The sequence below is a fragment of the Prosopis cineraria genome, unplaced genomic scaffold (genome assembly GCF_029017545.1).
Source record: "Prosopis cineraria cultivar Desert tree isolate PC_DT_omini unplaced genomic scaffold, ASM2901754v1 PC11, whole genome shotgun sequence".
Classification (NCBI taxonomy): domain Eukaryota; kingdom Viridiplantae; phylum Streptophyta; class Magnoliopsida; order Fabales; family Fabaceae; genus Prosopis; species Prosopis cineraria.
In genome coordinates, this window is record NW_026555342.1 from 17,094,977 (window position 1) to 17,161,213 (window position 66,237).

Here is a 66,237-nt window from a genome sequence, read left to right on the forward strand (position 1 = left end):
TCTATTATTATCTGTTTCGACAAAAAAGTTAAAAGTGTTTCTGAAAAACTAAAAATCAGAACATTATTTTTAATGTTTCGTTACTTTTTTGTTCAGAAAAACTAGAGAAAAGGTGGAAAATATCACATTTTCATTCATGACAATGATGTTAATAAAATAAATAATTCTTTCACCCTTTATTTTATTACTTTAGACTTCTTCTAGAATCATGATTTAAACATATTTTTTTCTTTTTTTTAGAACTTGTTCTAAAAAATAGCTCTACATAATTGGTTTAAAAATATTAAAAAAGAAAACATAATCTTTTTTTCCCAACAAAACAGAAAACATAATCAAACAGAAGTTTTTTTTTTTTTCTTTAGTTCTCCCATCTCTAAAGGCACAGTAGGGAAAATAAGCTAAGGGTGAAAATGTCTTTTTTTTCTCTAATTTTCTTTCCTAATTTTCTATCATCTCTATTTTCTTCTCATTGAAATACAAAGCCTTAGTATCCCTTTTCACTTTGATATGTTCAGTAACTGAGAGTATCGGATCCATAAAGACAGAAAACTGGAATTAAACCTACAAACTTAAATTAATTGAGGGGAAGGACAATTAGGACTCAAAATACCAATTGAATAACGGTTAAGTTATTTATTTTAAAAAAAATGAGTACAATTATCAATTTAAACTATTAAACATTTAGGGCCTGCTTGAAACTATATATTCTTCCAAAATTATTATTAATTCAAGTCAATCTATCATCCAGTTCACTTGATCAAATGTTTTTTCTTCAAATATTTATCCGTACCTTACTTGCTTCAAATATTTTTCTTTTTTATTTTTCGAATATTTAGTTATAGGAGTTTGTTTAATTAATCAGAAAGAATTTTATAATTAGTTATGGATATTAGGTGGACAAAATTAATAATTATTAGTATTAGTAATTTAGATAAAAACATGTAAGAGGTGTTTGTAATAAAGTAGTGGGAGTACTGTACTGCACATCCATTGGATCCGTTTTATAAAAGGAAATGAAGGGGACAACGAGAAGGTTGCATCATGCATGCATGTGCTTCTTTTTATGTTTAAATCGAATGTTTGATTCGCTTATAAATTCAAGAAAACATTGTAGTCATTGGAATTTGATTCTCTGTGTATTTGGAATTGACATAACTGAGATACAGGCATTGGAATTTGGATGTGGAAGAGTGTGATACCTTATGGGTGGAAAATGAAAGTGAAATGAAAAAAGGAATAATAGGATATTAGATTTACATTTGTGCGGTCGATATTAATTTGGGAAGATTTAAATTAGACATGAGAAATTCTTAGATAAACAAACTGTACCACATAATTTATGATTTGTCCAATTATAATATACCAGGTCATCTAAATGATATTATTATACTATACCATAAAATGCATTTTAATTTTTTTTTCTATTATCATTAATGTTAGAATTAATTTTTATTTAATATTATTTAAATATCATTGGACAGGCAACAAATAATACGGTGTATTCGATTTACCTAAAAATTGCTCATGCTCTATGTACGTACATAAGAGATGCTTTGCTGCTGGTGGTTAAAACAAAAAATTTAAAAGCAGATGAAAGGAAAAGAGGAGACAAAATGCTTCACTGCTTTATTTGATACTGAAAGGAGCGACACGATGGGAGGCTCAAACATAATTAAAGACGATCAATTAATTTTTTTTTCACGAATAGTTAAAAAAGATAAGTTATAACTTGCCAGATTTTAACCAGTGACAGAATCACATGTAATTGAGGGGGATATATACCCCCCTCATTTGGAAAAAATGACATGTTTGGGAGTATAGTTTTTATATTTTGTAATTTACACCATTTATTTATTATATTTTGCACCCCTTATTTTTATATTTTAAACTTTAAATCCATTTCAATCTTATTTTTTTAGCTCAAATCTATTCATATTTTTAACTTAAACTCATAAATATTAACCCACAATTTCACTATACTTAAATACTAATATTATTAATTATTTAAAAAATAGAAAAAAAATCTAATATGACTGAATAGACTCACTTCTCGCCTTGAATACTACTCAGGCACTAGTTAGAAAAAAGTCAATGATAAATAATAAAGATTTAAAACTCAAGAGTAAATTGGGTGAATGTTTTTTGCTAATTCGCTGCACTTACGAATCTACAATTGAAAGCTGGATAGGGAATAAAGAAAAAGAAAGAATAAAAGAGAAATAGTTGATTTAAAATAGACAGAAATGTCTTCCTTTTATCGAAGATCCTAACTCCATCATTGTCTTCCCTGACCTAGGATTCTGGCTCCACCACTACAGGTGAATCGGATACATGGCCAATATTGAAACAGTGTCTTTCGAAACATTTTTTTATATCTAACACGTGCTTTGTTTAATACTCTATTGTATAAAATTTGAAAAGTAAAACATACCATATTATTAACTATAGTTTGTGAATGCTCTAATTTGTTTCATAATTAAATTTTATTATATATAATTATATATTAATATTTTATTGGTGTATTGATTGATAATGACAAGGATAATGATATAATCTTTTCATTTACTAGTATAAGGTACTTTTAACTAAATTACACTCCAATGAGTTATCTAATTGTCTTTAAAATTATAAGAAATTTTTAGATAAATTTGGTACACCACGTCATTCATTAGCTATTCAATAAAAACATGCCTTTAAATAACATTAAATATAAAATGATTCTAACATTAATGCATGATAGTAGACAAAGAAAAGATAAGAAATTAAATAGACATTCTATTATAAAAATAAATTCATTAAAAATTATGATACATAAGATTTTATTTGATTAAATTGGTATAATTTTATTAAATGAACCATGGATGACGTAGTGCATTAGGTTCATATAAGAAATTCTTCATAGAGCATTTTTCACTTTGAGGTGTTCAATGGACTTGAACTCTCTAAAATTGATATTCATAATTTTTTGTGAATTTTTTTTTTTTACATTTCTACTCATTTTGTTATTTTTTATAAAATATCAATTATTCCCTCTCTTTTTTAAAAATACTTAATTAAATTCATAAAATTTCAACTTCAGAGGATTCTCTGGCCAAAAAATTTAAAAAAAGATAAAACCTTCGGAGGTCCACGTTTAATAATTGAAAGTATCGAATCCAAGAGTTACACAAGTGGAGTTAAAGTAACCGCGCTATAAGCACATAATATGAAATAATATACTACCAGACATGTTTTATAAAGTAAATTTATAATAACGTATAATGTTATCATATTATCCATTCAGAAGATCCAACTTGTTAAAAATGGGCGTAATTCTTATTTAGAAAAAGGGGCACAATGAGCTGGTTATTTTTTCTTAATCAGAAAAATTTTAAAAATGAAATTCCTCAACAAGTTTGCATATGTTCATAACATTGAATAACAACCCAAATCTTTGTTCAACTTAAGAAGCTCAGTTGCTTGTTCACTAAATTTATTATTTAATTCACTTAATTGATAATTTATGACATTAATAAATATATTAATATGATGATGATCAACTATCATAGAAAATAGATCTTATGTTTAATATCTATTTTCTTAGGGAAATTTTTTTCTCGTTTCAAATATCAGTGCATGCGAGATGAGTTTAAACTACCAAGACCTTTTGAATTTGGCTAACTATTACAAAGAGAGTATTTTTTTTCTTAAATAGCTCAACTACTAACTAGGCTAAAAAAGAAAAAAGAAGAAAAACGAGTAAAAGTAATAACTTATCCAAGCCAAATAGTAACTATTAATGTTTAAAGTTAATTATATATAATTAAATATAATGAGAGTATGAAAAAGTACCTAGAGTTAAAAATAAACAAGAGTGAATATTAACCCTAAAATATCAAGCTCAATCGGGGTTAAAGTCTAATTTCTAAGAGCTTTTGAATCTTTAAGTGTAATTACAAAAAATACCCAAAATTCATGAAGAATTAAAGGAAATTAATATATAAAAGGAAGAAATATTTAGAAAAGTAATACCAATTTTATTGTTTAAAGAATTTTTCAAATAATTAATTATGGGATTTAAATTATATTAAGGTAAGGAAAATATCAATATTTCTAGCTTTAGATAGGAAGTAACATGAGACAAACCCAAGCCCAATTTTTGGAGGCAGAAATGGCGTGGATGATGGGCAGCAAATGAAGGAGGATTTTTAATTTTGCTTGGCCCAAAAATAAAGAGAAAAATGCTTGGTTGGAAATGAGTGGAATTGAACAAGTTATTAAATCAAGTTAATTTCTCCACTTTAACCCCACGTAACCTCCTCTTCTCTACTCATTTCGGTGGTCAAATTGCAGAAGTAGAGAGAGAATGCATGAGCTTCTTCCATGAAAGTTTAGAGAGAGAAAAAGAAAAATAAGCAAAATCTGTCAAAATTACATTTCTATCTCAAAGTGCCTTCACAAAAGTTGTTCCTATCATCAAGAGGAACATTTCTATGATTTTTCGAGAGGATGAGTTTGAAATGGCATAGATGGAAGAAGTCGTGAAAAAAGCAAGAATAAGTTAATGCATTGAGAAGAGGTATGGAAGAGCTTCTTTTTGAGCTATTTTTCATAATTTTTGCTTGTGTTTTCATAATGATGAGATGTTGTCCTGTTTTTCTAGACATAACAAGGCTTGATATTTTGATGATTAAATGATAGGAAAGGGTTTAGAAATGGTCATAGAGATGTTACTTGTTGATTACTAATGAATGGTAGCTTGCTTTCAAGCTTGATGTAATTTTTGGATGACAATTTTTAAGGGAAAATGCTGCCCAATTTTTCAAAAAATTAAGCAGTGATTAGTTAAGCATTTAAATTTTTGAAATATGATTTAGAACCTAACCTTGAGACACATACATATGAAGCATGAAAATAGCTTGAAAGAAAAAATATAAAAATATAAAAATTAAACTAAACGTTTCAACAAAAAATAAACAATAAAAATGGAAATATACCTCAAACATCTCTTCAATAGTATAGTAGGGTAAATAAAAAATATAAAATGTTTATGGAGCAGGGAGCAATGCAGGGGATCAAAATAGAAAATATTTTTCAAGTTAGTATTCTCAGTTCTCAATAATCAGTATAGTATTACTAAGTCCAACTTAAAGATTGCCGTCACAAGCTGCCAGGACAGAGTTTAATTCACAAACAACACACATCATAAAGATTATGACTATTTTTCCTTAGATGTTCACTTCCACTAAAGTTCAAGTAATGGGGTCAGGTTGTGAGAATTGCACACCCACTTTTAGGTGCGAACCTAAATTATTATGAGATAGGGGATATATTAAAGCGGTTAAGCTCAGCATCTGAACTTGACAAAAAGCATATAACTGAATTTGAAGAATTCAAAACTTTTACTTTCACATACATTCATGTTTTACTAACCAGGCACAAAATCAAGCCACCTTTATCCTAGGTAGCAGTCAAAACCAAGCATCCTGAGATAAGAAAGGCATGAACTTGACATTCAGCATAAGACTTTTTCCATTGCAATGCTCAACATAAGGAAAAGCACAACTACCTCAAAAACTGTAACTGCACACAAACTTACATCATCTGCATGAAAACCTAACATGGGAAGCTGCATATGCCAACTAGACATTTCCATTCTTAGATTTACTGAGATAACAATAAAAGAAAAATGAGTAGCGTGCACATCAATACATCATCAACAGCAATGAACCAATGACAATAATTCCAACATAATAGGATGTCATTGTCATCGACTGTGCATATATAAGATTGTGAGCAAAATCATAAACCTCATCTCATAAGTTCTCACTCCTACGCATTGCACTTAAATAGTGGCGGAGTTAGGATCCTGGGTCAGGGGACAATGAAGGAGTTAGGATTCTCGGTAAAAGGAAGACATTTCTATTTTTTTCAAATCAACTATTTCTCTTTTGCTCTTTCTTTTTTTTTTTTTTGTTCCTTATCCAACCTTTACTTTTAAATTCGTAAGTGCAGTGAGCTAGCAAAAAACATTCACCCAATTTACTCTTGAGTTTTGAATCTTCATTATTTATCATTGACTTTTTTCTAACTAGTGCTTGAGTAGTATTTAGGGCGAGAAGTGAGTCTATTTAGTCATATTAAATTTTTTTTCTATTTTTTAAACAATTAATAAATAAGATTGGTATTTAGGTATAGGGAAATTATGGGCTAATATTCATGAGGCTAAGTTAAAAATTTAAATAGATTTGGGCTAAAAAAGTAAGATTGAAATGGATTTAAAATTTAAAATATAAAAATAAGGAGGGTGCAAAGTATAATACGTCAAAGGTGTAAATTATAAAATATAAAAATCTATACTCTCAAACATGTCATTTTTCCCAAGTAAGGGGGAGCATGTGTACCCCCTCAATTACATGTGGCTCCGCCACTGCACTTAAGACTTGGCGAATCTGGCAAGAAAAAAGCAACATATGTAGTTAGTTCAGGTTAGAGCAGCTTGCCACCAAATTCAAACTAACTCCAAATGATTTATCAGATTTCAAATGATCAAAATGTCTGTTTACTGCTAGTGAATTTTAAGAAACTAATTTGAAAAGAAGATTAGAAAATTGGAAATTCATTAGGAAGCAAACAGAAATTAGATGCCAACTTCAGGGAAAATTCCATGCTCAAGCAATGGTATAAATGAGTGCTAATCTACGCTATGCATTCACTAATTCATAATTCCTGCCTCCACCTGTCTTGTATCTTATAAAATGCTTCTGATTGTGAGATGAATAAGTTCTAAATCACCACTAAACGGCATCACCAATAAGTTCTGATATGGAGATGAGTTGCTGTGGATGCACTTCACCCTTCTTATATTTGTTTTCAGTTTTTCTCCTAATTTAGTCTCTCACTCTTTGCATCTCTCCTAGCCCAGCCCCTTTTCATCTCCCCTTTCTCATTTTCAATTTTCATCTATCTTCACTTCACAGTTCCACTATACAAACTTGAATATCTATGTCTACTGATAATACTTTCCCTCAACATCTAGAAAATCCAGGCCATTGGTTTAGATAAATATTTTTGAAAAGAATTTTGAATTAATATTATTAAGTCTTATTTGATATTTATGAAAATCTGTATGTCATTCATACTAGTTAAGAAAAAAAAAACAGAGAGGATGAAACCTGCTAAATATATTTGTATGTTTTTCAAATTAATTAAAAATTATAAATGATTTATATATTTTATCCTTTGGTTGAATATTTCTTTATTTAGATATTAGCTTATGGTCATGAAGGAATATACTTTATAATTTATGTATTATTTAAAAATATTAAATTAATTATAACTGGCCCAGCCCAATTATTATAGTCTAATTATTCATCCTTATCCAACGGATGTAGAGGGAAAATACTATTATTAGTAGACGTAGACATTCGGATTGCCTCGACTATGATACTCTAAAGCTACACTGAACTTCAACCTATGGCATAACTAATTAAGAAGGACAAGTAGGAAAAAGAAGGGATCAAAAATAGTAATGCAACACAGTCTTAAATTAGAGTCATGTAGATGCATGACATTCTGTTGGGAGATATTCTTAAGTAATCAATTTGCACACAATTTTTTTTAAGTAATCAATTGTTATTAACAATTCATGCATCCATATACATCTCAATGCAGGGTTTGAACCCCTCTTCCTCATAGGTAGGTGGCTTTGCAACTGAAACAACTTGTCATTAGCAATTTAAACACAACTTGGTATTACAAAATATCAAATATCAATCAAATATCGATGCAATAGAAAGACAAGAATATCCAATAGAAGAAATTAAGTCATCAACCATTGACTCTCAGTTAAAAAAATCTGGAATTCACTAAACAATGGTTTAAGAATATAATATATATTGACTGAGTGAAACAAAATATTTTCGTATAGTGTTTTACTTATTTATTTATTTTCAGAACAAGTGCTGCAAGAAATATACGAGCTAAGTCAAACAAAAACGAGGCTTCATCCTCTGCACCGTTTTTGGATCCTTTTTCAGTATAAACAGGTTTGACTGTTGTTTAATCATTTTTTATATAAAAAAATTATTTATGATAGATGTTACAATCACTTAAATTAAAATAAAAATATTTATATTATTTTTTAAGAATTTTGCCTCGCGCACTAAGCATCTGGGGTCCGCCTCAGGTTATTGAGTCCATCGAAATGAAAATAAAACAAAAAACAAATTAGGAAAAAAGACAGATGTCGGATCAATCATCCGCATCATTTGCTTTATTTTATTAAAAAAAAAAAAACAGCTACTTCAAGAACGATATAAAAGTCAAACAAAAACAGGGCACCATCCTCTGCACATTATTAATTTGGATCCACTTTCAGCATTGACTGGAGAGACTTGTTTAATTTATCACTTTGATATTCATGTTAATAAAATATTTTTTAAAATTATTCGTGATAGCTATTATTAAAATAATTTTAACTACCAATAAATATCTATATTAAAAATTTGGCCTCGCACACAACAATTTATATATTGAGTCATTCAAAAATTTAAAACAATGATTCCTACTATAAATCTCTCAGCATAATATTTTTCTTTTCTTTCCATATGTAACTCATTAGTTATTTAGTTTTTGGTGAATTTATTAATTATTTATTTTCAGGGATAACCTTCGGCACCATTTGGGTTGGCAACTTAACCATAGACTTGGGAGATATCGGATATCACAACGCCCAAATGAAATCGATGGACCTATCAAAACATCAGCTTTAAACCTTAACTTCACCGTTGCGATTATCGCAGCTATCTTATGGCGATTCAAGTGGCCTCACCATCGTCCTTCAGCTTCACCAGTGAAACCAGCAGGTATAGATATGAATATGATGTTTTTCTGAGTTTCAGAGGCGAAGATACTCGAAACTCCTTCACCGTGCCTCTCTACAATGCTTTGCGCCGTAAGGGAATCAACGCCTTCATTGACGACAAGAGACTTGGCAAAGGGGAAGAGATCTCTCCTACGCTTCTCAAAGCCATAGAGAGATCCAGGATTTCCATTATTGTCTTCTCTACCAACTACGCTACTTCCACATGGTGCCTCGAGGAACTCGCCCACATCGTTTGGTGTAGGAAGCAGAAGAACCAGCTGGTGATGCCGATCTTCTACAAGGTGGATCCGTTGGATGTTCAGTATCAGAGAAATAGCTTTGAGGAAGCCATGGCTGCTCATGAAGTTAGGTTCAGAGATGACTTACAGAAAGTGCGAAACTGGAGGTCTGCTCTGTCTGAAGCTGCGAGCTTATCATCAGCATGGCTTTTTGACGATGGGTAGGTTTTGTTTGATTGCCTTCTTCATTATGAGATTTTTTATCAATATATTGGTGGTTTTTGATGATATCTTTAACATGTTAATGGTTAAAATGTCCAAATATACGCGCACTTGAGTTGATATGATAAAGTCAAATGGATAAAATTGAGCTTAATGAAAGTGAAAAGATCATCAACGCGAGCATTAAAATTTTGAAGTTAAGATACATATTTTTCATTTCTTATCCCTGTTTAGTTTTTTCTCTCTATTTTTGGGAATCTAAAGGTCAATCTCCATGAACTTGGGGTATTAAGAATTTTTTTTAAGTATTTAATTTTTTTAGTTATTTAAAAAATCTTAATTTAATGTTTTCAACATAAAAATTTTTATATTACAATTTAACCATAATTTTTTTTATTTTTACCAATAAAATCATAAAATAATATTTTATTTAATACTTTCTCTGTTTCTATATGTAAGAGAGAAAAATTATATCACAGTTTAAAAAATTTGATTAATGATAATAATTATATCTGAAAATAAAAAAATTGAATTAAAATGTCTTGTGTTAATCGACATAAGCATGCATTAATTATTTCTTTTTAATATAAATTATGAAAATTAATTTGAAAAATGTGTATTAAATGCTTATTGAAATGAGTAATTTTGCTTATAAGAAAATACAAGTAAAAAATAGTAGTTTCTTTAACAATAAAAAAACAGGGGGAGTAATTGCTAATATGATAATCAGTGGATCGCTGAAATGTCCAAGATCCCCAAAACAATTTTCCTACTACATCAAATGTGAGCATTTGACGTTCTTGATAAATCGAGCAGAAGATGTGCTTTTAAGCATACAATCTATTCATCCTGGCTGTCGTCCTATTTTGGTTTAAAGTCTTTTGAATCCAGTTCTTATTCTAATTCCAGTAATCTACTTTTGGAACGCAATACTATAAGAGACATTGATATATGAAAATAAATTCATTTATCTTTTTAAATAAACCAGACACATCGATCTTTATATTATATTGATTGTTCATATTTTGTGCATAGTGTAATCTGGGTTAAATTTTATATCTGAAAATGCTGAAAATTTTTGTTTACTGTTCTTTTTTGCCAAAGAGACTTACGCAACTGCTTGATATTTTATTCTTTTGCTTCACTCAAAAAATATTTTATTTTTTTGCATTTACATTCTTTTTACCCTGATTATTTTTTGTTTTACTTAATTAAATGTGACCATTAGAGCAGCAAAAATATTTTTATGGATTTATAATTTGAAATAAAAAGCTTTTGCATAGTGAAAAAAACTAAGAGCATCTTAATATATTGGTGTTATCTTTGAAGAACTATAACATGATTTTATTGCAAAAATATGTTATGAACGATCAAAAACATACAAAAGAAGACATTTTATCATGATTCATGTAAAAAGCGAATGTGTTTCTGTAGGTATGAGTTGGGATTTATTGAAAGGATTGTCGAAGATGCATATACTTTGCTGCCTCCTAAGCGCTACCATAACACTGATCATATGGTTGGACTTGAGCCTCGTATTGAGGAGGTGATGTCACTTCTAAATAAATCTGATGATCGTGTTTGTATGTTCGGGATTCATGGAACTGGTGGAGTTGGCAAAACAACGATTGCCAAAGCTATCTATAATTCAATCTTTTACCAATTTGAAGGTTCATGTTTTTTGTTTGATGTGAAAGAAGCATCAAAGAAGTATCAGGGCATAGTTCGCCTTCAACAGACACTTTTATCGGAGATTCTTGAAGAGAAGAAGATGAAGTTTGGTAGTGTTGATGAAGGAATCTCAAACATAAAACACAGACTCTCTTGCAAAAAGGTCTTGTTGGTTCTTGATGATGTGGATGAGGTTGAACAATTAGAACAACTTTCTGGCGGGTGCGATTGGTTTGGATCTGGAAGCAAGATCATTATAACAACAAGAAATAAGCAATTGCTAATTTCATGTAATGTTAAAATAACATATGAAATGAAGAAGCTAAATCAGCTTTACTCTCTTGAACTTTTTTGCTGGTTTGCCTTTGGTACCAGCCAACCTAAGAAAGGCTATAAAAACATGTCGATTCATGTTATAAGGTATGTGCATGGTCTTCCTCTGGCTTTAAAATTAATAGGCTCCAATTTGGCAAATAAAAGCATTGAGGAATGGAGATCTATATTGAAGCAATACGATGAGATCCCAGAAGGAACAATTCATCATGTATTGAAGATAAGCTATGACTGCTTACAAGACGGTGCTAAGCATATCTTCTTAGATATTGCTTGTTTCTTTAAGGAGGAGAAATTTGAATACGTTGAAGCAATACTGGAAGCTTGTCATAGTGGGGCAAGGTTTTATATTGAAGTTCTTGTTGATAAATCTCTGATAACTGTTCTTGATAATGGTTACTTGTACATGCACGATCTAGTACAGCATATGGGTAGAGAGATAGTTAGGCAAAAAGCACCATATGATCCAGGTGAACGCGGCAGATTATGGTATCACAAAGATGTTCTCAAAGTATTGCGTGAAAATTTAGTAAGATTCTGGCCAATTTTATTCTATATGTATATAGTCTAAAACCTTAGATTAATTGTCTAATTTGATAATATCTAATTTTGTTACATCTTTGGGCTTGAATTATAGGGAGGCAGGAATATTGAAGGAATAATTCTTGATCCACCTCAGCAAGAAGAAGTGGAGTGGAATGGTTTAGCATTTGAAAAGATGATTAATCTTAGAATTCTTATTGTTCGCAATACCCAATTTTCAGCAAGTCCAAAATATCTTCCAAATAGTTTAGTCTTACTTGATTGGCAGGGATATCCTTCCAAGACTTTACCACTAGACTTTTCTCCCCGAAAACTAATTTGCTTCAAGATATCCGGAAGTCCTTTCAGATTGGAGGACCCATTCAAGGTACATTTTTTTCACTCTTTAATCAAGCTTCTTCAGCCGTAATTTTGGTCTGTGAATAAAGAATAAATTACTTCAATTGTCCTATTTCTTCTGACCGTTTAAAAACCTCTCATAATATTTCTTAGACCCGCACAAATCTCATGATAATTTTCAAAATAATCAAGCTGCAAATAATTCTGATTTAATTTGGTTTTTACTTCAGTCCATGTTTTATATATTTTAGTTGTCCCTCTAGCTATAATTGCATGGCAAAATTTTAAAAGTCTATTTGGTCTTAAATATAGGGCAAGATGTTATAGTTAATTTTTTCAATATTTCCCTCCTTGTAATTGCACTAAGTTGTTGGAAAACTTTTAATTCCTCGATACATTTTATTGTGGTTATTATTTTCAGTTGAAGATCGGATAAATTGAAAAATCAAACATTTTTTTACAAGTTTAAGGATATTAATTAGCATTCTTAAAGAACAGTAAAGTTTGTTAACTTCATGCAATGATTAGGACCAGAGGAAGTCTCAAACAAGTTCATGGTTGTCAACATTTCATTCCATTTTATTTTACATCATCCCATTCAATTATTCCATTCGGTTTCCATCATTTATTTGAATCAAACGGACGAATATCTACAGTTAGTTATTAATCTAGTTTTCGTTTTGCAGAAGTTTGAATATGTGACATATATGGATTTCTCGAAGTGTGAATTCATAACAGAAGTACCTGAGATGTCTCGATTTCAAAATTTGAAAGAATTGAGCTTTAGTGAATGTCACAATCTGATCAAAGTTCATGATTCAGTAGGATCTCTACGTAAGCTTGTCGAATTAGACGTTAGCAAATGCATCAAACTTGCAAGCTTTCCACATGAAATCAAGATGCCATCTCTTCAAGTTCTTAATCTCAATGATTGCAAGAGTCTTGACGACTTCCCACACATTGTGGGAAAAATGGATCAACTGATGTATATTTATGCAGAAGGCACTGCAATTAATGAGCTCCCATCTTCAATTGGAAATCTTCCAAGGCTTGACATTTTGAGTTTAAGATCCTGCAAAAGTCTTAGGGAGCTTCCAAACAGTTTATTGACATTGCATAATCTTGGAGTGCTTCTATTAGGAGGTCTAAAACCTCATGGGAGAAAATCTTTGAAGAAATTATTGCAAGAGAGCCAACCATCAATTGTTAGCTGCACGAAATTAGATCGCCTGGATCTCCATAATTGTGGTCTGTTGGATGAGGATCTTCACCTAACTCTGAAATGTTTTCAGAATGTGAGAGACTTGAATCTGTCAGGGAATGATTTAGTGTCATTTCCTGAGTGTATTAAGGAGTGTGTTCATTTGTGGAAACTAGAAGTGAGTAACTGCAAGAGACTCAGAGATATTACAGAGCTTCCATCAAGTTTAGGGGACATAACGGCAGAGAATTGCACATCATTAACCGTGGAGTCTTCAGGCCATTTGTGGTCTCAGGTTTTGCTCATTCTTTTTCTATTTCATCATTTTGAAGATTAATCAAGTTAAATAAAGTGCGAATGGTAAGATAGTAATTAATGGTGATTTTCATTTGCCTTATTCATTTCTCTAGTTCCTCAGAAATTAAATAATCATCAATTCATTTCTTGTCCGGTGACCCCCCCCTTTTTTTTAATTTTCAATCCCTCTTTTATCCAGTCTGGTTAACAATTTAATTTTGCAAAGCCCCTCTACTTTTCATAAAGGAGAATTTTCTTTTACTTGGTTTTCCGTTAAATGCTTATAATATTAACATTCTGTTCTATATCTATCCATAAATTAATATACTTCCTCTGGTCCCTCTTTAAGGCATCTCTAACTAACTTGTTAGAACCTAGGAGAGGTGATTAAGTTATTAACTTGAAAATAGAATAAACTTTCAATTTCACCCCTATTTAAATGAAAAATTTTCAAATTTGCATTACAATCTTTCTCATGATTAATGATTTTAAATAGAAGTAATATTGAAAAAAATGTAATTAATATCCCATTACATGCTTTATATTAGTGACCAAATAATTTATCTAGAAGGTGCGGTATAATAAGGATGGGAAGGAGTACAAGCCAATAGATTTTTTAGTTGATTTTTCATCCAATGACATGTCACTAATTGAATCGTAGTCACTGTCTGCGTGTCCAAGATAACATGCACAGACCATAAAATTAATGTTTGAAATCTGAAAACGCCTTTTGTCGCTACTGCCTTGTTAAATTAGGCCACGAAGTGCCATCGCATGGCAATCTGGATGCCAGCAACAACATATCCTGATTGGTTCAACCATTGCTGTCAAGGAGGGACGTTGTCTTTTCGTGTTCATGGCAGAAATTTCCCTCGTGTTGTCATCGCATTTGAGACAGGGAAGACTAATATAAATAAGAGATACAGTTTTCAGGTGTTCATGAACATCAATGGCAGTAGCAAAATGCCATGGATGCAAAGTGATTTTCCAATCGAAGCTGAAGGAGGTCGTGTTTTGGTTTCTCTTGGTAAACAAGGTCATGTGTTTTTCTCTGATCTACTCGGCGAATTTTCAGAACAAGAGTTAGAGGGGCTTAATAAGTCTCTGGAATTGGATTGGAACGATGTGGAAATTCAAGTTACATGTCGTACAGATGATATAGACATAGTTAATTGTGGAGTTTATGTCGACAAGCAGCAAACAGACATGGAGAATGTCCAGTTCACGTCTTCTAGAACTTCACTGAAACGAAGAGCGATAGCTTCTGTTCCTAACGAACCACCCAAGAAGCTCCTGAGAAAGTCCAAGGCTAGTGATAAAAGAAACATCAATAACACAAAGAAAAGGACAAGGTGAGCGGGCATGTATATATTGTCGTTTCATGTGATCAGTTTATTAGTTATATATTATTAATTTTGTTTCCCTTTCATATGAGAACTAAACCACAACATTTTCATTCGTGGTACAGGAGGAGAAAGATGTTTTTACCAATGGGTAAGATTCTCTGGAGATTTTTGTATCCTTAGGTATCAAATATTCATTCCCATGAGTCAATTAATTTCAAGGGTTAAATGACAAATTCACCTCTAAATTATAGGTTCAGAAACATTGAGAATTCTAAACTCATTTTTGGTGCAATGTTTTCTTTCAACTTTTAAAAATGGTGCAATATAATCTTCCTACCATTAACAGGAGTTAACTTTAATAATTATTTGCTAGAAAATGACATAAAAAATCATAGAAAATGACAAAAAAATTATATACAAAGATCTAAAAATTACAAAAAAAGACTAAGAAAATTTTATTGATTATTTTTTTTCTTTCATTTTCTAATCAACTAACATACAAAGTTAAATTTTGTTAATGGTAGAGGCTTCAATTGTTAACTTTAAAGTCTCAGATGTTCTTGGATTTATAGTTTAGAGGTGAATTTGCTTTTTATCCTAATTTCAATGTGAATTACAAATAGATGAAGGCGTGATGGCAGTGAAGCAGTTTCTTCTCCTCTCTCTATTGTCTTTCTCTTCTGCTGTCCTTTTCCCTTGAATTATGTGACTGAAACTTTAGTATTTGATTTAATAGCAATATTGAGTGGTTGTAATTTTCTGATTTTATCAGCCTTGACAGAAATATTCAGTTGTGATCGTGACAATATGTATTGGCGAAACAGAACATAAAATATATTAAATCATTTGAGCCCCAATACCGTTCACCAATCGAAGAGGCCAAATAAATTCAGTGCAATAAATAACTATACTCAATATTTGAGATTATCTTCTGTTAAGCCTGAGATCTTGTAAGTTACACACTAGGTAACAATCCAAACTCAGGACTCAGGCAATGAAATGATGAAGGGGCCAACCGTGGAAGCTAAATTATATCATGCTGCTTTTCATAGATAGCATCAGACAAAATCAAATAATACCAAAAATTTTGCAAGAGGACTCACATATATATAAACCAAGAATTTCATTCCCAAGCTCAAGAATCCTAGTGCATCATTGTATATCAAATATGGATTCTTCATCCCAAGAGATATGTACTGCAAAATCATCCAACAAACTCGTATCAAGCTTCATCATTTTAGGCATAATTTTTTTGGGTGAGATACAAATAATATGTTTCATCCATAAATCTCATTTGTCCTATATATTTAGTACATGGATAGAACTAGATGAACTAAGTTTTTACCTGTACAAGTGTTGAGATTCGAACCTTAACTACTTATTTAAATAATATAGAGTCATCTACAAGTCACAACAACAAAAATGATTTTTGACAGCGATTTTTAGTGATAATAAAAAAAAGTCACTACAAAAGTTTACTTTTAGTGGCAACAATATGTCACCACCAAATGTTGCCACCAAAAATATACTTTTGATGGCGACAATTAAATGTTGCTGAAAGTAAACTTTTGGTGATAACATTTAAAAATGACCACTAAAATGAGCTTTTGATGATGACAAATGTCATCTCTAAAAGTATTTTTATAAAAAATAATTTAAAATTAAAAAAATTTGTGTAATTACTTTTGGTGACAACATTTGTAAACTACTTAGCATATTAAACACTTGATGTTTAGTTTGATATATACATAATGTTTACTTCTTTTGCTAAGCTCTAATGGCTTTTGGACAAGGATTTCATATAATTCTGCTTAGTATATTTAGTTTTCATTGTTATTAAAAAAGAAGTGACTAAAATAATTTTTATAACTTATTATTACTAAGAAGAATATGAAAAATTATTCAAATCCACCTTGTTATGAGATAGAGAATGATTAGAGGTTAACTAGATTGATTACATATAATATTTTTGTAATTATCTTGTATTGCAAATATTATTAATATTCATTAAAAATTCAAAATTATTCAAAATGACTATTAACAAAATTTACATGGATGAAATTAATTTTTTATTAAAATACTTTTTTAAGATATTAAAAAATTGTAGATAAAATATCTTTTTAATAAAAGAGGGGAAAACATTTAAACATTTTGAGAGAAGATAAAAATTTAATCATTTAATTTATTAATTTTTAAAAAAATATGAAGAAGAAAAAAGTAAAAGATATTTAACATAAACTAATGGAATAAATATTTATAAATAAATTATATACTTTATAATTTTCATTTAAAAAATAAAAAATAAAAAATAAAATCTAAAAATTGGTTACAATGTATATAAGAATATTATTTAATATTTAAAATTTTTTATTTTATATTCACTTCCCTAACAAAAATATTAATAATTGAAAATAAAATAAAATATATGTATATCTTTTTAATAATATATTATTTGGTATATGTGTATGTAGTTAAACAATATATATTTAATTTCACATACACTAACTATAAATGCATTTTAGTTCATCTAGCAAAGAAGATAGACTTAAGGCATGGAGATGGAAGGTCATGGATTCAAACTTTGATTTTAGCATATTTTTGCAACAAATATATGATGTGGCACGTGATGGTGACATAACGCATAAGGTGGCATCATCTACCGGACCAGGGGTCTCTCCCTTTCTTTTCTTCCCTTTCTCTCCACTTCCCCCATCTCCACCATTCAAATTTTTTTATTAAACAATTTTTTTAAATAAAAAAATTAATGAATGGTGAGGATGGGAGAAGTGGAGGGAATTGGAGGAAAAAGAAGTGGAGAGACCCTACTTTCTCATCTACCAAACATGTGATGTGTGATGTGGCATGAGGTAGTGAGTGATGTGGCACAAGATAGCAAGCTTGTGGCATCATCTGCTACATGCATGGCAGGTGATGTGGCATGAAGTGGCATCATGTGATACACACATGGTGGAGTAACGTGGTATAAAATAAATTATTATTTTTTTAAAAAAGTGTCTTTGCTAAAAATAGACTTTAAGCGGCAAAAACCTTTTGGTGACAACTAATGTCACTGCTAAAAGTATACTTTTGGCAATAACAATGTTTGTTGTCATCAAAAATTATTAGCTATGATAGTTATAGTGATGACATTTTTGCCGCTAAAAACTTTTGACTGCAACTTTTGGACTTTTGATGATGAAATCTATTTTTTTTTTATTGTACCACATGTACCCACTTGATTTGAAAAAAAAATAAATTGAATATATAAAGATCAAAATTATTTAAAACTATATGAATGATTTTAGTAGAAATCTAGAAAAAAATAAATTATTCTACAAAAAATATAAGAATTAAACAGTTTGAAATAAAAAATGATCATTCATAATACTTGAATTATTCTAAAATCTCATTCATCTCTCACTACCCATTGTTATAAATTTTAATGATCCCATCCTCAACTTTACTTCTCCCAACATCTTAAATTTAAGGTACCAGGTCCAACTATATTTTCTATCCCGTTTGACAAATTCTGCATCCCAAAACCACTCACCTAGCCCTAAGTAATTGTCATCTCCCCGCCCCCCTCCCTTCCTCTTCCCTTGATCCTCTTTTGACTAGTAGGTTCAAAATTACCATATCAGTGGAGGCAAATAATTAAAACCTAGTCCATATTTACATAAGTTATCATAAAATTGAGAGGAGTAATTTCCCACCAGCCCTCAAATACATGTAGGACCGCCCCTGCACACGAGATCATTTTCCCATATTCAAGATTTCTTGTCGTCATTAAAGAAAGGGGTTGAATGATATTTTTGCCTCTCAATTATTCCTTCAAGAGGCATTTGTATTGACTTCCCATTTTTTGTTATGTTTGGGGAGTTATCAATAAAAGGTAGAATTATTTTCTTGCTTTTATAAACAGAAATTAACTAAATGCATCATATGGATTGAATGTAATCTTTTTAAGGAAAATGATTTAAAATTGTTGAAATTGAAGTAAGCAAATATATCACTCATAAATATTGATTTTGATAGATGGGGCATGAAAGGCTTAAGCAAGAAAGAGAAGAGAACTAAGGAGAAGTTCTCGTCTTGAATGCCACGACACAAAAGCAAAAGTGCCATAACACCTCTAGAATTGTTATCAGACTTGCTCTCTGGTGTCATGGCACCCCAATAGGAATGCCATGGCACCTATCAGAAACCAAAACGACAAGTTTCATTTTTTGAGTGAAAATCCTATTTTAGTTTGATTTTTAGAGAGAGAACATCCATCTTTCACCATCTAAACTTGGAGGCAACCCTAAGGCCATGTTTGGTATGATGAAATGAGAGGTAATGAAATGGGAATGAGAAAAGAAATAACATGTTATTTTGTTTGGTACATGGGAGTGGTCATTTTAATGGAATGATCCATTACGTCATTCGACGTAATTCCCATTCCATCACTAGACCATGGGAATGAGATCCAGTCCTTAGGAATAAACTTTTATAGACAAAATTATCCCTAGTAAATAATTTTACAAACATAACTGCCCCTCTCATTGTTTCCCTAATTTTGCAAGTTTGCTTGCTGCAAATAGACAACCCGTCTCTCAAATCTCCGTGATCTAGCCGCTAGATAAACCAGAATCTCTAAAGCGTTTGAGTCGCTAAAAGGAGATTGGTTTTTGATCTTTGATATTGGTTCTTTTTTATGTTGTTGTTAATGATTACCGTGCTAATGAGTCATGGTTTTGATTCTCTAGAAGAATTATTGTTAATGAATGGAGCTTCACCTTTTATCTGCATCGATCCTTCTATGTTCTTTTCTCATCTTTAATGCCCGTGATTTTGTAGTTTTCTAGAGTTAATGGTTGCTAGTGGTAGCCCCTTGAGGTGGTCCTCATGGTGGTCTACAATGGTGGGATACTGAGTTGGCAGTTGCTAATGCTTAAATATTATTTTGTTTTTTATTTTAATAATGGTATAATAGTATTTAGCTATTATAATTACATATATTGACTAAAAATTATTCAATCATTCCATCAACATACCAAACATGTTTTTATAACTCATTCCACTTATTATTCCATTCCTATTCCCATTCCCACTCCTATTCTCATTCCATCAAAAATCACTCCATTGCACCAAACGGAGCCTAAGAGAGCAAAGTTTGGAGCCCTGAGCTTGGGATCAAAGAGGAAGTGAAGAAATTGCACCAACAACAGTGTTTATTAGCTTTTCTTCCTCCTCCTCCTCCTTATGTTTATGGATTCTGAATCTTTTTGTGCTGTCATGATATTATTCTTAGCTATGAGTAGCTAAATCTCTTTTGTTCTAAAGGATTATGAACCTAGTTTTGTAAATTACTCTTGATTTTCTGTTTATTTGTTGAGAAATGAATTTCTAATTACTTGTTATTGTGCTTTCTTGTTTGTTTGGTGTTTGGCCACCACTAACTGAGATTAAAGTTTGATAATTAAAGTTTAACTCTACGTACCTTAACTCTGAGAATACAGAAATTTTTATAATTTAATAAACTTGTTTAAAACCCCTACTCTGCTTGTCATTTTGGTAAATTTATTTGTTCGAGGGAACCTGCCATAACAACAAATGGATTTGTTAAAACTTCAAGTGAATTTGCCATTTCTGTATTCTCAGAGTTAAGGTACGTATAGTTAAACTGTCATTATCAAACTTGTCATTTCTGTATGCTCAGTCAAAGTTTAATTAAAGTTTTAGCCAAACCATTTGATGACATAACAGGTTCTCTCGTGCATTTTCAAATATTTCATATTACATTTGACCTCGGCACCTTACATATTATCAAGTGAAAATTACTAAAATGACATGTAATGTTATGGTTTTAACAAATCCAATTCTTCAAGTTTAAAACATACGAACAAGTGACCCTTACCAATTAATCAAGTAAAACCTATGGAAATGATAAGTTCAACTAATGTTTTAACAATTTCATTTTATGCTATAACACGTTCTTTTATGTATTTTGAAATCTCATTTTCAAACTGACCTCACGTATTAACATGTAGAAGTTATAAAAATGACAAATAAAGCTAGAGTTTTTACGAATCTATTCATTTTAACATATTCAAACATTGGATTATGTTGGCATAACAGACATGCAGACATTGGATTTAGAAGAATGTGATGCCATTTGAGTTAAAAATTAAATGCAAAAGGAAATAATATATGAATCGATTTAAATTTGTGCCATCGACATTGATTTGGTGTGTGTGTACACTCACCCATATTAATGTCAATATAAATATATAAATATATTAGTAATTTATATAACTATAGATAACAAAATTTATCAAAAAATATGAACCAACTATAAATAATATGGCATGATTTATTTTGTTCGTAGATACTGTTTCCATATTGACCATCCCTGGCTCCTATCCTATCTGGGTTCATCTTCAGTGGCATTCTTTATGATGATGAGATCTAGACTATCCAAAATTTAATCTGGATGGTTACGAATTAAAGTTTTATTTTATATTTATTAAAATTTTAAAAAAATTCAATAATTTTTTATCATCGTTCTAGTCTAGATTTAATTTGGAGGGCTTATTTAATGTTGAAATTTTTATAATTTTTATATATTGACTATTCAAATATACTCTTAATAGTCCAAATTTAATATTAAATTTTTTTACACATTTTATTTTGATAAATACAGTATTAAAAATTAAAATATATAAAATTGGCACTTTCTTAAAAAAATATCTTTGTGTAAGAAATTAAAACTACAAGTTCAAAATTTTAAATCTGGACTGTGTGGAGTATATTTAAATAGTCAATATAAAAAAATTAAATTATACCCTCCAAATTAATTGTAGACTAGATTGATTTATGTATCAAATAAAATATAAAATAATATTTTAAATTTGGAGATCTCATCGTTCTAATAAGCACCATGATGATAAGCACTAAAGATGGACCTATCCTACCCACCTTGTAAAAAATCTGGCTTTTAAAGGCATATATAGCCGCATAGGTGAGATCTGTTTCCCATCTTCTCTAATCTTTGTGAGTGGCGAGTCTTAATCACATCTCCTACCTCTAACTTACTTTATTGTTCGTAAAAAGTTTAATTAATCGTCATTATCTTGTAGCCCCTCATCCCGTTGATCCTTTCCCCATATTTGTAATGAAAAGAAAATAGAGATAGAAAACAATTATAAAATAAAAAAAAGTAGGGGAAAAAAAGACATTCTTCTTCCCTGATATAAAGGGCTTGATTACTAATTTGTAGAGCAGCCTTTTGTTTTTGACAAATAAAAAATAAAAAAACATGTTTAGAAAAATATTTTCCATTATTATCTGTTTCGAAAAAAATGTCAAGTGTTTCTGAAAAACTAAACAATCAGAACATTTTTTTTTTATGTTTTGTTACTTTTTTGTTCAGAAAAACTAGAGAAAAGGTAGAAAATATCACATTTTCATTCATGACAATGATGTTAATAAAATAAATAATTCTTTCACGCTTTATTTTATTACTTTAGACTTCTTCTAGAATCATGATTTAAACATATTTTTTTCTTTTTTAGAACTTGTTCTAAAAAATAACTCCACATAATTGTTTTAAAAATATGAAAAAAGAAAACATAATCTTTTTTTTTCCAAGAATGCAGAAAACATAATCAAACAGAATTTTTTTTTTCTTTAGTTCTTCCATCTCTAAAGGCAAAGTAGGGAAAATAAGCTAAGGGTGAAAATGTATTTTTCTTTTTCTAATTTTCCTTCCTAATTTTCTATCATCTCTGTTTTCTTCTCATTGAAATACAAAGCCTTAGTATCCCTTTTCACTTTGATATGTTCAATAACTGAGAGTATCGGATCCATAAAGACACAAAACTGGAATTAAACGTACAAACTTAAATCAATTGGGGGGAAGGACAATTAGGACTCAAAATACCAATTGAATAACAGTTAAGTTATTTATTTTTTTAAAAAAATGAGTACAACTATCAATTTAAACTATTAAACATTTAGGGCCTGGTTGAAACTATATATTCTTCCAAAATTATTATTAATTCAAGTCAATCTATCATCCAGTTCACTTGATCGCATGTATTTTTCTTCAAACATTTATCCGTACCTTACATGCTTCAAATATTTTTCTTCTTCATTCTTCAAGTATTTAGTTAGAGGAGTTTGTTTAATTAATCCGAAAGAATTTTATAATTAGTGAGGGGTATTAGGTGGACAAAATTAATAATTAATAATTTAGATAAAACATGTAAGAGGTGTTTGTAATAAAATTGTGGGAGTATTGTATTGCACATCCATTGGATCTGCTTTATAAAGGGAAAAGGAACGGCATAAAGAGATGGTTGCATCATGCATGCATGTTCTTCTTTTTTTGTTTAAATCGAATGTTTGATTCGCTTATAAATTCAAGAAAACATTGTAATCATTGGAATTTGATTCTCTCTGTATTTAGAATTGACATAACTGAGATACAGGGATTGCAATTTGGATGTGGAAGAATGTGATGCCTTTTGAGTGGAAAATGAAAGTGAAATGAAAAAAGGAATACTTATATTAGATTTACATTTGTGCTGTCGACATTAATTTGGGAAGATTTAAATTTAAATTAGATATGAGAAATTCTTAGATAAACAAACTGCATCACATCATTTATGATTTGTCCAATTATAATAAACTAAGTCATCTAAATGACATTATTTAAATTAGGTTTATTCTAATAACAAAATACATATTTAATTTTTTTCTCTCTTCATTATCATTAATGTTAGAATCAATTTTTATTTAATATCATCTAAATATCATTAGACACGGTGTATTCGATTTACCTGGAAATTGATTATGCTCTATGTACGAACATAAGAGATGCTTTACTGCTGGTGGTTAAAAAAAAAAAATTAAAAGCAGATGAAAGGAAAAGAGGAGAAAAAAAATGCTTTGCTGCTTTATTTGATACTGAAAGGACCGACACGATGGGAGGCTCAAACATAATTAAAGACGATCAATTATTTTTTTTTCACGAATAATAATAAAAAAAAAGATACGTTATAGCTAGCCAGATTTTAACCAGGTGAATCGGATACATGGCCAATATCGAAACACTGTAGTTCGAAACATTTTTTTTATGTCTAAAGCATTCTTTGTTTAATACTCTATTGTATAAAATTTGAAAAATAAACCATACCATATTATTAACTATAATTTGTGAATACTCTAATTTGTGTCATAATTAAATTTTATTATATATAATTACATATTAATATTTTATCGGTATATTGATTGATAATGACAAGGATAATGATATATATACTCTTCTCGTTTACTATTATAAGGTATTTTTAATTAAATTATACTCCAATGAGCTATCCAATTGTTTTTAAAACTATGAGAAATTCTTAGATAAACTTGATACACCACGTCATTCATTATCTATTCAATAAAAATATGCATTTAGATGACATTAAATATAAAATGATTCTAACATTAATGCATGATAGAAGAGAAAGAAAAAAAATATGAAATTAAATAGGCATTCCATTATAAAAATAAAGTCATTAAAATAATAATACCTAAATTTTTATTTGATTAAATTTGTGCAATTTTATTGAATGAATCATGGATGATGTAGTGCATTAAGTTCATATAAGAAATTCTTCATAGAGCATTTTTCACTTTGAGGTGTTCAAGGGACTTGAATCCTCTAAATTGATATTCATAATTTTTTGTGAAATTTTTTTTTACATTTCTACTCATTTTATTATTTTTTATGAAATATAATTCTTCCCTCTCTTTTTTAAAAATACTTAATTAAATTCATAAAATTTCAACTTCAGAGGATTCTCTCGCCAAAAAATTTTTAAAAAAAAAAAGAAAAAACCTTCCGAGGTCCACGTTTAATAATTGAAAGCATCGAATCCAAGAGTCACACAAGTGGAGTTAAACTAACCGCGCTATAAGCATATAATATGAAATAGTATACTACCAAACATGTTTTATAAAGTAAATTGATAATAAAATATAATGTTATCATATTATCCATTCATAAGATCCACCTTGTTAAAAATGGGCATAATTCTTATTTAGAAAAAGGGGCACAATGAGCTGGTTATTTTTTCTTAATCAGAAAAATTTGAAAAATAAAAATTTCTCAACAAGTTTGCACATGTTCATAACATTGAATAATTTAAATGCATTCATAGTAACCCAAATCTTTGTCCAACTTAAGAAGCCCAGTTGCTTGTTCAATAAATTTATTATTTAATTCATTCAATTGATAATTTATGACACTAATAAATATATATAGTAATATGATGATGATCAATTATCATAGAAAATAGATATTATGTTTAATATCTATTTTCTTAGGGAAAATTTTTTCTCTTTTCAGAAATCATTGCATGCTTTGTAATCATATTAAATTTAATTTTTTGTGCTAAATATCAAAAAATATAATTTTGGGAGTCAAAATATAAAACTCCTTCATATCACAAAAATAAATAAATAAAAGTTAGGCATTAGTGGCTCCTCCTAATCTCCCTTGTCTCAACCACTTGAGTTGTCAATAAAAGTTGGCCCAACCTTTATAAACCTAGCCCATAAAGGTGGAAGCTCCATGAGCTCTCTTATTTTAAAATCAATACTTCTCTCAAGTCTAGCCTTTATTAACAGGGTTTAGAGTCAAGTGCTAGTATAACTTTTTTTAATTAAAATTTTTAATTATATTAATACTTGTATGAATTACAAAGTACCTTAATTAAATATTTAAAAAATATATAAATGTTCTTTAGTCATGATTATCATTAATCTTCATTATAAAACATTAGTCCCTTAATAAGGAGGTTTATTTGGAGGAAGTTGTTCTATTTCAACATCACTAACTTAATATATTAATTTAAAATTTTAAGTAAATTATATGAATAAAGTTGCAAACAAAATTATAAGAGCTTATGGACTACCCTTAAAAGGATGGCTTATAAGGGTAAGGCCTAAACAGCCCTTTTATACTAAAATTTTTTTCTTCTTCATTCTTCTAAGTTTGGCCTTGAAAAATATAGAACCTAAAAAGGAAATTTGCTAGGCTCAGTTTTTTTTTTGAATTAAAAGAGGCAAGGTTAAACTTGAGAAATAATCAGACTTTAAGACATGCCAAAAGTAAATTGTTCAACACAGATAAGGCTAGAGCCGGCAATTCAGGCGAGCTGAACTTATTCGGGTCGGGCTCAATTCAAGCTGGGTTTATTCGGATCAGGTTTAAAGAATCTTACTCTTTTTAAAAAGCCCATATAGTTAAGCCTGACCCTAACACCTTCGAGCTTCGAGCTTATTTGGGCCGGCCCGAATACTCAAAACTTTTTAAAAAATATTTTTTTAATCAATTTTAATTTTTAAATAATTTTATTAAGCATAAAATATTTTTTTAACTTAAAAGGAATAAAAAATAATAATTTATTAACTTTGTAGTTAAGTACTTAAGTAGCTATGTTACTATTTTATTGTATTATTTGCAATTTATTCATGAATGTTTCCTTTACTTGTAAATTGATGTCTTATTTATTTAAATATTTTCCTTATCATGGTTATATAAAAATATTTATATATTTTAATTAAATCATATTATTTTAATTATGATCAAGTTAATCTCAATTCAACTACGGTTAGACCACTAATTTAAAATTATTGTCCTAATTAGTTCAAAATTTTTAACAACTATTAGATAAATTGTACTTTTCATTTTTAAAAATAGGAGAAAAAGCCATCATTATATTATATAAAAAAATCATTTAATTATGGATAAAATAATATTTTTTGAAATTTTTTCTTTAACCTTTTATATTGTTTAAGTCCTATATACAAAGAGTATTTATTTTAGTTCATTCTTAATTTTTAACTAAGTCTGACGTGGATGATAATCAAATAATTATCTAAAAATATTAGTTTATTTATTATGTTTGTTTACTAGTAAAGCCGGAATTTGTACATACCTAAATTTTATTTTTGAAATTATTTTTAATTTAAAATTAATTATCTTATTTTATAAAAAATATAAAATATAATTTTTTGGAGAAGAAAGTGGTGTACATGGCTCAATTTTTCTAAAAAAATGATTGAGTCTTAAAGTATAAAAATTAATATTAAAATATATTTTAATTATTGTTTTGATATATTTTATTTGATTAAAAATTATAAAAATAGGAAAATATAATTTTATTTTTTTAAAATAACTATAGTAATATACTCAAATATATGGTATTTTAAAATAAAATGATATAAAATTTAAAAAATAATTAATATTTATTATGTTATATATATTTTTTAAAAATATATTTTTTCTATTTGGGTATTTGGGCCAAACCTGAACCTGATCAGGCTTGTCTCGAATTTTCTATTATTTTATTCGGGCTCGAGTCTATATTTTTTAGGCGAGTTTGGGTTAGCCTGTCGAACTTGACCCAAATTACTGACTCTAAATAAGGCTAAGTTTTTAATGACAGTTGAATCCACCATAGCATCGATGTACGTACCATGCAGTGTTGTTTTATTAATATTCGTAAAAATAAATATTAATTGTTAGTTCGGCCTTAAACAATTAAGCCGCTCGCTGTTGAGGGTCCGCTTCTTCCAAAGAAAGCATTAAGACATCTTTTAATTTACATTTATTTTTTATTCGTAAATTTCAAAATTAATTGTCATTCATACGTTCTAACAATGAAAGCATCGGATTCCTAAATTATATTTTTACTTCTAAATTGTTTTCCCTCCGATCTTAATTATAAGATAATGTTAATAAATTTTTTTATATTTTCAATTTCCAATTTTGTCATGCACTCATTAAAATTAATAACCACAATAAAGTGTCTAAGAATTGCAAATTGGTGCAATTAAGAAGTAATATTAAAAAAAATTAACTACTATAATATTGGATTAAATTAGATTTTAAATTTTTGCCTTATAATTAGGATCATGAGTGTTATTCAAGATAATTATTGTCCATCTTAATTACTACTCGCTCCGGTTCTATTTATAGGATAGAGGGAAAATGATTTTTTTGTCCTATTTATTAGTTATTTTATTTATTTTTTATCACAAATTTTTCTTTTTACCTTACATTGAATATTGAAGAGAGAAAATATATTGTGTGTGTGTGTGTGTGTGTGTTTTTAATGGGAATAAAGTTGAAAACTTATTAAGTTTTTAAATAGAGTTAATAAGTTTTAAAATTTTCTATGGAAGAAATACTCTTTCCGTTTTTATTTGTAAGAAAAACTATCACTTTTTACTTTTTTTTATATAAGCAAAATCACCTATTTCAATAAACATTTATTACACATTTTTTAAATCATTCCTCATAATTTACATTAATGAAAAATAATTAATGCATGCTAATATTGATTAACATAGGAAATTTTAATCAAAATTTTTTATTTTCAGACATAATTATTATGGTTAACTAACTTTTTTAAATTATATAATACAATTTTTTTCTTATATATAGAAACAAAAGGAGTATATTGTAACTGATTTATAAATAAGACCAGAAGACTGTATGATTTTACACTTGTAATAAAATTTAAAGGCTGATGATTTGAAACTTAAATACTTGACCGTGAAAAATTTCATAGGTTCTAACATTTCTCCAAGTTTCCCTCAGCTTATAGAATCAAATACAATATATACAGATTGTGACGTTTATCACAGCCAGTAGAATCAAATACCCTTCTATGCTTTCAATAGACCAAGACTCCGACAATCATACATGGTAAACAGCAGTACTTTAAAGTTTCCATTATCAAGTGGCAGTGGCCAAGGATCTCTCTCTCTCTCTCTCTCTAAAATAATGGTTTCGATTTTGAAGCTCTTTAGCTGCACTTGATCTTCTAAGTTCAAATCCTATATATGGCAGAACTAATTAAGAAGGAGAAGTGGGAATAAAGAAGGGAGAATTACATAAAGTCACAAAATAGAAAATTTATGACAGTTAGATTGATATCCAACAAATTTTTTTTAAGAAATAAGCTACAAATATTAATCCAAACAGTTTTAAATAGGAATTTCAATTACAGATTCATATTTAAAATTTAAATATCATATTTGCATTTAAAACTTTTGAATTTGCAAGTGTCTAAATTAATATTTACACCTGATGTTGTAAAAAAATTTATCAGAAATCTAACTATCATAAATTCATGATTATTTTGGGACTTTAATGTCATTCTTCAGAAAAAGTAGGGATCGATAATAGTAATACCATAGAGTCTTAAATTGGAGTCTTCTAGTTAACTTTTTTTTTTGGTTGAAAGTAATCAATTATTATTTACAACTCACGCATCCATATCTCAATGTAGGGTTTGAGCACCTCAGCACTCAGCAAGCAAGTGGCATTCCCACTGAAACAACTTGTTATTGACATTTAAACACAATTTGCTAGTACAAAATATCAAACATCAATAAAATATTGCTGCAAAAGTAAGACAAGAATATCCAACAGAAGAAATTTTGTCATCAATTAAAATTTTTCGTAAAGTGTTTTACTTATTTATTTATTTTCAAAACAAGTGCTCTAAGAAACGATGCAAGTCCAACAAAAGCGAGGCTTCATCTTCTGCACCATCAATTAATCAGCAAGGAAAAGGGGAAATTTTAGTGAGGACCAATTGATTCAGTTTAAGTTTAGTAAAAGCCTCTAAAATACTGAAATTTTATTGCATACGTGAGGGATTGAAATGAAATTAGAGAGCTGACTGAAATGACCTTATTGTCCTTCTAGTTAAATGAACAATTAGTATATGAAAATAAATAAGTGACACATGGAAAATGAACAATTGATGCAGGAGAAATTTTTAAATCTTATTAATAGCATAACACTACTACAAATATAAACAAGTGAAACTAAACAAATGAACAACTCATGTAAGGAAATTAAATAACTAATGTATGAAAAATAAACAATTGATGCAGGTGGAATGTGAGTTTCAAATTCATAAGTGTTATGTTGTTAATGAAAATTGCAAATTTCACCTACATTAGTTATTCATTTTCAATATATATCAGTTGTTCATATCCTTCATTAGTTGTTATTGTTAATAGCTTCACCAAGGACAAATAAAGTCATTTTAGTCCCCACATGTGCAGTGAAATTTCATAATTTTAAAGGTTTGGACTAAAATTAAGTTTGAGTTAAGGGCTTCTCACCAAAATTTTCGCCCAGAAAAATAATCTTGTGCACCGTTTAGACCCTTTTTTAGCACTAACGGATGAGACTACAGTTTTATTTAATCATTTTTATATAGAAAAATATTTATCATAAATATTATAAAAAAAATTTAATTAATACTAATATATTAATTTTTTAAGATTTTTTCCTCACACATTAAAAAAAAACAGCTACTTCAAGAAACGATATAAAAGTAAAAAAAAAAAACAAAGAATAACAAGGGTCCATCCTCTGCATCATTTGGATCCATTTTCAGCATAGACGGGTGAGACTGCTGTTTAATTTATCACTTTGATATTCATATTAATAAAATATTTTTAAAAATTACTTATGATAAATATTATTAAAATAATTTTATTTTTAATTAAAAATTTTGCCTCGCACACAACAATTCATATATGGAGTCATTCAAAAATTAAAAATCTCTCTGCATAAATCTCTCAATGTATGCTATCGGAAAAAAAAAAAAAATCTCCGTACATATTTTTGAAAAGAATGACATTTAAAGACCCCTAAGAACATTAATTACATTAAGATCGAGTTTAAAATTTTGAAATTTCAGATATGGGTCTTGGTCTTTAGCTGAAATTAAAACTTTTTCAGTAAATTGCTTTTGGTACTTATATTTCATATTTTTAGAACTCATCTTCAACATTTTCAGTACTTAGTTTTTAACTTTTCAACAGTTTAGATATCTTCAATACTCATCTTTCATGTTTTAAGTACTGAAATGAATCAAAGAAAAGTGTTGAAATTATGGAAGATGAGTATTGAAAATATATAAGATGACTGGTGAAAAATTGAGCACTGAAATAGCTAAAATTAAATACTGAAAATGTGGAAGCTGAATACTAAAAATATATGAAAAATGAATATTGAAAAAATTCACTTAGAAAAATTTAATTCCAACAAAGGATCATATAGTCTTTTTTGAAATTTCAAAATTTTAGGATCCTTAAATGTTATTTTTCTTTTATATTTTGGTAAATTAATTTATTACTTATTTCCGGGGATAATCTCCATCTCGATTCGCAGTTTAACCATATACTTGGGAGATATCGCATATCACAACAACCAAATGAAATCCATGGACCTCTCATAACCTCAGCTTTCAACCTCAATTAGCCTCACCATTGCGATTATCGCAGCCCCCATATGGCGATTCCAGTGGCCTCACCTTCTTCATCCTTCAGCTTCACTAGCGAAACCAAGTTTAGATATGAATATGATGTTTTTCTGAGTTTCAGAGGCGAGGATACTCGCCGCTCCTTCACTGAAATTCTCTACGATGCTTTGCGACGTAAGGGAATCAACGCCTTCATTGATGACAAGAAGCTTGGAAAAGGGGAAGAGATCTCTCCTACGCTTCTCAAAGCCATAGAGAGGTCCAGAATTTCCATTATTGTCTTCTCTACCAATTACGCTACTTCTACATGGTGCCTAGACGAACTCGCCCACATCGTCCGGTGTATGAAGGAGAAGAAGCAGGTGGTGATGCCCATCTTTTACAAGGTGGATCCGATGGATGTTCAGTATCAGAGAAATAGCTTTGAGGAAGCCGTGGCTGCTCTTGAAGATAGATTCAGCGATGACCTGGAGAAAGTGCGAAAATGGAGGTCTGCTTTGTCTGAAGCTGCTAGCTTGTCGTCAGCATGGCTTTTTGATGATGGGTAGGTTTTGTTTGATTGCCTTGTTCCTTATGAGACTTTCTATCAATCTATTGGCGGTTTCTGATGAAATAATTGACGTGCTAATGATTAAAATGTCCAAATATAATCGGACTTGAGTTAATATGAAAAAACTTGAACATGATAAAAAGTTGAAAGGATTAAAAACTCAAGCTTAAGATTGAGTGGTGCATGATGTGGTATTTTTCATTTCTTATCATCGGTTGGTTTTCTCCCTCCATTTTCAGAAGTCTAAAGGTCAATCTCTACAAACTCAAGTCTTGAAAGGTTTTTTTTTTGAAGTATTTAAGTTTTTGAGTCTTTAAAAAAAATCTAGAATTTAAGTTTTTTAACATAAAAATTTTCATATTAATATTTAACTGTAATTTTTTTAATTTTACCAATAAAATCACAAAATAATTTTTTTTTGAAATTTGCTAATATGATAATCACTGGACCGATGAAACGTCGAAGATAATTATCCTTCTACATCAAATGTGACCACGTGAGGATTTTGATGAATCGAGTAGAAGATATGCTTTGAAGCATACAATCTATTCATCCTGGCTGTCTTGCTATTTTGTTTTAAAGGCTTCTGAATCCAGTTCTTATTCTAATTCTACTAATCTACTTTCGGAACGCAATACTATATGGGCCATTGATATATGAAAAAAAAAAATCATTTTTCCTTTTAAATAAACTAGACATGTCGATCTTCGTATGTATTATATTGAGTCTAAAAAATAAATTATACTGTTCACACACACACACGTACTTTGTGCATAATGTATTTTGAATTAAATTTTATATTTGAAGATGCTGAGATGATTTTTTATTACTTTTTTTTTTTTGGCCAAATAGACCTAATTACGGGACTGCATAATATTTTATTCTTTCGCATACACGTTCATTGCACCCTGATTCTTTTAGTTTTCTTAATTAAATGTGACCATGAGAGCAGCAAATATTTTTACAGATTTATAATTTCAAAATAAAAAAACTTTTGCATGTGAAAGAATAAAAAAACCGAGAGCATATTGATATCGAAGTTTCCTTCAAAGAACTAATTAAAATAAGATTTTATAGCAAAAATATATTATGAAAGATCAAAAAACATAAAAAAGAAGACATTTAGTGTGAATCATCTTGAAATTAAAAAGAGGATATGTTTCTGTAGGTACGAGCTTGGATTCATTGAAAGGATTGTCGAAGATGCGTATGCCGTGCTACCACCTAAGCGCTGCCATAAAACTGATCATATAGTTGGACTTGAGCCTCGTATTGAGGAGATAATGTTACTTCTGAACAGATCTGATGATCGGGTTTGTATGTTGGGGATTCATGGAACTGGTGGGGTTGGCAAAACAACGATTGCAAAAGCCATCTATAATTCGATCTTCTACCAATTTGAAGGCTCGTGTTTTTTGTTTGATGTCAAAGAAACATCAAACAAGTATCAGGGCATTGTTCGCCTTCAACAGACACTTTTATCAGAGATTCTTGAAGAGAAGAGGATGAAGTTTGGTAGTGTTGATGAAGGAATATCAAACATAAAACACAGACTCTCTGGCAAAAAGGTTTTGTTGGTTCTTGACGATGTTGATGAGGTTGAACAATTAGAACAACTCGCTGGCAGTTGCGATTGGTTTGGATCTGGAAGCAAGATCATTATAACAACAAGAAATAAGCAATTACTAATAGCATGTAATGTTAAAAGAACATATGAAATGAAGGAGCTAAATTACCTTCACTCCATTGAACTTTTTTGCTGGTATGCCTTTGGTTTGAGCCAACCTAAGAGACGCTATAAAGGCATGTCAATTCATGTTATAAGGTATGTGCATGGTCTTCCTCTGGCTTTAAAATTAATAGGCTCCAATTTGGCAAATAAAAGCATTGAGGAATGGAGATCTATATTGAAGCAATATGATGAGATCCAAGAGAGAACTATTAATCATGTACTTAAGATAAGCTATGATTGCTTACAAGACGGTGCGAAGCGTATATTTTTAGATATTGCTTGTTTCTTTAAAGAGAAGAAATTGGAATTTGTTGAAGCAATACTAGAAGCTTGTCATTGTGGGGCAAGGTTTTATATTGAAGTTCTTGTTGACAAATCTCTGATAACTATTCTTGATCATGGTTACTTGTACATGCATGATCTAATTCAACATATGGGCAGAGACATTGCTAAAGAAGAAGCACCATGTGATCCTAGTGAATGCAGCAGATTATGGTATCACAAAGATGTTCTCAAAGTACTGCGTGAAAACTTAGTAAGATTTTAGTTCTTGTTATTCGTTTTAATTTATTATATATATATATATATATATTCTTACACAATAAAATTTGGCAATACCTAACTTTGTTCACCTTTGTGCTTGAATTACAGGGAGGAAATAATATTGAAGGAATAGTTCTTGATCCACCTCAACAAGAAGAAGTGGAGTGGAGTGGTTTAGCCTTTGAGAAGATGAATAATCTTAGAATTCTTATTGTTCGCAATACCAAATTTTCAGCAAGCCCTAAATATCTTCCAAATAGTTTAGTATTACTTGATTGGCAGGAATATCCTTCCATGACTTTACCACGTGATTTTTGTCCTCCAAAACTAATTTGCTTCAAGATATACGGAAGCCCTTTTAGATGGGAGGAACCACTCAAGGTACATTTTTTCACTCTTTGTTCTTTGAATGAGAACTCTTAATTAACAATGTTCCTAAGAGCTTGTTGGTTGATGATAGAGTATAATGGTGTCACACAATCCATGTAACCAACTCCACCTAGTTATTTCAGCTGTGTTTTTATTTCTTTTGATCATTTAAAAAACCTCTGATGTATTTCTTAAATATGCATAAATCTCTTGAGGCAGTGTTTAGATTAGTGTATTTGAATTTGAATTTTATATTAAAAATGTTTTCCTTATTTAAAATTCATTTCTTAAAACTCAGTTATATTGTTACGAAATTTCTGTTTGCATAATTTTTTTTTTCAAAAATCAGTTTGGTAAAATTAAAAATTGGTTAGATTTCACAATTAAAATTGTTTTTGGATGTATTATTGATAAAAAGGACATTGACTTTTATTATTTGTAATTTTCGTGATACAAATGCAATATATTAGAAATGACTGAAAATATATATGATAAAAATTATAATATGTTAAATAATAAAAAATATAAAATTTGATATAATGGACAAAAATTATATAAATAGTTCAAGATACATAAATACTGGAAATTAATCAGGGTAACATGGTCAAATAAATAGTTAGGTATACGTTTTTAGCTCCCTTGTAAATGCCTCCAAATTCAGTTTCAAAAGTAAGACCCTTTATGTTCAGTAAATGTGCTTCCAACAACTTTCGAAATGTGCTTTATCAAGATATGATTTGGGTACAAATTTAATACCCAAACAATTTTTGTCAGAAAGTTCCAAAAGTACTTTCCATGAGGCAAAAGTTGATTTCCCAAACAGCTCTTAATGCTAGTTTTTGTTTTGCAGCTTGAATATGTGACATATATGGATTTCTCGAAGTGTGAATTCATAACAGAAGTACCTGAGTTGTCTCGATTTCAAAATTTGAAAGAATTGAGCTTTAGTGAATGTCACAATCTGATCAAAGTCCATGATTCAGTAGGATCTCTCCGTAAGCTTGTCGAATTAGACGTTAGCAAATGCATCAAACTTGCAAGCTTTCCACATGAAATCAAGATGCCATCTCTTGAAGTTCTTAATCTCATTGATTGCCAGAGTCTTGACTACTTCCCACACATTGTGGGAAACATGGAACCATTGATGTGTATTCTTGCAGATGGTAGTGCTATTAATGAGCTCCCATCTTCCATTGGAAATCTTCCAAGGCTTGAGGTTTTGAGTTTAACATCCTGCAAAAGTCTTAGGAAGCTTCCAAACAGCTTATTGACATTGCATAATCTTAAAGGGCTTAAATTAGGAGGTCTGAAACTTCATGGGAGAAAATCTTTGAAGAAATTATTGCAAGAGAACCAACCACCAATTATGAGCTGCTCGAAGTTAGATCGCTTGGATCTCCATGATTGTGGTTTGTTGGATGAAGATCTTCACCTACCTCTGAAATGTTTTAAGCATGTGAAAGACTTGATTCTATCATGGAACGATTTTGTGTCACTTCCTGAGTGTATTAAAGAGTGTGTTCACTTGATGAACCTAGAAGTGAATAACTGCAAGAGACTCAGAGATATTCCAGAGCTTCCATCAAGATTAGGGGACATAAGGGCAGAGAATTGCACATCATTAACTATGGAGTCTTCGGGCCGTTTATGGTCTCAGGTTTTTCTCATGCTTTTTCTATTTTTTATTTTATAAATTAATCAAGTTAAATAAAGTTTGAATGGTAAGATAGTCAGATTAATTATTTCATGTTGCAAAGCCCCTCTACTTTTAATTTAGGAGTTTATTTTGGATTTGGGTTTCTGTTCTTAAAATCCTTTTAATATTGACATTCTCTTCTGACTTCTATCACTATCAGCAAATTAATGTACAAGCTGATAGATTTTTTAGTTGATCTTTTCTGCTCACATGTCACTAGATAAAGGCCAGTTTGATTTCTTCTTTTAAAAATTGTTTTCCATTTTTTAAAACAAAAATTAAAAAAAACTTAATTAAGTATTTTTCATTTAAATATTTTTAAAATTTTACTCATTTTTTATTTTTAAAATTAAAAATGAAAAACATATTAGATTTTTTTTGCATTTCTTTTTTGAAAGCACACTATATTCTACTCTTAAAACTACCATCAACTATGATAAATCACTGTCATAAACCACGGCCAATATAGTCTTTGATGACTTCTATTATCGGCTAATATTTTAGCTATGAAATTGTCTTGAAAATAACATAATCAATCAGATTTTCTTTTATTTTTTTATTTTTTTAAAAAAATTAAAAAGTGGTTTACAAATAATTTTTAAAAAATCAAAACGAGAACAAAATCAAATAAGCTCTAAATCATTGTCACTACTGTGTATTTTCCTGTACAAGATAACACAAACCATATAAAATTAGGGTTTGGCAGGAAGCTACGAGAAGCTAATAACCATTTTCTCTTTTGGAATGAAACCAAGCATTTTGTTGTTTTGATAAATTAGGCCATAAAGTCCAATCGCGTGACCATCTCGATGCCAGCAACAGCATATCCTGACTGGTTCGACCATCGCTGTCAAGGAGGGATGTTGTCTTTTCGTGTTCATGGCAGAAATTTCCCTCGTGTTGTCATCGCATTTGAGACAGGGAAGGCTAACAGAAATAAGACATGCTACTTTGATGTCTTTATGATCATCAATGGCAGTAGCAAAATGCCATGGATGCAAATTGATTTTCCAATTCTAGGTGAAGGAGGTCGTGTTTTGGTTTCTTATACTGAACAAGGTCATGTGTTTTTCTCTGATCTCCTCGGCGAATTTACAGAAGAAGAGTTAGGGGGGCTTAATAAATTTCTGGAATTGGATTGGAATGACGTGGAAATTCAAGTTACATGTGACTCAGATGATATAGACATAGTTAACTGTGGAGTTTATGTCGACAAGAAGCAAACAAACATGAAGAATGTCCAGTTCAAGTCTTCTAGAACTTCACAGAAACGAAGAGCGATAGCTTCTCTTCCTTCTGAACCACCCAAGAAGCTCCTGAGAAAGTTCAAGACTACTTCCAAAAGAAATATCAACAACACAAAGAAAAGGACAAGGTGAGCGAGCATGTATATATTGCCGTTTCATGTGTGTTGATTATTTTATTAGTTATTATTAATTTTGTTTCCCTTCCGTAGGAGAACTAAACCACAGCATTTTCATCCGTGGTACAGGAGGAGAAAGATGTTTTTTCCAATGGGTAAGAATCCCTTGAGGTTTGTGTATCATTATTAGGTATTAAATATTCCAATTGCGCGCCATCCTACTGTGAGTCAATTAATTTCAATGTCAATTGCAAACGCATTACATAGTAAATAATTGCCTATATATGTGACTATGCGTCCACTCCAAAGAAATTCGACAAGAAGTGTCTAAAACTTTAAACTCATTTTCATATAATGTTTCCCTTTAATTTTTAAAAATGATACAATATAACTGTTACTAATAACAAATGTTAACTTTGACATTATTTGATCAAAAAATAACAAAATAGGACATCAAAAAATGACACAAAATGACTAATAAAATTTTCTTGGTTCCTTTTTATATAATTTTTTAGGTTCTTTACAGTAACTTTTGGGTCATTTACTGTAATTTTTTGTTATTTTTTATAATTTTGTCAAAGATAACTTTTGTTAATAGTAAGGGGTTAGATTACACTATTTTCAACTTACATTAAAAATGAATTTAGGATCTCAAACTTCTGGACCTCTTGTTTATGGGCCAATTTTCTCTTTTACCTTTGTAATTTTCTGATTTTGTCAGCTTTCATAGAAGTATTCAGTTGTGATCGTGACAATATGTATTGGCGAATCAGAACATAAAATATATGAAATCAATTGAGCGCCAATACCTTTGACCAATCAAAGGCCAAATTAATCAATTCAGTAGTTAAGGAGTTACACAATGTGTAAGCATAACAATCCAAACTCAGGACGCAGGCAATGAAATGATGAAAGCCAGCCATGGAAGCAGAATTATATCATGCTGCTTTTCATCATAGCATCAGACAAAATCAAATAATCCAAAACTATTGCAAGAGGACTCATATATATATATATATAAACCAAGAATTTTAGTGCATCATTTTATATCAAATATGGATTCTGCATATCCCAGATATGTACTGCAAAATCATCCAACAAACTCACATCAAGCTCAATGACAAGTTATTCCTTACTCTAACTAAAATTATATCATTTAACAAATTTATTAAGTTGATATAAGTGATAAAGACTCTTGTTACTTAAACAAATAATTGGGAATTTAAATCTCATTTTCTTGGGTATATATACTAACATAGTTAAATGAGTTTATTCTTTGCTTTCATCTCCACTGCTCAAGAGCTCAAGGCCTGTTTGAAAATATATCAAAACAAGTGGGATACAACCAAAATAGTCGTATGAAAAAGAAAGAAATCCCAAGGTATACAAAATTTTCAAATTTAAAAGATGAGCAACTAGGTGGACTTGGCTGACCCAATGGAACTAGTCCGACCCGTTTTCTAGACTGAGTTAGACTAAGCAAATTGGGCCAAGAATTATTTAGCCAAGTTTTGAGCTGTGACAAAATCTACCCTGCCTGGCATGTAGTAAATTGTTTGATATAAATATTTGACATATTCAAAATCAAGTTTAAATCCCTGATTAGAGAGGTACTTACATGTAATATCCAACAGTGTCTCAAATGAAATTATTTTTAATAAGAAAATATTTGTAGGTAACAGAAAAAAACATATTCTCTTTTATTTTAATTGTGTAGATCTTTAAAAATATATTTATATGTGGTTTTGTTCGCCCTCCCTTTTCTCAGAGTTTATCCCCTAAGTTTTCTTGGTGGGGCACCCCTAAAATTCGATCCCACAACCTCTCCTACAAAGTGAAGTAGTGGGCAACATTGGTACTAAGTTTCAAATAAGTACTATAATTTATATATATATATATATATATATAAATGTGTATAGTAAGTAATATATGTACACACATATTTTCTCATATTAATATATAATAGTTTGAAATTATACAAAATTCTATATATATCCATAAATTTGAATAATAAGATTTTTAATATTTGAAGTCTTAGTCAAGATTGTTAAACTTAGTCTTTTGTGTTTCATGTATATTATTTATTAATACAGATAAACTCACATCACATTACAAATGATAATTATAAAAGGGTTGGAGGAAGAAGGGGAAGCTATGTATGATGAAGAGAATTGCGTCTCCCTGTGAGGTAAGAGCAAAAGAAAATACTCATATATGTTTATATAAATTAAATGGAATGAATTATGTTAGAATATATTATCCTCAAAAATTATTTTCTATCACACTCATACCCGGGGAGAAGATTCTCTCCTCTTCCTTCTCACCGTCTTCCCTTGTATTCCCTTTCTAGCCTTTAGATTTGATCTATTATAAAATTATTATTAAAATGTTAAATTATAAAAAATATAAATAATAAAATTCAAACTACCAAAAATTTAATATGAAAATTTAAATAATCCAATAGAAAAAAATAAAATGAAACATTTCATAAGAGATTAAATTTGGACCATCTAATAATTTTGATTTAATAGTCAAAAATTATGAAAAGGAAGGGAAGAAGATGAGAAGAATGAAGAGAGAATCCTCTCCCCTCACAGATAGTTGACTATGCGCTTATATTCCAAGACAAAAATAGACGTTTTTTAAAATAGTCAAGCAACATAATTACAGGAACGAGAAATGGTATGGAGAAGAAATTAGATACAAGTGGCATTCTTATTATTATTATTACTCCCTTCATCTCAAATTATAAGATACTTTTAGACAAAATCTCATATACCAATAAAATTCATTAAATACATTTTATAACCTTATTTTTTCAAGACAAAAATATAAACTTTTAAAAATGCTCTTCATTTAATACTCCATTGATGAAAGAATATTAAAGAAAGAGAATATATAGGAAAGGTAATATTGAAAAAGTATTATTAATGAAACTTTATTTTTCTTATATTTTGAAACGTTAAATCTTTTCTAAAAGAGTCTTATAATTTAGTAAGGAGAAAAAAATATTTTAAGGAGAAGATGAATGGCTTTTATATGCATGTAGTAACAATATAATCATTATGACTCTTAAAATCTAAAATACATTAACCATATTTATTACATGAATCAGTTTTTTACCAGTATTTATTACATGCTTGTGCCTGAATCTCCAATTAAAGTTTTCATGTCATGAGTTATTTAGTCCAATGTAAATTGCTTTCTAAAAGCATCTCTTGATTCAAAACATCGAGCATTGAATAAATTTTATGTTTTTTTTTCTCATTTATAACCTTACTTTTTTTATTCCTTATTTTTAAATGCTCCATATTTAAAGACCATATATGTGTTATTATGAACTCTTGAAAGGACAAAAATGAAAAGATGTAAACATTTTTTTGAAAATCAAAGTTTCAGCTAACAATGGATTAGTTAGCAATGATATATATTGTGATTTGGAGGGAGTATTTATCTTTAAAATATAATTTTTTTTATACAATTGGAAATAAAGCCAATAATAATTAATATATTTAATACTGTCATTATTACATTTAGAGGTTCAATGAACCTCAAAAAATAACCTCACTCCTTACATGTATAAATGCCGTGGCAACTCAATCATCCTTTGTCAGACAGAGAAGAGCTCACATGAATCAAGGATCAACCATGACGCCCCTCTTCTATTATTCTATCATATTGCTTGTCTCTCTCTTCACTCTCAAGTTCCTTCTCCAGAGAAGGAGGTTCTGAAACATCCCTCCAACACTGCCTGATCTTTCGGTGATCGGAAACCTCCATCAACTCAAGAAGCCACTCCATCTCAAATTACATCGCCTTTCGCAGCACTATGGTAAAATGTTTTCTCTTTGGTTTTGCTCTCATTTGTTTGTGGTTGTCACATCGCCTTCTTCTGTTCAAGAATGTTTCACCACTAATGACATCACATTGGCTAACTGGCCTTGGCTAATCAATGGAAAGTACATCAGTTACAACTACACCACTATATCATTCACCAGCTATGGCGACCACTAGCGTAATCTCCGGCAAATCATGATGGTTGAGATCCTCTCGACACATCGTCTTAACCATATATTTCTTGGAAACAAGAACAAACGAAATGATGCACCTTACAAGAAAGCTCGCCCATGTTTCCTACAAGGGCTTTGTCGAGGTGGAATTGAAATCGAAGTTTTTAGAGATGACATTTAACAATATAATGAGAATGATATCAGGGAAAAGATATTTGGGAGATGACATTGATGAGGCAGATGTGGAAGAGGCAAAGATGTTCCAAAATATCATAAATGAGTTACCAAAGTTGGGAGGGGCAAGCAATGTTGGAGACTTTTTGCCCATATTGAGGTAGATTGATTATGATAACTTGGAGAAGAGGCTTAGAAGTTTTTCTGAGAGAGTCAATGAGTTTTTGCAAGGACTCATTGATCACCATCAAAATGCAAGCCATGCAGAATATACTGTGGTTTATCATCTATTGAGTTTACAAGAATTAAATCCAGATTACTACACCGATCAAATCATCGAGGGGTTGATTTTGGTTAGTAAAACGATGGAGGGGACAGAACGGAGGAAGAGGCAGAACCAGGAATCAAAAACTCTGGAAACTTTCTCCCTCAATCACCGAACAAAGATGAAGAAATGAGGAAGAGAAGAAATCAACGCGTGCGAGTTCTGATTTTTTTTTTTTTTTACTAGAGGGGCAAAAATGTAATTTTGACAAAGGCTGAAGCAAAATAACATTACGCTTTGTGCAAGGTTCGAATACTGGACCTATAAGTACACACACACTGAGTTACCATTCAACTACCCATTAATTTTGTTAAATTACTCCAAAATTTATTAGAACTACATTTAAATTATCTAATTATAATTTTAAATATACTTTAATTAATTTTCTTTGAGTCACTACAGCAACTTTTTTAATTGCAATGAAATTAGTGACATTAATTATTTGGAATTAATATATAAATATTTGTGCTACTCTTTCATAATCATCTCTACTATTCAATGTGACATCTTAACTGGTAATGGCTTTTTACACAATTACAAAAATAGGTTTTAGTGATATTTAAAATTTTAATTTCGTGACGTTCATAAAACACTATAAAATTCAATGATATTTTAGATTTTAGGTAAAGTTTCATTAATTAATAAAATGCTACAAAAAATAGTAGCAACAGTGACCTTTTTTTTAAGAAAACGCCACCTCTCAAATTATTTTTTAAAAAATAAAAGAAAAGAGAGGTGGCATTTTTTGTAGAACACGCCACCTCTTTACTTAATTTTTTAAAAAATAAAAAGAGATAGGTCCTATTTCCTTTTTTTAAAAAAAATTTAAAAATTACCACTTTTAATATATATATATATATATATAATTTCTTATATATCTATCAATTTTTATATATATTTTTCTTAGTAAATACACAATTAATTTATACAATAAATTTTATTTATATAATTAACAAAAATAAATAATCAATTTCAAACTATACAAAACTATGATAAATTTAGTAAGGTCATAAAAAATCAAAGATAAAGAAAAAAACATAAATTAAATATATGTTAAGATATATAATAAGATTTATCAGCAATTTTTGCAATAAAATTATCAAAAACAATACTTACAACAAAAATAAATAAACAGTGAAATCAAAAAAAAATATGACTGATATTTAACAAGTTTCTTTCTCGATGGTTAACAGAGATTATCATCATTACTATCTTGAAAGTTCAAAGCTTGACAAAACTAAATTATTTATCACTGAAAGCACAAAGATTGAAGATTGTTGTCTGTTCCCCATATTTGAAAAAAGATTTATACGCAGAGAATTATTTCACCAACAGATATACCTATTAACAAATTAAAAGAACAAACCCTTCAATAGTGAAAAGAAAAATTGTCAAATGAAAATAAACATCAAAAAAATCATAAAGATCCATATATATATATGGATCTGTGTGTGTGTGTGGATAGGTAGATAAAAGGTAATAAAAATAAAAAAGAAACCTATTATTAATATACTCATACAAGCGACCTTAGCAAGAGAAAATGACAAGAGCACTTTCAACAATTAGAGAATAGATAATTTATAGATTGCAAGAGATAAGAGCAAACGACTAAGATAAAAAAATTAAGGTTTAAAATTTTTAACAAGAGTTAAAAACCGTTCTCAATTTTAAAAAAAATAATTAAAAATTACAATGATAGCAATGCTGCTACTATGATTTTTTTAAAAAAAAATTAACTAATTAATAAAAAATAATTTTAAAGAGAGAGGTGGCATTTCCATCACCTGAAAATACCGCCTCTCTCATTTAAATAATTTTTTAATATTTAATATTAAATAAATAATATTTAATAATTATGTACTTTAAAAAAAATATTAATTACAAAAATTTTAATCCATAAGAGAGACATCTATCATTTAAATAATTTTTTATTATTTTATATTTAATAAATAAAATTTAATAACTATATATTGTGAAAATAATATTAATTAATATAAAGTTTAATATATAAGAGAGAGGTGGCATTTCTATTACTTGAAAACACCACCTCTCTCAGTTAAATAATTGTATTAATATTTAATATTTGGTTGAAATTATTCTTTATATGTATATTTTTTAAAAATTATATTAATTTAAAAAGAATTTAACCTCTAAAAAAGAGGTGGCGTTTCCACCACCTAGGAACGCCACCTCTATCATTTAAATAAAATTTTATTATTTTATATTTAATAAATAAAATGTAATAATTATATATTTTAAAATTAATATTAATAAATAAAATAATTAATATATAAGAGAGATGTGGCGTTTTTATTATTTGGAAACACAACCACTCTCATTTAAATAATTTTTTAATATTTAACATTTGTTAAACATTATTTTTATATTTTTTTTAAAAAAATAATATTAATTTAAAAGAAATATAATTTATAAGAGAAGGTGGCACTTCCATCACCTAAAAACACCACCTCTTTTATTTAAATAATTTTTTATTATTTTATATTTAATAAATAAAATAAAATAATTATATATTTTTTAAAAAATATTAATTAACAAAACATTTAATTTATAAGAGAAGATGGCGTTTCCATCACCTAAAATTGCCACCTCTCTCATTTAAATGATTTTGTTAATATTTAATAGTTGTTAAACATTATTTATATATATATATATTTTTAAAGTAATATTAATTTGAAAAATTTTAATCTATAATAGGGAGGTGTCATTTCTGTTACTTGAAAACACTACCTCTTTCATTTAAATAATTTTTTAATATTTAATAAACATATATTAATATTTGATAAACATTATTTTATATACATATATATATATTTTTAAAATAATATTACTTTAAAAAGAGTTTAACTTATATGAGAAAGGTAGCATTTACATTACTTGCAAAAGTCACCTCTTTCGTTTAAATACTTTGTATATTATTTAATAAGTATATATTTTAAAAATAATATTAATTAATAGAAATTTTATTGATTAGAGAGATGTGGCGTTTCTTTTAACTAGAAATGCCCACCTCTCTCATTTAAATAATATTTTTAATATTCAATTTTTAATAAATAATTTTTTATAATTATAAATTTCAAAAATAAAATTAATTATTAAATAAAATTAATAATTTAATTATTTTTTTAATTCTAATAAAGTGATTAGGAGTGTTTTATAATACACCAGAGGTATAACAAAGTTCATTTCAAAGAAAGCATACTGAAGTATACTATTCCATTTTTATTTATAAAAAAATTACTTTTTACTTATTTTTTTTATTAAATAAAATCACATATTTTAATAAACATGTATTACATATTTTTTAAATCATTTTTTATAATTTACATTAATAAAAAATAATTAATACATGCTAATGTTAATTAATATAAAATATTTTAATCTAATTTTTTTATTTTTAAATATAATTATTATAATTAATTATTTTTTTTAAAATTGTGTGACATATTTGTTTTATATATAAAAATAGAGGGAGTATTTACGTACAAGGCATTTTCATTTTAGTTCAAACAAGGAAACCGGTGAGGCACGTTCTTCAAGAATAATTAATTCTGACACCTGACAGTATTGGATTCCAAAAGACACCACCCAGCTTGAAATGGGTCCACCCAGAAAATAATCTGGACAGTTTTATATTAATAAAAATGAAAAATTGTAAATTTTTTAATAAATATATACATCATTAATTTAATAATGTTATCTGAATAATTTAATTTAATATTATAATTTTTATAAATTAATTATTTAGATATAAAATTTTATCTACAAGGTTTAAAGTTAAATTTTTTAATAATTTTATTTTAATATTTAATAAAATAAAAAATTATTAAAAAATTTAATATTAAATTTATATTGTTCAAAATATATCTATATTAAAAAAATTATAAAATTAAAAAATTTATTTCTTCAATAATTAAAATACATAATTAGATATAACTATATTAATTCATTAAAAATTTAACTAATTGCCATTATTCTTGATCCTCTTGATCATGACACATACTCACATTGATATGTTAACCCGATGTACAAAACGACAAAATTACAAATATTACATTATGTGTCTATCTTCAATAACGTTCAAAGAAACCAGTGGGGCATCTTCTACAGCATTTTCAACAATGACACCTGACAGTATTGGATTCCATATAAGACACCACCCAGCTTGAATTAGACTTGCCAGTCGCTGTCAATTTGCTTAATTTTGAAACAATTAATATTTCTGTAATTAAGTTTATGCTCAGCTAACGCGATAAAATTAAAAATATGATGATATAAAAATGTTATATATTGAGAGAGCTTCTTCCAGCTGACTTATTTTGAACTCATGTTAGCTAGTAATATAAAATGTGAATATCACATATGTAACAAGTTGAGGGGGGAAAAAAGGGAAATTTAAGTTAAAACACAACAATGGATATGAAATAATTCCCTCATGATTATTGACTCTTAATTTTTTAAAAAAAAACCCAGAATTCACTGAAAAATTATAACTCAAGAATCGAACGAGTATTGACTTTGAATAAAATAATTTTTCATTTACTTTTATAATGTTTTTATTTTTTAGAACAGTCGCTTCCAGAAACGATAAAAGTTTAACCCAAAAAAAAAAAGGGATCATTTTGTGCAGTCTGCACCACTCATCGGCAAACTTGTTCGAAGGATTGTCACGTATTAAATATAAACATTTTCTTTAATTACAATTCGAATATTAATTTATCATATTATGAGGAATTAATTTAATTTCTCTTTTCATTAATTCCATTAGGTCCATTTTCAGAGTTGATTGGCCTGAATATTAATTAATTAATTAATTTATTATTTAATGTTTTTAAATGAAAAAATTATTTATGATAAATATTAAAAAAAAAAATTTGACCTAACAATATATAGATATACTTGTTTTAATAATGTTTAAAAATTTGCGTCTGGGCCTGGGCTCAGCACCAAAAACTTTTGTTCCCGAAAATCGAACAAAATCGAAGCATCATCTTCTGGGAGGGATATTATTTAATGAACCAAAGTACGTTTCTGTAAGTTGTGTTTAGCTAGCTAACAGGATTATCGCAGCCATGGCGATTCAAGCCCCAGTAACATTATCTTCTGATGGCTTTACCAGCGAAACCAAGTATAGATTCGACGTATTTCTGAGTTTCAGAGGCGAAGATACTCGCCACTCCTTCACTGTGATTCTCTACGATGCTTTGCGTCGGAAGGGAATCAACGTCTTCATCGACGACAAGAAGCTCGGGAAAGGAGAACAGATCGCACCTACGCTACTTAAAGCCATTGAGAAGTCAAGGATTTCGATTATTGTGTTCTCTACAAACTACGGTACTTCCACATGGTGCCTTGATGAACTTGCCCATATCATCCGGTGTAAGAAGGAGAAGAACCAGGTGGTTATGCCCATCTTCTACAAGGTGAATCCCATGGAAGTTCAGTATCAGAGAAATAACTTTGGAGAAGCCATGGCTGCTCATGAAGAAAGGTTCAGCAATGACATGGAGAAAGTGCAAACATGGAGGTCTGCTTTGTCTGAAGCTGCGAGTTTGTCATCAGCATGGCTTTACGAAGATGGGTAAGTTTGCTTGTACTATTTTCTGATTTCCTTCTACAGATGAAATTTCCGAATAATAATTAATTATTGGTTACCACGATATATATTGAAGATGTTTGAAATTTTGATCTATGACATTTTTTCTGTTAAAATTAAAGGTGTTGTAAAGCTGTCGTCTTCAAAATATTTTTCTTATGATGATCGGATTATAAAGTTTTAGCTTTTGAGTCCTCAACTTTAAAATTTAAGGCTTATATATATATATATATATATATATATGTTTAAGCTTCTGAACCCAGTTATCAATTGTAACACTACTTTAGAATACAACACATGTTTTTTTTTTATGACGCTTTAGAATACAACACTATCATGGTCATTTTTGAATGATTACAACATAAATTTCCTTCTTAGTAAATTAGACATGTGTTTTTTAATTTGAAAGATTTTATATTAATATTCATAATTTTATTTTCAATTTAAAAGTTTATACTGTTCTATATTTTATGACTTTTTTTTATTATTCTTTTGGATTTACTTAATTGTTATCATAATTTACTTAATTGTTATCATTTTAAAAGTAGCAGAAAACGTTTCATAATTTTATAATTTAAAAAAATTCATACAAATAATGAAGTGGTTAAAAAAATGAGAGTAGAGCTAATTAATATTGAGGTTATTTTCAAAGAATCAAAATTTTGATAAACGAGAATAAAAATATACAAAAGAGAACATTTTTGCGAAATTCATCTTCATAGTAAAACCATAATTTTCCCTTTTGCAGATACGAATTTGGGTTTATTGAAAGGATTGTTGAAGATACATATGCTAGGTTGCCTCCTAAACGCTTCCATAACATTGATTACATTGTTGGACTTGAGCCTCACATAGAAGAAGTGAAGTCACATTTGGATGAAACTGATAATAGTGTTTGTATGTTGGGAATCTATGGAACTGGTGGAATTGGCAAAACAACCCTTGCAAAAGCTATCTACAATTCAATCTTCTACCAATTTGAAGGTGCATGTTTTTTGTTTGATGTCAGAGAAGAATCAACAAAATACAACGGTCTTCTTCGCCTTCAACAAACACTTATATCAGAAATTCTTGAGGAAAAGAGGATGAAGTTTCACAGTGTTGAGAAAGGAAAATCTATTATCAAACATAGACTTTCTAACAAAAAGGTATTGTTGGTTCTTGATGATGTTGAAGAAGTTGAACAGTTGGAAAACCTTGCAGGGGCATGTGATTGGTTTGGTCGTGGAAGCAAAATCATTATAACAACAAGGAACAAGCAATTGCTAATTGTGCGCAATATTAAAAAAACATCTGAAATGAAGGAGCTAAATGAGCGTGACTCTCTTAAACTCTTTTGTTGGCATGCCTTTCGTACAAGCCAACCTCCAAAAGGCTACAGAAATATGTCCATTGGTGTTATAAATTATGCACATGGCCTTCCTCTTGCTTTAAAATTAGTAGGCTCCACTTTGGCACATAAAAACTTAGAGGAATGGATATCTACATTGAAAAGATATAATAAAGTCCCAGGAAGAACAATACATGAAGTAATGAAGGTAAGTTATGACTGCTTACAAGACAGTGCTAAGTGTATTTTCCTAGACATTGCTTGCTTCTTTAACAGGAAGGAATTGGAATTTGTTGAAGAAATACTAAAAGCCTGTTATTGTGGGGCAAGGTTCTATATTGAAGTTCTTGTTGATAAATCTCTGATAATGGTTGATGATAATGGTTGCTTGCACATGCATGATTTAATACAACAAATGGGTAAAGAAATCGTTTGGCGTGAGGCGCCTTCAGATCCTAGTAAACGCAGCAGGTTATGGTATTATGAAGATGTTCTTTATGTACTGCGTAAAAATTTAGTAAGAATCTTCAACTTATCTATTTTCTTATAGTCATAAACATTAAATTTATTATGCGCAAGTTTGGCAAATATCTAATAATGTTGTTTGAACTTGCATTGCAGGGAGGCAATAATATTGAAGGAATATTACTTGATCCACCTCAACAAGAAGAAGTGAAGTGGAATGGTTTAGCCCTTAAGAAGATGATTAATCTAAGGATTCTCTTCATTCGAAATACCCAATTTTCAAGGAGTCCTAAATATCTTCCCAATAGTTTAAGATTACTTGATTGGGAGGGATATCCTTCTACGACTTTACCACTAGATTTTTCTCCTCCAAAACTTGTTTGCTTCAAGTTATATGGAAGTATTTTCCAATTGAAAGAGCCATTCCAGGTACTTCTTTTCAATCTTTATCCTTTGTTGGACCATAATTAATTTTCTCATAAGTATCAAGAACGTATAAATGACCGTAACTCTCCTTGCATTTTCTTATATTCTATATATAGGCTTCTCACATATAATGCAAAGGAGGTTTTTTTTTTTTTAAGAAATTTAGTATAAGATTAGATAACCACAGGGAGATTGGAATAGTCTTTCTTTCTTTCTTTTTTTGGTGATGGGGGTTGGGATATTCTATTTTAAAGATAATATTTCTTGCCGTATAACAAAGTCCCACATTGGAGAGTTTTACATAAATAATGTTTACAACTTTAAGAGCTCTCCCTCATGTTACGTTAGTCTTTCACTTCTTCCATCCCTATATATATATTTTTTAAAAAGAATCCCTATATATAATGTGATTTTAACAGAATCTCATATATCAATAAAAGTTTATTATTTACTTGAAATCACAATAATTTTTTAATTTTGCCCTCAATAATATCACAATTAATATGATGGTGGCAGTGGGTATAGTACATAATTAATATCTTCTTTTTCAAGACAATGACAAAATTGTTTAATTGTTCAACAATATCATGACACTTGTTATATTTGAGGATGAAATAAGTTTTTAGAAAATATCTTATATATAGAAACAGAGGAAGCTAAGTAATTAGATGGGCTTTCTCTTTGAATTTGTACATGATAAATAATGATTAATTGAGAGGCTTAAATAATTTTGGCGTTTGTTTTGCAGAAGTTTGAATATATGACATATATGGATTTCTCAAAGTGCGAATTCATAACTGAAGTACCTGATATGTCCCGATTTCAAAATCTAAAAACATTGACCTTTCTTAGATGTCGCAATCTGATTAAAGTTCATGATTCTGTGGGATCTCTCTGTAAGCTGGTCCGATTAAATGTTGGAGAATGCACCAAACTTAAAATCTTTCCACGTGAAATCAACATGGCATCTCTTCAAGTTCTTAATCTCACAAGTTGCAAGAATCTTCATTACTTTCCACGTATAGTGGGAAACATGGATGCATTGAAACATATCTCAGCAGATAAAACTGCCATCAAAGAGCTTCCATCTTCCATTGGAAATCTTTCTGGGCTCGAATATTTATCTGTAAGGTTCTGCAAAAGTCTTAGAGAGCTTCCAAGCAGCTTATTCAAGTTGGAAAATCTTGAGAACCTTGATTTGGCCGGCATTCAACGTCCTGGAAAAAAATATATGAAGAAATTAGTGAAAGAGAGCCAATCCTCAGTTATTTGTTGTACGAACCTTGAGAACTTGTGTCTCGAAGATTGTGGTCTGTTGGATGAAGATCTTCATGTAATTCTGGCATGTTTTCGGAACGTTCAAAACATAGATCTATCCAAGAATTATTTTGCGACCCTTCCTGAGTGCACTAAAGAGTGTACTTACTTGAAGAAACTAGAAGTGAATAATTGTAAAAGGCTAAGAGACATACCAGAGCTGCCATCACAATTGCGTAACATAAAGGCTGAGAATTGCACATCATTATCAATGGAGTCATCAGGCCATTTATGGTCTCAGGTTTTTCTCATGCTTTTGATAATTTTCATTTGTCATGTTGAACTTTAAAGCTACGGGAGTTATGAATTTCTGGATATATATCATGTTATAATTGTATAGAAAAGATGACATTTAAAATAACTAATAAATTGAAAATGTCCTGACTGTTAGGCCTTATTTTAGAATGAAAAGAAAATTGAGATAAGAAAAGATTAAGGGAGAAAATTACAGGAAAAAGATATTTTTCATCTTTAGTTTTCTCCTAAAGAAGGGGAAAACTAAAGAAAAACTTTATGCTAAGGAGAAAAAATTTATCCATTTTGTATACTTTTAGTTCTCTCATTATTCTCCCCCTTATTTTCTTTCGGGCAAGACTTAGGTACTTCACATTATATACTTAATATACTTTTATCTAATTAAATTAAAATGTACTATAGATTTTAATGTGTCTTAATAATATTAGTAACAAGTTTGTTATGAAATTAATCTATAAAAGATTCATATATCTTGATTTAATTAAAAACAAGCACCGTAAATATATAAAACTAAGTATATAAGTTCTTTCTATTCTTTTTGTTTCAAATAGAGGGTTAGGTATATGAGTACAGATTTCTTGTTGAAGTATTCTATTCTATGTTGTTTTTAAGTCTAAAAGCACCTTTGATCTCTACCGTTTCGATAAATCAGGCTAAAAAATGCTTTCTCGGAGTAATCGGTATGCCAGCAACAAAATTCCCTGATTGGTTCGATTATTGCTGTCAAGGAAGGACATTGTCTTTCCGAGTTCATGGGAAAAATTTCCCTCGTCTTGTAGTCGCAGTTGAATCAGACAAAGCGAAGGCGAGTCACAGATACTTCTTCGAAGTTTTCATGAGAATCAATGATCGTAAAATGCCGTGGATACAAAGTTATGCGTCCTTTTATGGGTCTGATGCAATTAGAGATGGTGTTGTGTTGATTTTTTCTGGTGACCAAGGTCATGTGTTCTTGTTTGATTTGCTTCAGAATCTTGGTGAAGAAGATTGGGAGGGGCTTAACAAGTCTTTGGATTTGGATTGGAATGATGTGGATGTACATGTTATATGTCACCCACCTGATATCTCCATAGTTAAGTGTGGAGCTTATGTGGACAAGCAACGAACAAACATGGAGAATATTCGCTTCGTGTCTCCAAGACTTTCCATAAAGGTTTCAACAATTTCACCGCTGAAACGAAAAGCTATATCTTCTGCTCTTAATGAATCAGCCAGGAAGCTCTTGAGAAATTTCAAGGCTGCTGATAAAGGAGAAGTCAATACCACAAAAAAAAGGTCAAGGCCAGTCAGCCTGTATAATTCTTCCTATATGCACTCTAATTGTCGTTTAATTTCAAGGTTTTTGCTCATTATTAATTTTGATTGTTTCGTTTCCCTTTCATGTATTGTAGGGGAAGAAAACGACACCAAGTTATTCGCTCGTGGTACAAGAGGCATTTTCCAATGCGCAAGCAATTTTGGAGATTTCTGTACTATTAGCCATCAGTATTTTACAATTGCTGGTCTTTTGTTAGTTAACTAAATGTCTAGATCTAATCCTTTTCTCCTTCTTTAAAAATAAATATTTTTGTCCTTTAGATTGATTTTCCCTAATAACAATTTGATAGTAATAACTGATTATAACAATGTGTCTCATCTCAAATTCCATAGTTTATTATAAATAAAATTGTTTAGTTTTCAAATGTCATGGCCATATGTAATATATATATATATATATATATTATATTTCTCAATCATCGGCTTTGCCTAATTAAAAAAAAAGATGACAATAAAATTTTGAAAGATCAAATTAATGATAGTTAAATTTTTGATAAAATTTATTGAAAAAATGAGTTGCAAAATAGTTACAAATTAAAAATTATATTTAAAACTTCCAAATTTACTATTTAGATTAAAGTATCTTTACCGTTTATTTCTAAAAAAATTTATCGAATACAAAACTTTCATTAATTTAATGTTTTGAGAGTTAACTCTCATTTTTGCTCTTAAAAAATGCAACCCATATGGTTGATAGTGGACAGAAAAGATCAAATATTGATTCGATTCTAAAATTCAGGAAAACATGGATTCATAATGTCTGGAACTTGATTCTCCGGTGGACGGTGCAGAAGATGATGCCTCAGGTGATTCGGATTCGGAAGAAATATTGTTTCAAAGTTGAGCAAATTGACAGCGATGACTGACAAGATTAATTCAAGTTGGGTGGTGTCTTTTGGAATCCAATACTGTCAGGTGTCAATAATATCCCCCCCCCCCCCTTTTTTTCCAATATCTTAGGTCTTGACCCAAATTAATTTGGTCAACAACTTGCAAGCACCTCTTTGAAGATATATTTACCACAAATAATGTAATGCATATCTAGAACTTAAACTCAAACTCAAAATTTTTAGTTAAACTGAAATAATTCTTAATCAGTTAATTCAAGCATTTGATAGTTCAGTTGTCAATGTTGAAAATCCAGTTCTTTGAGTGTGTCAAAGTGAAAATGTTACAAATACCAACTTCGAATAAATAAATCTATTTGGGAGTTATGGGGTGTTATATATAACTAAACATGAAAAGAACATTTTCAGGAGATTTTTTTTTTTTAGATAAACAGGAAAGAAAAACTAAACAGAAACACCTTATTATAACGATTATAACAATGGATATTTTAACAATTTTACCAAGTTTTTCTATAATAAAGTTCTATGATAATTGTCATTAAAAAATTAAACATATATAAGATATAACATATTGTTTTCGTCATAAACATGTGTAGCCAAAATTTACTATGATAATGCATTAAGAAATGAAATCAATCGTCTTATTGAAATTAACTAACAACTCTGCTTAAATTTTTTTAAAATTTTTGTAAATTTTTATCTTAGTAAATATAATTTTAAAAATTAAAATTAAAGATAATATTCAAACTGATACTTTAAAAAAGTTTTAAGAAAAAGTTACGAGTTAAAAATTTTAAATTTAAATTATCTAGAATATATTTGAATAATCAATTTCTAAAATTATAAAAAAATTAATATTAAATTAAATCATTCAAATTAAATTTGCATTGTACATATTGGTGATAATATAATATAAATTTATTAAAATTTTTAAATTTTTTTATTAAGTATAAAATAAAATTTGTAAATTTGGACAATCTAGATGCTCCATCATACAAGCATCATGATGCTCATCAAGTGATAAGCACTAACACCCCATTTTTTCCATCATATGTTTGCTCAATATAAACACGGTGACTTATGACTTTTTAAATATTATATAAAATTTGAAAAACAAATCTTACTATCATATTATTTATAGTTTGTAAATAGTCTGATTTTTAATTATTATTATGATTACTATTGTTGTTAACTTTTTCTGAAGTATTCCCATTTTTCCAAAATACCCCTGAAAAAGAGTGAAACTATTAAACATGGGAGAGAAAAAAGCGAGAAAAACTTATGCAATTCATTATGGTAATTTGAAAATTGAAAAAACTTATATACTTAATTTTATATATTTAAGACCTTTTTATCAATTAAATCAAGACTTGTGTATTTTTTAAATTGATTATTTGTTATGTAAAAAATTGTTGTTGTTGTTGTTACTACTTGTCATGACCTGTACATTTATGGGTTAAAGAGAACAAGCCTTTGGTGTTAGTACTAGGGATTTGGCTTTGAAAATATTTTAGTAACTTTAGGCTAATATAGTAAATTTTGCTTGAGCTTGTAGATATTTTATTTTATCTTGGCTTATTGATTTTTATTTTTGTTTTAGTTTGATAGTTGCTTGGTTGTTTTCTTCTTTCACTTACCTATCTAGCATACGCCAGGATATGAAAAAACTGAAAAGAGTGACAATATTTGATAAAATTGAATCTCTTAATTATGAAATACTTCTTGAAACTCAATCTAATAATATGCCACAAGACGAGTATGATATTATCTCAATTAATGACTTTGCTAATAATTAGAATATGAAGGGTACTCAATTTTATATTTTCTAATGCATGAGTTTTTAGCATATACTTTTGATATCAAACCTGTCATAATCACAATGTTTCAGTTGAATGTGATCCTCAATGGTCTTTATAATGAAGATGCCAACAAGTATATGATTTTTTTTTTTGAAAGTATGTGATTTTTTCAAACAAAATAAGGTACCTAATTATATTTTCAAATTGCACTTATCATCTTTTTCTTTACAAGGCAAGGCCAAAGAGTGATTCAACAATCTTCTCAATAATTCTATGGGTGCTTGGGTATAATCTTAAGAGCAAGTTTGGAGCTCAATTCTTTATCGATGATAAAATTTGTGAAAGCTAGAAATGAATTTCTCAACTTTAAACAATATCCATATAATCATCTCTATGCAGCTTGGGATTAACACTCGTGCAGATCAACAATCCTTTTTGGCTAACAATGGGCTACGAATGGTAATATTTGATACCTAAGAGTACAAAGCTCTCCAAAGATGCTTAGCCATAGGAAAAAACATCTTTCTCTTGTGCTGCGAACGAAAATTTTGGCGTCGTTTAGTTTTCCTACAAATATGGGAAAGGGGAAAAAATTAATGATAATCCAAAAAACATGAAACGACAATTAATACATAGGAAGCACACAGTCTCACCTTGTCCTTTCTTTGAACCTTCTCAAGTTCTTCTTGGGTGGTTCCTTAGGATGAGAAGCTATAGCTTTTCGTTTCAGTGAAGTTTTTGAAGTATCCATGGAAAGCAGAGGAGACTTGAACTGGATATTCTCCATGTTAGTTTGTTGCTTATCGACATAAATACCACAGTTCACTATGGATAGATCAGGTGGTTGACATGTAACTTGTATGTCCACGTCATTCCAATCCAAATCCAGAAACTTATTGAGCCCTTCCAACTCTTCTTCCCTGAAATCACTAAGCAGATCATACAAAAACACATGACCTTGACCACCAAAAGACAACAAGATACGACCCCTTTCCCTTGCATCACGATCACTTTGTACCCATGACATTTTATTGCGACCATTGATGCTCATAAAAACTTCCAACGAGTAAAATTCCATCCTTGTGTTTGCTTTCCCCGTCTCGTATGCGACGACGACACGAGGGAAATTTCCACGAACACGAAAAGACAATTTTGCTCCTTTACAGCAATGGTCTAACCAATCAGGAAATGTTGTTTCTGGCATAACGATTCCCACACCAAAGCTCTTTTTTGCCTGATTTATCAAAAAAACCAAAGGCATTCACTGGTTCGAAAATAAAATAAAAAAAAATGTACTTGAAGAAAAAATTGCTTCGACAATTTCATGGACTGTGTTATTTTGTGGAGGAAAACAGTGACTTTGAGATTCTGACTTACTTAAGCGATATAGGTGAGCAGAAAGTTCAAGTCAGAAATCTATTATCTTGTACATTAATTTGTTGATAGAGATAGGTGAGAATGTCAATATTAAAAGCATTTTAAAGAATGAATAACCAGATAAAAAAAACTCCTTTATCAAAAAGCAGAGGGGCTTTGCAGCATGAAATAATTAATCTTAATTACAGGATAAAAGAAGAATTGGAAAGGGGAGTAAAAAAGGCCATTGGACAAGAAATGAATTGATGATTGTTTTTGAGAAACCAGAGGATTAATGAATATGGGAAATGAAAATTACCAATTAATAATTACTACCTTACCATTCACACTTTTTGTAACTTGATTAATCTAGAACATAGAAAATAGACAAAAGCATGAGAAAAACCTGAGACCATAAACGGCCTGAAGACTCCAAGGTTAATGATGTGCAATTATTTGCCATTATGTCCCCTAAACTTGATGGCAGCTCTGGTATATCTCTAAGTCTCTTGCAGTTACCCACTATTAGTCTCCACAAATGAACACACTCCTTAATACACCCAGGAAGTGACACAAAATCATTCCATGATAGATTCAAGTCTCTCACATTCTTGAAACATTTCAGAGTTAGGTCAAGATCTTCATCCAAAAGACCACAATCGTGGAGATCTAGGCGAGCTAACTTCGAGAAGCTCATAATTGTTAGCTGGCTCTCTTGCAATACTTTCTTCAAAGATTTTCTCCCATGAGGTTTTAGACCTCCTAACAGAATCACTCTAAGATTATGCAATGTCAATAAGCTGTCTGGAAGCTCCTCAAGACTTTTGCAGGATCTTAAATATAGACTGTCAAGCCTTGGAAGACTTCCAATGGAAGATGGCATCTCATTAATAGCACTGCCATCTGCATAAATATACATGAGGGAATCCATGTTTCCCACGATGTGTGGGAAGTAGTCAAGACTCTTGCAATCATTGATATTAAGAACTTCAAGAGATGGCATCTTGATTTCATGTGGAAAACTTGCAAGTTTGATGCATTCGCTAACATCTAATTCAACAAGCTTACATAGAGATCCCACTGAATCATGAACTTTGATCAGATTGTGACATTCACTAAAGCTTAATGTTTTTAAATTTTGAAACCGAGACATGTCAGGTACTTCAGTTATGAATTTACACCTTGAGAAATCCATGTATGTCACATATTCAAACTTCTGCAAAACGAAAACTAGTAATTAGAGAAATTCGGCTGTTTGGTTCAAATAAAGGATGGAAGCAGAACAGAATAATTGCGTGGGATGTTACAAAATTATGGTCAAAGGAATTTGATCATCAATGAAGGAAGAGTGAAAAATAACTGGACCTTGAATGGTTCCACCAATCTGAAAGGGCTTCCATATATCTTGAAGCAGATTAACTTTGGAGGAGAAAAATCCTGTGGCAATGTCATTGAAGGATATTCCTGCCAATCAAGTAACACTAAACTATTTGGAAGATATTTTGGACTTGTTAAAAATTTGGTATTGCGAACAATGAGAATTTTAAGATTATTCATCTTCTCAAATGCTAAACCACTCCACTCCACTTCTTCTTGTTGAGGTGGATCGAGAATTATTCCTTCAATATTACTGCTTCCCTGTGGTTCAAGCACAAAGATGCAACAATGTTAGGTATCAAATTAGACAATTAATCTACTGCGTAACACTATATATAGAATAAAATAAAATTGACTGGCTAGAATCTTACTAAATTTTCACACAATACTTTGAGAACATCTTTGTTATACCATAATCTGCTACGTTTACCAGGATCATATGGTGCTTCTTTCCTAACAATCTCTCTACCCATATGTTGTATTAGACCATGCATGTCCAAGTAACCATTACGACGAATAGTTATCAGAGATTTATCAACAAGAACTTCAATATAAAACCTTGCTCCACAATGACAAGCTTCTAGTATTGCTTCAACAAATTCCAATTTCTTCTCTTTAAAGAAACAAGCAATATCTAAAAAGACACGCTTAGCACCGTCTTGCAAAAAATCATAGCTTATCTTCAATACATGATGAATTGCTCCTTCTGGGATCTCATCATATTGCTTCAATATAGATCTCCATTCCTTAATGCTTTTATTTGTCAAATTGGAGCCTATTAATTTTAAAGCCAAAGGAAGGCCACTCGCATACCTTATAACATGAATGGACATGTCTTTATAGCCTTTCCTAGGTTGGCTCGTACCAAAGGCATGCCAACAAAAAAGTTCAAGAGAGTAAAGCCAGTCTAGCTTCTTCATTTCATATGTTTCTCTAACATTACATGCAATTAGCAACTGCTTATTTCTTGTAGTTATAATGATCTTGCTTCCAGATCCAAACCAATCGCAACCTCCAGCGAGTTGTTCTAATTGTTCAACCTCATCAACATCATCAAGAACCAACAAAACCTTTTTCTGAGAGAGTCTGTGCTTTATGTTTGAGATTCCTTCATCAATACTACCAAACTTCATCCTCTTCTCTTCAACAATCTCTGATAAAAGTGTCTCCTGAAGGCGAACAATGCCCTGATATTTGTTTGATGCTTCTTTGACATCAAACAAAAAACACGAACCTTCAAAATGGTAAAAGATTGAATTATAGATAGCTTTCGCAATGGTTGTTTTGCCAACCCCACCAGTTCCATGAATCCCCAACATACAAACACGATCATTAGACTTATTCAGAAGTGACATCAACTCCTCAATACGAGGTTCAAGTCCAACCAAATGATCAGTGTTATGGAAGCGCTTTGGTGGCAGCATAGCATACGCATCTTCGACTATCTTTTCAATAAATCCCAACTCGTACCTACAGAAACACATTCGCTTTTTATTATTTCCTGAGTAAAAATTAACAAAAATTGCGGTCAAAAATTAAGATGAAAATATAAATATTAAAAACCTTAAATTTAAGAATTTTTTAAAGACCCAAAAAAATTAAATACTTCAAAAAATACTCTAGGCCATAAGCAAAGGGAGAAAACTAATGGGCCACAAGCAAAAGATAATAATATGTCTTTATTTAAAATCTTAAAACTTAAAGTTTATGATGTTTTTGTTTTTATTAATCCTAATTCTATTCGATGCAAGATTTTTTAAATTAACTCAAGTGTGCTTATACTAGGAGATTCTAACCATTAGCATGTTATGTCATTAGAAACCAATAACCATCAATAATAGATTGTTAGAAAATCTCATCAGGAAGAAGCCAATCAAACAAAACCTACCCATCTTCGAAAAGCCATGCTGATGACAAGCTAGCAGCTTCAGACAAAGCAGACCTCCATTTTCGCACTTTCTCTAAGTCATCTCTGAACCTATCTTCAAGAGCAGCCATGGCTTCCTCAAAGCTATTTCTCTGATACTGAACATCCAATGGATCCACCTTGTAAAAGATGGGCATCACCGCCTGGTTCTTCTGCTTCCTACACCAAACGATGTGGGCGAGTTCCTCGAGGCACCAGGTGGAAGTAGCATAGTTGGTAGAGAAGACAATAATGGAAATTCTGGATCTCTCTATGGCTTTGAGAAGCGTTGGAGAGATCTCTTCCCCTTTGCCAAGCTTCTTGTCGTCAATGAAGGCGTTGATTCCCTTACGTCGCAAAGCATCATAGAGAATTTCAGTGAAGGAGTGGCGAGTATCTTCGCCTCTGAAACTCAGAAAAATGTCATATTCATATCTGTACTTGGTTCTGGTGAAGCTGAAGGATGATGATGAGGCTACTTGAATCGCCATATGGTTGCTGCGACATAATCGCAATGGTAAAGCTAAGGTTTTGAGATTTGAACAGTGAAACCATCTAAGCGTGGAAGATAAGGTAGGAAGATGATTGGAGGGTGCAGGATTGCAGATTCATCTGTATCCATTGGTCAATGCCACGTTTTCGTTTGACTTTTATCTTAAACCAATTTTTGTGATAGCAAAAAAAAAAGATTCTTTTATTGCTATGAGTATTGAGTCAATCTATTCAATGCTTGGACCAAAAATAACACTGGCTAAGAATTTTTTTTTTTTGGTCGAATACTAGTTAAGAAATTGCATGGGAAAAATTATGCTATTGAGAAAACTGGCCGATTGAGGTACCAGTTTATTCAATGGAAAGACTGTACTTGGACGAGTCAGGATTAAATTAACATTTTTAAATAATTATACTAAAAATAAAGAAAATAATAATCTTTAGTCATAAAAAGGAATACTAAAATATAAAGAAAATAATATCTATTCAAATTAAAAAGAAAAAAGCAATTAACATTCATCCATATTACATATTCTTTTATTTTTGGTAAAATCATACAAGTAATTTTTAAATATAATGCATAGTAAACAATCAATGCATAAATCAACAATCGCCAATAAATGCATAGCTTATACGGTATCAGGTTATGAGTTATGACTTGGCCCAAAAAAAAAAAAAAAGTTGAGTTATGACTAGTTATGCACAATCTTAATCATCAATGGATTCAAGTTCAAGTTCTAGATATGTACCTTATACCTTGTAGTCCTACCTAATAATTGACTTGAATTAGTTGAGATCCAACGTAAATTTTATGTTAGGTGGTTTGATATCAAATATAAATAGGAAAAATTACGATTATAGGTGGTTTTACATTTTAGATATACAAGTGAATCATCTTAATTTTTCCATTAGTTATTTAAATTTCAAAATTTAATTTACAAGTCAATTTTTTGCATCATTGACCAGTCAACATTGGCCGTGGCCGACGATCAGTCAACAGCATGTCCCATATAAATTTAAAAGCAAACACGTATGGAGAGAATGAAATGTCTGTTTTCTCTTCCCATAGCTTCTTATCCTCAATGAAGGGTTGATTTCCTTCCTGCCAAAGGCATCCAATTAGGAAGCTCATAAACTCACCAAAAAAAATCTATTTCTTTCCATTATTAAAATGCATAATTAGCTATAGATTATATTAATTCATAAAAATTAATCAATTGTCATCATTTTGAGCGTGTCGATCATGATCGTGGTCCTATCAGTTTTTATTTTCATTTTCATTTTTTATTTTTGTGGGGCCATAATTTTTCTATTAGTTTTAGAGAAAGCATTAAGGCATCTTTTACGTACAAAGCATTTTCATTTTGATACATCAAAAAAGCATTGGATTCCAAAAACCACCATTCAACTTGAATTAAGACTTGTCAGTTGTCAGTCACTATCAATTTCCGTAATTTTGGAACCATATTGTGTATGTGAGTTCAGCTCAGCTAGCACGATTGAAATCAAATTACATTGCAATGATATAAAAAGTTATAGGAAAAATTATGCCAAGGTCCCACATAAACGAATTTATTATCAAAAAAATTCAATAAAATTCACAAAATACACCTAAATTTTAAATTTATTATTTTAAATATATTTTATATTAAATTATTAAAATATTCTTGTATTATTTTTTTAGTGAAAAAAGCTCCCCAACATTGGTCGTCGAAGCTCTGACCGACCACCAGGCAATCCTCATCACTAGTGGGCTAGCCACTGAAGCACCCGCATAGGCAAATAAAATTTTTTGGGAAAGGTGGTCTTGGGAGGATTAAAACCCAAGGCCAGCCAAAAAAAAAAGTTGTAGAGCTGTTGATTCTTTTTAGTATAGTTATGCAAAAAATTATATATGTATATATATATATATATATAAAACTTGGGGAGAGAATGTTGTTGAAATAGAATCTAATAGTCAATAATATTTAAGATATTTGTTATTTACACATGGTAACTTGTCAATAAAAAATATATATTTTTAATAGTCAATAATGCATTAAGTATTTATTATTTGTGCATGGTAACTTGTTAATGATAAGTAATTGTGCATTGTTGACTATTAAATGTGCATATTCTCCATTAACAAGTTATCATGCATGAATAACAAGTACTTTAAATATTATGAACTATCAGATTTTATTTAGCAACATTCTCTTCCCAAGTTATATATGTATGCATATATATATAATTTTTTGCATAGAAAAAATGCTTCAATAGCCTAGTGGTTTACATTTATTTTTGGGAACATATAGTCTTGGGTTCTAATCCTACCAAGACCACCTTTTTCAAAATTATTTATTTGGTAGTATTGAAGCTCCAGATACCGATAGGCTCTGATGGCTAGCCCATTAGTGATGGGGTCTTCCTGGATATTCAACAAGGTGGTGGCCAAGCGGAACTCCAATGACCAGTTATGGGGAACTTTGTTAAAATAAAAAAGTAATAAAAGGATATTTTAATAATTTAATATAAAATATATTTAAAATAATGAATTTGGGACCTAGGTGTATTTTATGAATTTTATGAAATTTTTTATTATAAATTTTCGGGTTGTAGATGTGATTCTCCCAAAGCTATATTGAGAGAGAGCTTCTTTGATGTATTCTTGTGTGTCCATGTCTAGTTGGTATCCAAGGTAGTATTTTGAGAATGAAATTCTAGATGGCAACATATGTAACAATTAAGTCCTATATGACTACATATGTGGTAACCAAGTTTTAGATGGCACGTCATGTCATCAATTTATGTAAAATCAAGTCATCAAAGTACTCGAATTAACGTATTAAAGACTCAATACATAAATATATATTTGAAGAAAGCAAATTGAGTTATAATCTTGCACATTTAAGTCCAAATACATATCCTAATATGCAATGACCTAATGTTTTAAGTAAAAAAAAAAATTATAATTAAATATTTTGATTTATATTTTAGTAAATTTTAGAGCAGAAGTTATAAGAAGAAATGATGACTTAGTAATATCTGTTGTGAGTATTTAAATTTTAGTTGTACTAATTTAGGAATTTCATTAGAATCATAAATTATGATAAGATTTTCTAAATGTATGATTACTAACCTATGGAACCAATGTTCAAAGAGAATTTGGCTATTCAAGGGAAACAATATTGGCCAATCATCCTCAACATGCGGGTTCGACGTTTCTCCACTACCAATAGGGGTGATCACGAGACGGGACAGGATCGGGACACTCCCATCCTCTGTCCCGTCCTGAAAATAAGATCGGGACTGAATTTTGGTCCCATGTCTAGTCCCGTCCCGAAAGTCGTTCCGTCTCGTTAAGAGTCGAGAAGGGACGGGGACAAGATCGGGACGTCCCGTCGTCCCGATAAATGCAATAATATCGAAAAAAGATCTGGATAATAACGTTCATTAAAATTTTAAATCATATAATTTATTAAGTTTAAAATCAAAACAACACAAGTACATAAATAACAATAATTTAAAATTAATTATTGAATTATATTAATTACAACTACACATTATAATAAAAAATACAAGTGATCTTTATGTTATAAGATTAACAACAATAGGCAAGTCAAACATAACATCAAATCATTGTTCTTCTATTTTAGTGAAGATGTGCTAAGCTAATTACTCTTCTAAAAATAAAGCAAGAAATACATTATAAATAAAAGTTATTAAATAGATAGGTATAAAAATAAATTATATTAATATAATTAATATATGATAAAGAAAGATATCGCCATGTTTACTCCATGCCACTAAAATTATCAATATAAAAAAATTTAGTTTTAAATAAGAATTGCAAGTATTAAATTATAATTGATATAATTAATATAAGTATAAATTATATTAATATAATTAATATATTTAAAATAAAAAATAATATATAATATTCGAGACGGGACGGGATGTCCCGATGGTAATCCTGTGTCCCGTCCCGTCCCGAATCCCTTTCCTATCCCGTCCAGTAAAGTCTCGTCCCGATTATTTTCGGGCCGAAACAAGACTCGTCCCGATATGATCGAGACGATACCAGATCAATCGGGACGGATTCAGACTGAACACTCTTAACTGCCAGTTGGATATTTTATTTCTCCTTCATCTCAGCAAAATTACCAAAATATACTAAAATACCCTAAAAAAATAATAAAATAAAAAAAAACCTGAAGATCAAAAGAACGCAGGCATATATATAAATAGAGCTACATCTCTCTGTCTCTCTCTCCTTTTCACTTCTATCAGATTTCTCTAGAATCAGTGACGGAGCCCAATCTCGTTCAACCTTCTTCCTTTTCCTCTTCATTCTTCCGTCACCGGCAACCATGGAGGTGCTGTTCGCCGCTGTGGTGGTTCCTTGAGGTCACGATTTTATCCTCCCTTCTCTGCCTTGCATCATCCTATTCGTGCTCTGATTTTTCTTCACCATTTCTGTTTGTGTCACTGGCGAAACTTTGGGAGTTAGGTTGTCGAAACTAGGTCTCTCTCTCAAGACCTTCTTCTTGGATCAGTGCTGGAATCTTCCTTCTCTATCAGCCTCGCGTGGGTGCAGTAGACCCTTCTTCTTTCTCCTCTGTTCGGGTCGCTCGACTCTTCTTCCTCTGCTGTGTTCAAGTTGCCAGAATCTTCTTCTCCCTTAGTTCTGCGTCACTGCTGATCCAACGTGATGCTAGGTTCGAATCTTTCCCTCCCTCGTCACCTTGTGTGTATTTTATGTGGCTGGGACTATAATTTTCCCTTGTTATTGGTTCTGCTTCTGTGCATACCTGAATTAAGAGGGGCTTTAAATTAAATAAAGATAGTTTGGGTTAATTTTTTGTTTTTTTAAATTTAAGTTGATTCTTATTGCAGAATTTGATTGGCAAAATATGATAAACCCAATAGTTAAATGGGATATTGTTGGGATGATATTTAAAATGAAGAGTTTAGAATTAGAAGCTGTCAAGAATTGGGAGTTACATAAAAACAAAAAAAAAAAAAAAACTTGTGTATGATAATGATTGAAAGTTATTTGGATTGTAATTTAAAAATTATATAAATTAGTTTGTTAGTTATAATTGGGATTTCGGATGGCGCTTACTTAATGTTTGATGATATGAGTGAGACAAAATTTTGAACTATTGAGATAATCAAAAGTGATGAAGGTATCAATGATTACATTATAAAGTAAGTTAATTACCTTTTATGATAGAGCTTGAGAAAATCAAGAAGTTAGCTTAATGGTATATAAGTTAGTATTTAAACATGTTAAGTGAAATTATGAAATTTGTTGGATTAGTCTGGACCTTGAAGCACATGGGAACAAGAAAAAAATTTGTTATACTTGATAATATTTATGATATTTAATTAAAGGTGTTACAAAATCAGTTGTGATTGTGTAAGATAAGGAATTGTACTATTTTGAATAAAGTATACTTTGTGAAGAATTATTGAAGAACCTTAATGATAAATCACTTATTGGTTACCAAGGGAAGGAGGTATGATTGAGATGACTATAATATTGTAGATGGGAGGAAGGAATAAGGAATATGATTTTTAAATATGGTTGATGGGTTAAGGATAAATAAGGGTTGAAAGGA

At 29.9% G+C, this 66,237-nt stretch overlaps 4 protein-coding genes and 1 pseudogene across 10 annotated transcripts in view; 4 read left to right on the top strand and 1 right to left on the bottom strand.

Moving 5' to 3' along the window:
- LOC129285874 (TMV resistance protein N-like) overlaps nucleotides 1–15,893 on the top strand; it is a 23,097-nt gene extending 7,204 nt beyond the window's left edge. Inside the window, exons 1-9 of one of the 4 annotated variants that reach the window (XM_054921822.1) lie at nucleotides 4,303–4,558; nucleotides 7,936–8,027; nucleotides 8,644–9,305; nucleotides 10,741–11,839; nucleotides 11,948–12,220; nucleotides 12,879–13,688; nucleotides 14,447–15,042; nucleotides 15,159–15,206; nucleotides 15,828–15,893. In XM_054921822.1, the coding sequence (XP_054777797.1) occupies nucleotides 8,791–9,305; nucleotides 10,741–11,839; nucleotides 11,948–12,220; nucleotides 12,879–13,688; nucleotides 14,447–15,042; nucleotides 15,159–15,206; nucleotides 15,828–15,867 (3,381 nt within the window). In that variant the 5' untranslated portion in view covers nucleotides 4,303–4,558; nucleotides 7,936–8,027; nucleotides 8,644–8,790 and the 3' untranslated portion in view covers nucleotides 15,868–15,893. Of the gene's footprint in view, nucleotides 1–4,302; nucleotides 4,559–7,935; nucleotides 8,028–8,643; nucleotides 9,306–10,740; nucleotides 11,840–11,947; nucleotides 12,221–12,878; nucleotides 13,689–14,446; nucleotides 15,043–15,158 lie in introns of those variants that run through there. The other 3 variants (XM_054921819.1, XM_054921820.1, XM_054921823.1) reach the window with 3 other exon arrangements.
- Nucleotides 15,894–31,309: 15,416 nt separating this feature from the next.
- LOC129285873 (disease resistance protein Roq1-like) lies at nucleotides 31,310–37,997 on the top strand. Of its 2 annotated transcripts, XM_054921818.1 has the most exons (7): nucleotides 31,310–31,914; nucleotides 33,089–33,745; nucleotides 34,094–34,187; nucleotides 34,304–34,576; nucleotides 35,415–36,221; nucleotides 37,040–37,635; nucleotides 37,717–37,995. In XM_054921818.1, the coding sequence occupies exons 1-7, from the start codon at nucleotides 31,400–31,402 to the stop codon at nucleotides 37,811–37,813; spliced, it is 3,039 nt and encodes a 1,012-aa protein (XP_054777793.1). In that variant the 5' UTR covers nucleotides 31,310–31,399; the 3' UTR covers nucleotides 37,814–37,995. The 2 variants fall into 2 exon arrangements, with proteins under 2 accessions (XP_054777793.1, XP_054777792.1); XM_054921817.1 differs by having other exon boundaries at nucleotides 33,089–34,187; nucleotides 37,717–37,997.
- Nucleotides 37,998–41,271: 3,274 nt separating this feature from the next.
- LOC129286215 (cytochrome P450 81E8-like) lies at nucleotides 41,272–42,265 on the top strand (annotated as a pseudogene).
- A 4,928-nt stretch (nucleotides 42,266–47,193) lies between these two features.
- LOC129284776 (disease resistance protein RUN1-like) lies at nucleotides 47,194–53,935 on the top strand. Of its 3 annotated transcripts, XM_054920249.1 has the most exons (8): nucleotides 47,194–47,731; nucleotides 48,495–49,593; nucleotides 49,698–49,970; nucleotides 50,716–51,525; nucleotides 52,192–52,344; nucleotides 52,510–52,832; nucleotides 52,931–53,008; nucleotides 53,596–53,935. In XM_054920249.1, exons 1-8 carry the CDS (start codon nucleotides 47,223–47,225, stop codon nucleotides 53,720–53,722), a joined length of 3,372 nt encoding a protein of 1,123 aa, XP_054776224.1. In that variant the 5' UTR covers nucleotides 47,194–47,222; the 3' UTR covers nucleotides 53,723–53,935. The 3 variants fall into 3 exon arrangements, with proteins under 3 accessions (XP_054776224.1, XP_054776222.1, XP_054776223.1); XM_054920247.1 differs by having other exon boundaries at nucleotides 52,192–52,832; nucleotides 53,596–53,934; XM_054920248.1 differs by having other exon boundaries at nucleotides 52,192–52,814; nucleotides 53,596–53,933.
- Nucleotides 53,936–55,791: 1,856 nt separating this feature from the next.
- On the bottom strand, nucleotides 55,792–60,743 carry LOC129285992 (TMV resistance protein N-like). The gene is made up of 6 exons (XM_054922019.1): nucleotides 60,125–60,743; nucleotides 58,608–59,706; nucleotides 58,225–58,497; nucleotides 57,266–58,075; nucleotides 56,157–56,737; nucleotides 55,792–56,070 (listed from the first exon to the last, which is right to left on the bottom strand). Exons 1-6 carry the CDS (start codon nucleotides 60,631–60,633, stop codon nucleotides 55,977–55,979), a joined length of 3,366 nt encoding a protein of 1,121 aa, XP_054777994.1. The 5' UTR covers nucleotides 60,634–60,743; the 3' UTR covers nucleotides 55,792–55,976.
- Between the last annotated feature and the right edge of the window lie 5,494 nt (nucleotides 60,744–66,237).

Coding starts and splice junctions, on each gene's coding strand:
- LOC129284776 (XM_054920247.1), top strand. CDS start 47,223: ATGGCGATTCAAGCCCCAGTAACATTATCTTCTGATGGCTTTACCAGC. Junction 49,594..49,697: donor ATGTACTGCGTAAAAATTTA/GTAAGAATCTTC, acceptor CTTGCATTGCAG/GGAGGCAATAATATTGAAGG. Junction 53,009..53,595: donor AAGCAATTTTGGAGATTTCT/GTACTATTAGCC, acceptor TCTAAAATTCAG/GAAAACATGGATTCATAATG.
- LOC129285873 (XM_054921817.1), top strand. CDS start 31,400: ATGGCGATTCCAGTGGCCTCACCTTCTTCATCCTTCAGCTTCACTAGC. Junction 34,188..34,303: donor AAGTACTGCGTGAAAACTTA/GTAAGATTTTAG, acceptor CTTGAATTACAG/GGAGGAAATAATATTGAAGG. Junction 37,636..37,716: donor AACACAAAGAAAAGGACAAG/GTGAGCGAGCAT, acceptor TCCCTTCCGTAG/GAGAACTAAACCACAGCATT.
- LOC129285992 (XM_054922019.1), bottom strand. CDS start 60,633: ATGGCGATTCAAGTAGCCTCATCATCATCCTTCAGCTTCACCAGAACC. Junction 58,498..58,607: donor AAGTATTGTGTGAAAATTTA/GTAAGATTCTAG, acceptor CTTGAACCACAG/GGAAGCAGTAATATTGAAGG. Junction 56,738..57,265: donor CAGGCCGTTTATGGTCTCAG/GTTTTTCTCATG, acceptor TTGATAAATCAG/GCAAAAAAGAGCTTTGGTGT.